General features: G+C 49.2%; 1 protein-coding gene across 1 annotated transcript; it reads left to right on the forward strand.

The window, feature by feature from the left end:
• The first annotated feature begins 26,297 nt into the window (after positions 1-26,297).
• Clstn3 (calsyntenin 3) lies at positions 26,298-58,691 on the forward strand. Its single transcript, XM_048444244.3, has 18 exons — positions 26,298-26,656; positions 28,858-28,980; positions 29,385-29,580; positions 31,107-31,315; positions 31,553-31,702; positions 31,926-32,111; positions 32,529-32,810; positions 33,505-33,617; positions 38,216-38,378; positions 38,836-38,889; positions 39,625-39,782; positions 39,913-40,061; positions 48,864-49,090; positions 49,393-49,563; positions 50,451-50,596; positions 50,997-51,132; positions 57,042-57,244; positions 57,794-58,691. Exons 1-18 carry the CDS (start codon positions 26,593-26,595, stop codon positions 57,932-57,934), a joined length of 2,871 nt encoding a protein of 956 aa, XP_048300201.3. The 5' UTR covers positions 26,298-26,592; the 3' UTR covers positions 57,935-58,691.
• The last annotated feature ends 6,863 nt before the right edge of the window (positions 58,692-65,554 follow it).

The raw sequence follows: 65,554 nt of genomic DNA on the forward strand, positions 1-65,554 counted from the left end.
TAAACTATGACTGAACTTTTTCTAGCTTGACTGAGAGATGTGTTTTCAGGTTCAGGAAGCTCAGTATACCCAAAGCAGAACTGAAAACTAAAAATAGAGTCAGTTGAAAAGATAAAGGGAAGATCTAGAAAGCAGTCAGAGAGTAGGAAAGAGCTTGTTTAATATGTGAAGCCCTGGATTCAGGCCACAAGACCAAAAACGAATGAATGAATGGACGAGCGGATGAATTCCCCTGGAAACTGCTAAAGGAAAGAACTCTGCATAGGGAGGACATTTTCGATGATGTCAGAGCTTTCTTCCCCGAAATAACTGAGAGCAGAAACAGCTCCTTTAAGACGCTACAGAAAGAGCCAGTGATGTAAAAGGTGCCCGTGAAGCACTAGTGTGAGATCAGCCTGGGTCAATGCTGATGAGACGCCATCTAAGCAGGAAAAACCAAATCCTCCAGGGACTCAGATGAACAAAGACAAGGTCACCCGCAGACCTGCACCATGAGAAGCAGGAGAGATGTCTTCAGAATGAAGGACAATGACACCAGGGGAAGAGCAGAGAGAAACGGTGAATTTGTAGGTAAATGTAAGATGCACTTAAAAAAAAAAAAAGATAGGTGTAGCAGGGCAGTGGTGGCATACGTCTTTATTCCCAGCACTCAGGAGGCAGAGGCAGAAGGATCTCTGTGAGTTTGAGGCCAGCCTGGTCTACAAGAGCTAGTTCCAGGACAGGCTCCAAAGCTACAGATAAACCCTGTCGTGTGTGTGTGTGTGTGTGTGTGTGTGTGTGTGTGTGTGTGTGTGTGTGATATGTGCAGGTGCCTGCAGAGGCCAGAAGGGGGCATCAGATCTCCTGGTGCTGGAGTTGATCCTGGGATATGGAGAATGTTACGTTTTGGAGGAGCAGCAAGCGCTCTTAGTTGTCTCTCCAGCCCCAGGCTTTTCTTCTTTACATCTTTGAGATGCATATAATCACTCAGGGCAAAAGCATGCCACTGTGTTGTGTGGTTTATGGCTAAATGGCTGTAATCTGTGAAGCCCGGGGTTAAGGATGTGTTCTGTAATCACTGTTCAGTGGTTCTCCAAAGAGCGAGTATTTCCAGGTGTAGTCGGGAAGCCTTAGGGGTCCTTCAGAACCTTTCTCTGGGTCCAAAGACTTTCCACGAAAACCTCCAGCTGTTGTTTGTTTTTCTCTCATTTCTCACAAAATGAGAGCACACGGCAGAGGCCGTTGGAGGCCGCAGGACGTGTGCTGATTCATCCTCTGACATCCATGGGAATGCAAGTTGCATATTTTTTGGTTTTAAAATCTTCCATTGGAATTTCCAGTTTGACAGAACTTACATAAGCAAAAGTTCTTCGGTGTTCTCAATATTTTTTAAGGTATAAGGTTTGAGAGGAGCTGCCTACCTGGGGGCTGTACAGCTAAAAGGATGACATATAAGCTAAAGAGGGTGTCTGAACCCAACCTTGTTTAGTCTGAGGGACTGGTTTCTGACAGAGGGCATATATTAGTGACCCTTCCCGCACGGTAACTAATGACTGACATAAATTAACTTGAGGTAGGAAGGGTTGGATTTATGGGACGAGCAGGGCAGCCCAGGCAGCAGGAGAGGCTTGGTCTGTAGGACCAACTAGAAAGATGATCCGGGAAAGCAAGGATTCAACGGTTTCCGCCTTTACCTATTTGTCCAGGTTCCCAGTCCTGCTATCCATAACCATGGAGGGTTTTCCCTCCCCGTTATTTCTGGAGGCATAGCTCTATGAGCCGGCCCCTAGGAGACAAGTGCCTGGGCACACTGTAAAGGATTATCTAGATCCAGGCTCTTGTCTAACAGCGCCTGAGAGGTGCAGCTGTCTTCAACCCAAGACAACCCCCTCACTAGAACCTGAGATTAGACTGATAGCGTGATCCTGCCCTTCCAGCCCTCCGAGGAGCTGCCCAATGTTTCTGTTAAGTCTTTGATACTTTGTTACAACAGTTCAATCCAGGGAATACGTGGGAGAACTCGTAGGTTAGTGTACTGGGCGGTTTCCCTTGAAGTGTTCAACATGTCCAGTGGATTTCCCCTTCCCCTCCAGCTTGTGTAAATTACGTAAGAAACACCCCTGAGGAATTTTCTTGTTTAGATTAATTGGCGTGGGAAGAGCCATCTTTTAGATTTATTTATTTATTTTATTTATTTATTTATAGAGGGGGGGTCTCATTGTGTGTCCTTGGCTCTCCTTGAACTCACTGTGTAGACCAGGCTGACCTTGAACTTACAGAGATTCACTGCTTTCTGAGTGCTGGGACTAAAGGCGTGTGTCACCCATCTTGATTGCAGGTGGCACTGTTTCCTGGGCTTGGGTTCTGGGCTGTAGAAAAAGGAGAAATGCTTGAGCGAGGCACAGGCTCCATCGTTCTGCCTCCTGCCTGTGGATGTGATGTGAACAGACGCCTCAAGTCCTGGTTGCCTTGTCCTCCTTTCTCCGATGGACTGTGGCCTGGAATTGTGAGCGAGAAGAAGTCCCCTCTGAGCTGATTTTGTTGGAAAATTTGTCACAGAAGACAGACGAGATAGTCTACCCCACGGTCTTAAAACCTGTCACATTCACAAGGAAGATGGACTGTCACAACAGCCTATCGGACCAGGATGACTTGCCGGGGACCGACAGGTCTCCTGGGACGCAAGCCTTCCAATTGGCTCAGCTTCAGAGAAACTGGGAGGGAGAGTTCATCTTCTCTTTCTAACTCATCCTTCTGATGCTCTTTCCACTATCCAAATGTCGGCCACTAAAGAGCACAAGATGCATCTGCCCTGTGCATGCATGATCTTTGCATGTCTGACCTGTGCGCGCCTGACCTGTGCACGCCTGACTTGTGCACACCTGACGTGTGCTCGCATGACCTGTGCACGCATGACCTGTGCATGCATGACTTGTGCATGACCTGCACAAGCATGAGGTCTGTGGTCCTGGGCATAGGGGAAGCAAGCCAGGCACAGGGGCTCATGCCTGTAAATGCACTGTGTAAGCTGTAAATACACAGTGTTCACAATGTAGAAAACGCTCAGAAGTCAAATTTTACAGTCTGCAGCAAGTGCATCACGATGGAGTTTATGCACAAAGGAAACTGTTTTGTTTGTTTGTTTGTTTGTTTTTTAAGACAGGGTTTCTCTGTGTAACAGTCCCGGCTGTCCTGGAGGTAGCTCTTATAGACCAGGGTGGCCTTGAACTCACTGAGATCCACTGCCTCTGTCTCCCAAGTGCTGGGATTAAAGGCTGCATCACCACTGCCCAGCACAAAGGAAGCTTTTAAAGTGAAATTTCTGTAATGTTGTCTCACTTCAGTAAAGTAAGTGTACTCAAAGTTATAACTGTAAACAAGGTTTGATGACAGACTTCTGTAATCCCAGTCTACTGGAGGATACGGCGGGAGGATTGTGAGTTGGAAGCCAGCTGGCTTCACAGGAAGACCCTAACTCAAAAAGCTGAAGAGCGTGGGAAGATGGCTAAGCACTAGCCACACAAGCCTGCTGACCCCAAATCAGTCCCAGAATCCACACGGCATGTGTCTGTAATCCCAGTGTTTTTACAGTGGGATGAGAGGTGGACCAGCTAGCCCGGAGCACTCACTCACACAGCATCCAAAACAACAAGGGACCCCTTGCTTCAACAAGGTGGGAGATGAGAGCAGGCTAAGGAAAGCTGTTCTCAGACCACACTCATGCTATGGCATAAGTGGATCCCACCCCCAAATACATGAACATATTTTAACTGCCCTCCAAACAAACAAACAAAAAATACATCATTGTGGTTGACTGATGGCCCCGTCTAAGGTAGATGAGGAGGAATAAACCAGAAATTTCTTTTTCCCTCATTTAATAGCCGAGGCTAGCTCCAAACTCATGGTAATCCTGCTGCCTCAGCACTCAGGTGCTGCGATCACAAGTAGGGGGCGTTACAATGAGCTCCCAAGTAAGGAGTCCTGACAATAACCTGACACACTGGCTCTGCGGTATCTTTAATTCTCATCCCTATGAGGGACTTTTAGAAAAAAATTTAAAACGAAATTAAAGATTTTTATTTTATATGCATGAATGTTTTATCTACATGTGTATATGTCTACCGTGTATGTGCCTGATACCTACAGAGGTCAGGAGAGGTGTCAGATACTGGGGAACTGGAGTCATGGGCCACCATGTAGGTGCTGGGACTCAAACCTGGGTCCTCTGCAAAAGCAGCGAGAGCTCTTAACGTCTGAATCCTCCATCGGATCCTGAGGACCTTTTCAACCTTAGATGTAAACTTGGGAGGTGGCTGAGTCAAAAGTGTGCTCCAGAGACCGGGAATATTGTCTAAAACCTAATTGACACCATCCCCCATCCACCTCAGTGGTCCCTCTCACTTTCTAAATTCGTTTCCAAGTCCATGGGCTTCTGTTTCTCATTAACCGAGGCGGGCAAAGGGCACGGGCAGGGAGAGGGGGATGAAGGCAAAGCAGAGCACACGTGGGTGTAAATCTAGGAAGGGCAGAAGTACATTTTAGTTTTGACTTTTAGCTTTGGTTGTAATTTGAAAATCATGTTGATGCTGCCACCTGCTGCTCTGTGAGGGGATGAGCCCAGGGGAAAGGGCCTGGATTTTCCCCGCCGGGACTTTATGTAGCTTTCCTAGGGAGAGGAGTTACTAGCTCTGCCCAGTGCAAGGAGCCACAGGAGACCCTAAGTGGAGGGACCGGGGAGAGTGGACGACATAAGAGAGTTGCTTCTTTCCTTCCCTTGTGTGAACATCAAACTCAAGTCGTCAGATTTGGTGGCGAGCGCCCTTGCTCGACTGAGCAGGCTCCCCAGCTCAGTTTGTCTTCTTTCCAAACTTTGCCCCCTGCCTAGACACCCTGGGGTTTCTGGGTCCAGCACCAGGGTTAAAGGGAGATCCAGTACAGCATCGGGGCTGAGGTGACCTAAGGAGGGCTGTGGGATTCAGAGACAAGGTGGCTCTGACGACCTGGTTTGTTCTGCATGCTATTCCAAACTGAAGTCATTGACTGAAGTCACGGACACTCCCAACAGGGTCCAAACCAAACCCCCAAATCCAGCCACGGGTCTTAGCTCTCAAGTCCGCCCTTCCTACTGCTATTGTCTACAGCTAAATCACACCTTCCGCATCTGAAGCCTTTTCAAGGTGTGAGCCCGCTGAGAGATCTGTTTCTCTGTCCTGTCCGGTTCTTCCTCAGTAAGTGTGGTCTTTTCATCCCCCCACCCCCACCCCACCGCCACGAGCCTCATTCTGCCGTTTGCTCATGTGTTAGTCTCATTATTAACCTTATGGAGTCTCCGTTTCTCACACTTGCCTGACCTCCCCTCTCCCATGCCATTGCCACCCCTTTTAGTCCCAGGAAGGCAACACAGCACAGAACTGCCATAAAAAGGTGGCTGCAAGTTACCTTCCACAGGTTCGAACCAAGGAAGGCACCACTACCTAGAAGTTTTGTGATTCTCTCCAATGTGCGTGATTTCTTCAAGCCAATGGTGTCCTCCTCTGTAGAACACAGAGCAATGAAGCTTGCACTAGGGGGCTCTTGTGAAGAGTAAATGAGTTTATAGCTTAAATTGTTTAGAAGGATGCCTGGTCCTTGGTGAGCAATACACTTCATCCTGAGTTTGTGGAGGTAAGAAAGGAAAACGGTTAGTTCTGTGGTTCCCCACCAGGGGCAGAACCGCTCCCTTGGGAGTATTTGACAATCTCTTGGGATTTCAGATAAAGAAGAAAAACAAAAAACAAAAAACAAAAAACAAACCAAAAACAAGCAAACAAACAAAAACCCCAAAAACGAAAAAAACGGGGAATATTACTGCCACCTAGTGGGTAGAGACTAGTGATGCACCCTACATTTGTGCCTCAGGTAACAGAGTAACAAGATACCCTACCTGAAAGGTCAATACTGCCAAGGTGGAGAAGCCCAGAAGATCCAATCGCCTAGGTTTAAATTCCAGATTTCTTTTTTATTTTACATATAACCTTAGGAGATCGAACTTGGTCCTTAGTTTCCTTAGCTGTAGAATAGAGACAAAGAAAGGCAGTTTGTACCACCCCCACTCCCTACCACCAGACTTCACCCATGGATCTCAATCTGACGTAGTCAGAATGGCCCAAACTCATTATTCAGCAGAGAAAAATCTTGAACTCCTGCCCCTACCTCTCAGGTGTGCACCATGGGGCCGAGCTGTGATAGTGCTCTTTTTAAAATATTTATTTTATTTTTATTTCTGTTTTTGTATGGGGATGGGGACAGCACAGGGGCTTCTGGAGCTGCAGTTGCAGACATTTGTAGATCATCTGATGTGGGTGCTGGGAATCGAACCCAGGTCCTCTGAAAGAGCAGCAGGAACAAGAGCTCTTAACCACGGAACCAGGAGGCCTTCCTGACTCTAGGCGACATTGCTTTCTCTGTGCTTATTCGATACTTGAGTGTATCTTTATGCATGACATCCACCTGTTCACTTGTCTGTCTTTCCCAAATAAGGAGCTCCTTGAGGGAAGGACTTTGTCCTGTAGGTTTCAGCATCCTCAGGGCCAAGTGTAGGGCCCGGAATGCCAGGTACCACCTATGTCTTTGTGTGAGCATGGGCCAGAGCAGGGTAGTAAGTACCAAGCATTGGCTTTGATGTTGATGTAGGTAGGTAGATAGGTAGATCCAGGATCTGAGTAGTGGAGGCTGAGAATTCCAACCAGCAATGTGTGCCTTCCCTTTCCATTGCTAGGTACTGCTAGAGTTTGGATGTAAATATTCCCCATAGGTTCATGTGTTTAAAAACGTGGTTCCCAGCAATGGTACAGTTTGGGGGGGGGGCTCGCAAATCTTTGGGATGTGTGGATTAGCTAGCAAAAGTGGGGTGGGTGGGGGTGGAGGCTTGCAGATTCCAGCTGCTTCTGTTCCTTACCTGAGCGCTCTGCTCTCTGACCTCCCAAGATGTGAACAAGCCCTGTCACAGGCTCCTACTGACTCAGACTAAGTCATTCTGGTTTCCACGCCTTCCTACCTACCTAACGGACCGATAACCCCTGAACCACAAGCCAAAATAAATTCTCCCTAAGTTGTCAGGGGTTTTGTCCTAGTGACCAGAGGCCACCAAGAACTCTTCATCGCTGGGGCCCTTATCTTTTGTTGGAAGGAGCAGCCCAAGAGTGGATGAGGATCTAAGCCTGAGCTGGCCCAGCTGCTCCTCACTGAGGGGGGGGTCTATCCTTTGCTAACAGGGTTCTGGTAGGTGGCAGATGTGAATCTGGTGGGTGCTATGAACCTGTTGGTTGACAGCCAAAGATTCCTGTTGCCCGTTGCCAGGCTGGGACACTGCTCTGGGGCTGGGGCAGGTCCCACAACACCACGCTCTGCAACATCATCAGGCGTTAAGTCTGGCTTCAAAACCCTTTGCTATGGTGCTACTCTCTTTTATTCAGCTGCTCCACCCTTTGTGGACTTTCTGCCCAGACCCAGACCCGCTGCTGTCACTGTCTGGGGTAGTCTCTCTGTCCGTCTCTGATTCAGCATCTATCTGATGACCCTGATGCTCACTGAGTCACAGAGCAAGGGCTCACATGAGTGAGAGGGCTGGGGATTCCCCTGAAATGCTGGATACTCCTTGTCTTAGTTGGGGTTCTATTGCTGTGAAGAGACACCACGACCACCATAACTCTTATAAAGACAACATTTAATTGGGGAGGCTTGCTTACAGTTTCAGAGGTTCAGTCCATTATGACCAGGAAGGGGAACATGGTGGTGTGCAGGCAGACATGGTGCTGGAACTGAGAGCACTACATCTTACAGACCACAGGAAGTAGACTGACTGTCACACCAAGTGAAGCTTGAGAAAAAGACCTCAAAGCCCACTCCCACAGTACTACACTTTCAGTAGAAGGAGTAGCCCAAATTAAAGGTGTACCCTTCAGCCTCAAGGTCTGGACTAAAGGTATGTGCCATCCAGCCTCCTCTAACAAGGCCACACCTCCTAATAGTGCCACACCCTATGACCTTATGGGGGGCCAGTACGTTCAAACTACCTACCACACTCCCTTTACCAGTTACCTGGTGGTGGGGTTGGAGTAGGGTGGGGTGGGGGTGGTTCTCTGATATCACAGGAGCTTGCAGAGGGAGAAGCCGGAGAAACTAGCTTTTCCAGAAGCCTAGAGAGGGTACAAACCTTAGACTTGTAAAGAGGTTGGTGTCTGGTGTCTATTGAGAAAGGCAGGGCTGTGAGAAGAGAGAGGGCTGTAGCCTTTTGTGTCTGGACGCTGTTTACTGGCCCAAGTCATTACTGCCCCGTTCCTTTGCTGATTTGGTGGAATGTGTCGTTTGCAATGGAATTCAAATATTAGCTATCTGTTGTGCAACAAATTGTCCCTTCCCTTGGTAGAAAACAAACAACATGTATCATTTCACACAGTTGTTGTGAAAGACTCCCGTGGGGCGTCTTCCCTCGGGAGAGGCCCCTGCGCCCCAAAGATCAGTCAAAAACATGCAGCCGGATGCAAGTAGCAAGAGGTTTATTGAGGATACACGGATACCCGGGGCGACCAAGTCTCTCGGGGACTTGCGCACGCCCCCCCACCCCGGTTGGGGGTGAGAGGTTTTTATAGGAGAGCAGAAGCGCGGGTACAGAAGCAAAAAAGCGTGGTTACAGGGATTCATTTCATTGGTCAGTTCAAATAAGGCTAAGCTGAGTGGCACATTCTTGACCTTTTACCTAAATACCAAGAAGGGGGTTGTCCAGACCCACCTGGATACCAAGGAGGGGGCTGTGCTACCTGTTTTTCTTATCTCTTCCTGCCTTCCTAGCTGATCCTGACTCACATCCTGTCACAGGACAAAAGGCTCCCTTCCCCTCCCTTACAGCAAGGGGCCTGAATTGTCTATTTCTAAGGCCCTGCATTTCAGCATAAAGGGTGGTATATATAATTTTTTCCTTTACATTCCCCCATTTTTTCTTATAACTTGAGTTAATTCTTTAACTCAAACTGATCATGATATTTCTGTCTCCTATTGTCTCAGTTGCTGATATTGGTGGGTCAGGACCAGAGTCTGGATAACTAAAAGCCTGTCTTTTATAGGTTGCACCAGGTGATTTAAAATGCAGGGGCCGACTGTAATGATAAGAAGCAAAATAAGTAGGGGCCCAGCTATATATTGAAAACAAAATCAAAAGACTTGCTCAGACAATAACCACATGAAAACTAGCATTACTTCAGAATAGCTCTTAGCAAAATTATCTGATGAATGAAGCTTGAAAGTAACTACATGGTAGACATTGTGAACCATTGCAGACCTGGGATTAGCACCCATCATTGTGGCAATAGTCTATTGACTACAAAGAGCTTATCTCAGTCCTAAGAAACATATGGATGCCTTATCATTGTAAAACAATGTTTCCCTTAAAAGGCAAGTTCAGTATTATGAAGACAAATCTCCGTTGCTGTAGACACTGGGTGTGTTGATCCTCAATTCCAGAGAATGCACCTGAGAGGTTAGCTTCAGCCCAGCTGGCACCATATGACATTCACCGGCTTCCATTATGTTCTATAGCATCAGCTTCATCCAAATGTACAAGGGTTGTGCCTATTGTGAGAACTTCAACAAGCAATGAAAGAAAATGCAATACAGAATGACAAATGTTTAAAACAAAACAATGAGCCCTAAAGCTAGAGGACAGTCAATGTGGAAGCAGAAATCAAGAATTAGGTTTAGTTCGTAAGAGGTACAGAAAAATAAATATAATTAACCCAGTAAGTCCTAAGAGCTCAACATGTCGTTAAAACATTAGGCCAGCTTGGACCTAGGGACAACATTCAGAAATAAAATCCATGGGGGTGTAAAAGGGAGATGGTATATTAGGATTTATGTTCAGAACTAAGACAGAAATAGAAGAAAAGGCTCAGCAGCATCTTGAGAACCCAGACAGTGGTTCTCCAGCCTCAGCACTCAGAGGGACTGGAATGGTGATCGTAAATAAAACCATATTTATCTTTTGAAAATTAGGCCATTTTATAATCTAAAGCAAAATTTTCCTGTAGAAAAGCAAAACCAGTCAAGAGGTGAGAAAGATTCAGGTGTGCTTGCTTTTCTCTGCCAATACGGTCTAATCTGGAAAAATCTCAGACCGTATAAAATAATTTCTGTCAATAGGTCCCAGACACATAGGGGAGGAACAGAACAGAGCTACTCTTCGCTTCTGTTATCTGTTACCGTGTTTAAAAGACATTAACTCTTAAAAAAATGAGCAGAGCCCTGTGGGCTTCTGACATCAGGAAAGAAGAGCCTTAAAGGCGATGCAAACCCATCTTACAGCAGATGTGCCTGTCCTGTGCAGGCCCTGAGCTCAGGATATCCATCACCAGGGTCAGCCTTAGTCAGCAGATGCACGAGCAGCAGCTAACTAGCCAGGTAACAGAACTAGTGGCAGCGATTGCTGTAGCGTTTTAAACCCAGAACAGGACAGAGGGAGGTCTGGCCAGTCATTTTGCTGGTCTCTAGGGCCAATTTTGTCAGTTTATAGTTTATCTATCTGACCTGAGCTTTGGGGTTGGTAAGCATAATTGATCCCCAGTGTCTTTGGTCATGCCCTAACTTACCTGGGCAACAAAGGCAGGTCTATTATTGGACATGATTACCTTGGGCATCCCAAATCTCGGGAAGATTTCTTCTTTGATCTTCTTAGCCACCGCATTGGCTGTCTCAGTCCTGGTAGGAAAAGCTTCTACCCAGCCTGAAAAGGTATCTATAAAAACTAATAAGTACTTGTTGCCATGTCTGGCTGGCTTAATTTCTGTAAAATATACTTCCCAGTAGGCTCCAGGCCAATCGCCCCTGAGCCTCTTTCCAGGAGCATATATGGAGTGTCCTGCATTAATCATAGCACAGGCCTTGCCGTTTTTGACTACTTCTTCTGCCAAGACAGAGAGTCTGCCCTCTGATTTCCTTTAGCCACAGCATCTCAAGCTTTTTGGTGTCTTGGACAAGTATATGTCTTTTCCTGCAGATGTTAACAGTCCTCTTCATCTGTATATTGCTCCATGTTTATGGGTGGTGGCAAAAGCATACCTGTTGTCAGTGTAGATGTTTCCTTTGCCTTCCATAGAACTTGTGTCAATGTCACAAGTTCAGCCTTCTGGGTGGGCCAATGTCCCTGAAGGGAAGCTATTCATCCAAATCATTCACTTCCTGTTCATCATTCCTGCCCCCATCTTTCGCTTACCTTCAGTCTTGTATACCTGCTTGGCTCTGACTCCCAGCCTTGTGCCCCAGGCAAGCTTCGCCATTATTTCTGGCTCTGCCTGGCGCTGCTCAGCCTGCCATTCCGCCAGCCGCCTGTCCTTTCTGCAGATGCTGGTATGATCCATAGTCCATCGACGTGAGCAGGGCACAGGAGCAGCAGCCTGGTACAGGAGGACACCTGTGGTAGCATTGTGAGTGCTCTATTGCAGTCTGACACAGGTGAGGGGAGCAGACTGCAGGGTGAGCAGCCAGGGCTCCTGCAGGCTTTAAGACAAGTGTGGCACCAGGACAGTTGCTAGGAGGCAAGGATTTCTCCCGTGGTGATGGCATGGGGCGGTGGTCATCCTGGTGAGGAGGGTGTGGTGAAAGCAGAGGCAGGCAAGCAGCCTGCGTCTTCTGTAGAACTGAAAACAGCAGGAAAAGTAAAAGTCCCTCGTTTGGTTAGCAAAAGCCTTTGGTCATACATTCAGGAATGACCAGGGAGGAATGAGTCATTTATGTGTCCTTAAAAAAATCTATAGAGGTATCTAATGTCCTTTTTCTTGCAATAAGCATATTAGCCTTTGTCCAAGGGGTGCCTCTGTTTATCTTTATTTGTCTTTGGTCCTCTTCTGTTACCCAGGCTCCCTATCTGTCTGAGTCCAAATTTCCTGTCTATGATCCCTCCGGTTTTCTCTTGTCTCTGCCTTCCGCTTAACATTTTCTCTGTCTCCCCAAATTCTGCAAGGTATAATCTTGCAACCTATCTATCTGCTGTAACTTCTTCCTTATATCTGATGTTGACTGCCCTATGAAGGCCATGGCTATCGCTGCCTATTGACTTTTAGAGGTTGGGTAAGATGCCTGTAAATCTTCATTAAACATTTAAGGAACATAGATTCTAACTGGCCCCTGGAGAACCTCTCTTTCCTTGGCCGAATTAGTGGGGTTCCTTGTAGCCCCCCCTGAGAATTGCCATGAGCCCAGCATTCTGACTGTCAGTTTCTCCCTTTAAGAATTAATTGGACATCATCATGTAGAAGAATGAAAGTGGATCCATATTTCTCTATGCACAAAACTAAAATCCAAACAAATTAAAGAGCTTAACATAAAACCAACAATATTGAATTGCATAGAAGAAAAAGGGTTTTAAATACATTTTTTTAACATAGCCTCAGTGGCATAGACATTGAGAGAAACAATCAATCAATAAATGAGATCTCCAGAACTGAGAAGCTTCCTGTATAGCAAAGGATATAATCAACAGAACATAATATCAGCCTGTAGAATGGGAAGGTATTTTTATACGAAAATTAGGAATTTAGTCCTCATAAGAACAAATAATCCAGTAAAAAAAAATTATGTTACAGACCTAAACTGTAAACTCTCAACAGATGAACTTAAAATGACTGAAAGATATTTAAAAGATTTTCAAATATAACATCTTTAATCTTTGGAGAAATGTGAATCAAAATAACTCTTGAGACTCTATCTTATCCCTATAACATGATCAAGATCAAATACTGCTCATAACCTATGTATAAGAGAAACTCCTTCATCCTTGGTGGAAATGTAAACTGGCACAGCCATTTTGGATCCTAATATGTTGAAATCTCAGAAAATTAGTCAACAAATCATCCCAAGACTTAGTTATGTCTCTATTGGGTCTGTACGAACCTTTGAATCTATTATAGTCCCTAATTTTAAATTGCCAAGGCTGCACTGCACAGCACGGGGCGGGACATAGGCTCCTTGTGGGCTGCCCGCCCATGTCTCTCCGCCCTCCGCCCTCCTTTCGGGGCACGCACCTAGCGTTTCTTTTATGCCACCTGGCAGTTCGCCTGGTCCCATTTGTAATTCTCTCTCTCTCTATGGCTCTTTTGTATCCTTTAGCAAATCCTATCGGCGAGCGCAGGCAGTCCATGTGGACCGCAGCGGACCGCAGCTCGCAGCCGCCTCTGTCTCCGTAGGACGTGGGAGCCAGCATATGCGCGGCCCCGCCCCGGGCCTTGCGCGTTTCTGCGGGCGATCTGTGCACCCTGAATGAGCCCGCCCATGTTGCTATGGAAACACGGCTTCCTGCAGAGCCCGTGCTCGGAGCTCAGCCCCTCTCTGCCTCCTATGGTGCCGGCGCCGCTGCTAACCCCGCAGCTTCCGCCTCAGTCAGAGCAAGTTCTGCTCAGGTGCTGAAAAAGTCCTCCGAAAGCCATAGCCCCGCCAGAAGGCCGGGACACATAGCCTCTGATGTCAGTTGGATTTTAGCCCGCCCAAGTCGCCATAGCGACTTGGCTTTTCGTACGCCTCTGCGGACTTTAGCAAACTCGGGCCAGCATCTGGTTAGCATGGCCATGCCTCCCGGACGAGTTAGCACTTCCCTGCCCCTAATCAGGCATCATCGCTCAAAGGCGGGCCAGCGGCTGCCAGCACTCTCCGCACGATCAAGCAGCCTGTCTTTCTCAATCAAAATTAAAGTTTTCTGTACGTGAGAGCCAGAGGCTGAGCTCTCTTATCAAAATTAGGCGAAAATCACCTCAAAAAGCGCTGTGGCTCTTTAAGAACCGGGAAGGCAGTCCTCAAACATGATCAAACCTGCCTCCCTATGAGACTCTTGCCCCGAGTCTCTATCAGCGAGTATGCAGGTGGATGGAGAGGGGGCGGAAGCCCGTACCCCATCGTCCTCATAGTCCCGCCTTTAGTTACCTCATTTTTTTGCTGCTGTTTTTTTCCAAATTCCTCCTGCACTGAACTTAAGGGATTTTTCTTCCCCGTTGGAGTCCTGCCAGTCGGGCGGTCGTGGGCGGGGACTCTGCCGTTTGCCCTGGGCTCAGGGCTCGCCGGCCGGGCCATGACATCGGCCGCCGGCAAACCTCGCTCTCCGCAGCGGGCACAGCGGGGGGGCCAGGCAGGCCGCTGGTCCTCAGCAGCCCCTGGCTGCTCGGGCCCGGGCGGGCTTCCCTTAGCCCTCCCATGCACGCCGCTGCGCTGGGGGTGCCTGCTGGTGTTTCAATAAACAAACAGACAAACCATACAGATGCACAATAGAACAGACCGATAACGCTGCGCAGACGGAGGTTGCTACAGAGGGACTCCGGACATCCCACCTCCCAGACGAACCCCGAACCCTCAGACAAAGTCCGATTCTGGTCGTGGGTTCAAACAGACGAGCCTCGTACCCTCAGACAAAGTCCGATTCTGGTCGTGGGTTCAAACAGACTCCCTCGGGACGTCTCCCGGGGTGCGGGGGGGAAGTTTCCAAGCCCGTCAGCTCCTTCCGAGGCCCGCCAGATACAGACCGACCTAGCTAAGTCGAACAGATTCAGATTCGCAGCGCAGCAATCAGACGCGAAAGACGTAAGACAAGTACATAGAACATAGAACATGAGCATAGAACATAGAATTCTGGCCAGCTTACCTCACCTCCCGGCGGTGATTCAGCGGTCTCTGGGATAGGGGCCTCAATTCCCGGCCAACGCACCAAATGAAAGACTCCCGTGGGGCGTCTTCCCTCGGGAGAGGCCCCTGCGCCCCAAAGATCAGTCAAAAACACGCAGCCGGATGCAAGTAGCAAGAGGTTTATTGAGGATACACGGATACCCGGGGCGACCAAGTCTCTCGGGGACTTGCGCCCCCCCCCCCCGGTTGGGGGTGAGAGGTTTTTATAGGAGAGCAGAAGCGCGGGTACAGAAGCAAAAAAGCGTGGTTACGGGGATTCATTTCATTGGTCAGTTCAAATAAGGCTAAGCTGAGTGGCACATTCTTGACCTTTTACCTAAATACCAAGAAGGGGGTTGTCCAGACCCACCTGGATACCAAGGAGGGGGCTGTGCTACCTGTTTTTCTTATCTCTTCCTGCCTTCCTAGCTGATCCTGACTCACATCCTGTCACAGGACAAAAGGCTCCCTTTCCCTCCCTTACAGCAAGGGGCCTGAATTGTCTATTTCTAAGGCCCTGCATTTCAGCATAAAGGGTGGTATATATAATTTTTTCCTTTACAGTTGGAGTTGGGAATCAGGAACAGTTAGCTGGTGATCTAGCCTCAGGGTCTCTCTCAAGGGAATCAGAAGCAGTTAGGGGGTGATCTAGCCTCAGGGTCTCTCACAAGGGAATCAGGATCAGTTGGGGGGTGATCTAGCCTCAGGGTCTCTCACAAGAGAATTAGGAACAGTTAGGGGGTGACCTAGTAAGGCTTCAGCTGTGGTCAGGGCACCAGGCACTGGAAAGCTTGGTTGGCTTCTGGTCTGTGACCAAGACCTGATGAGGCCTCTGCTATTTGCCACACAGCCCTCTCCATAGGGCACTTTGAAAGTCATTATGCATGGCCCAAAATAGAAACCAGACAAGGTCAGAGGCCAGAGTTCTTTTCACTCTTATCACCATGGTGATAAAATGCTTGGCAGAACCAACACAGCAGAAGAAACCTTGACTTTGGCTCTTAGGTTCAGAAGAATCCAGTCCACCACGGCGGGGAAAGAACAGGCGTGTTAGCTTGCAGTGGTGGGAGCACAAGGCAGTTCACACGGCTACAAGAAAGCAGGCCCAAAGATGGAAGAGGCCATAACCTTCCAAGGCTTCCACAGGTCATGCACCACCTCCTAAAGGGTCTAGAGCCTTCAAAACAGGCCACAGGCTGAGTGGGGTTGCGGGTGGGGAAGCGCTCAAAACAAGAGCTGGTGGGGGAACTCCCAGAATAACCTAGCCGTGGAAGTCACACACTTTCACTTCTGTATTTTATTTCTCACTCAGGCCATGACTGATGCACTGTGGGAAGAGATGCGTGTGAAGGGACCTTCAAAGAGAATGCCTCAGTAATCATTTCTAGCGTTTGAGGGGCTCTCCTCCTCACCCTCTGTAGTAGCACGATGGGACAGATCAAAATGACCCACAGGAGAGGACAGCAGGGGATTAAAAAGACAAAAGACACAGGCAGCCGCTGAAGAGGAGCCTCAGGCCCTTCCAGCCTAGCGAGGCTAACCGATAGTCGAAAGGAGTGAGCTCCCTGGTTGAAGAGTCCAACCCTGAATCTCCCACATTCCATGGGCTTTGTGTAGACCTTCATCTTGCAGCAAAGACCTTCAGTGAAGGCTTCTTCCGCATTGCCTATGTGGGGAGCTTGTCAGCTGGAGAGGGCTTTGTTAGACCCCCATCACTTCCTCTCAGTGACGTTCCTGGGTGAAGCTGGCTCTGTGGCTTAGCCACTGAGCTGCAGAGGGCTCTGTCCCACCCCTCCCCCCCTTCATGGCTTTGGTAAGCCCTTCGTCAGACAGTTCACGTTGCCCCGTCTGAGCTGTTGAGAAACACAGTAGAATGAGTTGGGGGTGGAGGGGTGGGTGGGGGCCAACCCATGGGGGGCAACCCACGGAGATGGGGCTTTGTCATCTAGCCACCCCTTCCTCCCCTGTGTGTTCTTGCTGCACTGGAGACCCAGGGGATAAGTTTTTGTTATGCTAAAGATGATGATTGCTTTCTCGCAGCTGTGTCAAGGGGATGGAGCAAGCATTTTCCTAAAATAGCCGGGAAGAGAGAGAGAGGAACCCAACAGGAGGGGCTGGAACAGAAGGCAGGGGAGCAGATCAGTCACGGACAGCAGAGCGGAAGAGGACAAAACGGGGAAGTGCCATACCGCCCAGGACCAGCTAGCGGGGTCTCAGCAGAAGGGTGCTTTTAGCTCTTCCTTAGGCCACTTGCCTAGGACACTGACGAGGTCATAGCTACTTTAGTAAACACAAAGGAAACAGAAAAGAGACTGGCTGTCAGCAAGCCTTAGGGACACCACGACAGTCATGTCCACACAAGCCACAAACAGAAGTGCCACATCCTAGCACAACTCCAGGGATTTGACCTAGCTGGTGTGGCGGGAAAATGAATAGACACACAGACAGATGGAAAGCTGGCACGGGGTGACCTGGGCTCTCTGACCCAAGCACAGCATCAGAGAAGCTCAGTGTGTTTATTTTGCACAGTTGAACAGGGAGGTGAGGTTATTGCGTACAGCTGAATCAAGGGGACAGAAGCTATGGTGTTCAGCCTAATCGAGGAGGCAGGCTTAGCATTTCTGTACAGCGGCGGTCTTCAGGCCGGAATCACCCAGGAAGATAAAGCTATGGTGGGCGTTTTCTGTACACAAACGTTGTCAGCATTTGTACTGGGACCAGAAAGGGAAGCCTTGCTTCCCACAGGGCCAAGACATTGCGGTCCTTGATAGGGCCATGCCCACGTCAACAACACGCATTCATTCACTCCGGCTTTCACACGCCCAGGGCACACACACAGAAGACAGGTATGACCGAGAGAACGGCGCAGCCTGTGTGAATTTTTGTGGGAGAAAAGCGTCCAGCACCCACTCGTGTGGACCCTCTGCCTGCCGTTTCAGATCAAAGAAGATCAGAGGGAGAGCTGCAAGCTGAGTAGAGTGGAGAGATGATTGGCAGGAGTGGGGGGGGATGGGTCTGTAGACATGGAGGGAGTCCCCAGGGAAGAGAGAAATGGGAGATCTCCAGGGCAGGAGAATGGTGCTGGTTCTGTACCCCAACATAAGAGGCAGGGAACAGGGAGGGTGGGCAGACAAAGGTGGAGTCTACACCTGGGAATTGCAGAAGCCTGGGGCGCAGTTGTTGCCTTGGCTACAGGTGTGAACACGTCCCACGTGGACTCAGTCCAGCCTGAAGCCTGTTCCGTCTCTACAGGCAGCCCACGAGTGGGCCAGTTCCTCTCCCAGACTTTAAATGTCCCGTTAGTTGTCAGGAAGGCGAGAATGGGTGACAAAAACACTCAGAAGTAGGCACGCCCCACTCCACCGGGTCTTTCTAAGCACCAGGGGGTGAACTGTCCTGGGGTTATGGTTTTGGGGCTCAGGCTGGGGAGCAAAAATTGTCCTTCATCCAGTTCACCGTCAATAAGTTCCCCGTCTGTGCAGCCCAGGTAGGGGAGCTCTGGTGACTAACTCCACTTCTTTGCTATTAGTCATTTATTCTCTGCGGTGATTATGCCCTTAGTGACACCGCAGCCTAGTGACACCTTAGCGGAATCAATTGGTTCCTTGTCCTTATCTGCAGAATACAATGCTTTGCTTCCGCTCTGAGAGCTCTAGCTATTATGAATTCAAATAGCAATGGCGAACGTTTTCCCGTGTTCGTTCTGTTCCCGGTACACTGCCAAATGGTGGTACGTGGAAAACTCTCAGAATTCCAGGAGAAGAAAGGTATTCCTTCTGGGTGTGTCCTCTGGTGACTGGCACACCAATCCTCTGCTGAAGGCCAACCTTGTTCTTACTTTAGGGTTGGCGTGGAAAAGTCAGTCCTCTTTGTCCCCCTTGGGATCCAGGTAGACCCTGGTGTTTGTTGAGGAGCACAGGTGCACACATACCTGGTCCTGGCCATCCCTGGTGGCTGAGACCCAAGGGTGGGGAGGGCAAGTGACTGCCTACTTCAGTTCCTGGTCAGACAATCTGGCCTCAGGGTCTGGGGTCAGAGGCCTAGCTTGTCAGTGAAATCACTCCATAGACTGTGGAAATAAACATTCAGGAATCCCCATCATATCCCTGGATCTTAGACTCAGGTAAACAAAGCCAACTCTACAGTTTCACATTCTGCAGGAAGCATTAGGGACGGCGTTCACCCTATTTGGCCCTTGGCCCTTCTCTGGCCTTTTTTCTTTACCCACATGTTGATCCCCTTGACAACCACCTCTTCCTTGTAAGGATGAGTGGGGGTCGTTGATCTGAGTGAGGGACATTGTCTCTTGCGGCTGCATTCGGGTTTGGAACCAGGGAGCTCTGTGTGTGTGTGTGTGTGTGTGTGTGGCGGGGGGGGGGGGGGGCTGTGGTATAGCCAAGGTATGTGGACTAGCGTTGCAGAGGAGAGCCCTCTGCTGCCCACAACAGGAACAACACTCTGTCTTCAGAGTCTGGGTGGTTTGAGGTTCCTAACTCTGTGAAGTTGCTTTTGGAGCACCTCAGTCTTCCTCTGGGTGTTTGTGCTCCTTTGGGTAATCCAGAGGATTCTGGATCTTGGTGGGGTATGACTGAGTGGAGGGTGTGGACTTGCAGGGTGGGTGATCTGGACCCCCGAGGCATGGTGAGTTTGAGGGACTAAGCTCACTTTGACTTGGGTCCGACAGCCACCATGGAACCTTCCAGCTCCTTGGGCAGTGGACGAGAACACTGGGAACATCTTCCTGTGCTGTGAGTCGGGGATGGGATATGGTGGGACCCAGTGGTCCACAGAGCTTTCAGTGAGAAGGGGACATTTAGGAAGTCTGGGAAGAGGGTAAGGTGTCCAACCTAACTTTGAGTTCTTTCCAGATTCATTCTGGGATCAATGTAGGGCTGAGTCTTGTTCTAGGCCAGAGCCTCCGTAACTGTCTTTTATGGGTAAGACACCTAGCTATTGCAGGAAGAGAAAACAGGATTGTTCACTTGGTGGCAACAGGGACCCCCTGCCAAGACTGGATCACTATATAACTATACAGCCCAAATGGGCTTCAACCTTGTCCCCCTCTTCCCTTAGTCTCCCAAAAGCTGAGATTTGGGATATTGTCATATAGCACTGTCCTCTGAGCCAAACAACGGTCATCTTAATATGATCGTAGAAGGGGTGGGGAGGGTCACAGGACCCTCACCTGAGCATCAAACCACTCCTCCCAACCATCTACGTACAATTTTGCCCCAATTGCACACGACCCTCCAGGTCTCAGGAGCAGCTAGGGTCTACAGGCTGGGAGGGAGTCCTGAGAGAAAGCTCCGCCCATGCAGCTCTGGGAAAGCCACCATTCATGCTGGGTGTAGACTTTCCAGCGTGCTTTGGGGTCTTTCATGCCCCAGCAAGAAAGCCCAATAAACTCATCAGTTCCCTTGAGGGAACTTTGGTGGAACATACTTTGATTTGTTGAGACCTCAGAAAGAAGGGGTGGATGTTGTCTAGTCTTCCCCCTTCCTGCAGGGAGAAAATACTTGTGACAGTTGTGTACCCACATGCCTGGCTTCCCGGGACTTTCCTACATCCTCTCCTTGCCCCTTCCCCTCAAATTTGTCTTACTCTTACACTGAGCCCCTTTTTATCTGACACTTGATCCACAGACTCTTATTCTGAAAGAACTAAGGCCTCTGAGGGAAGGAGGGAGGAGGCTGAGGCTGGTCCTGAACCAGCTCTATGCTTCTGGTTGCTTTCCTTTCCTGGGATATGAAGGTTGTAGAGGACTTTCTTTTGTGGGACCACCAGCCCGTAAATAATGACATGGAGACATTATTAGTTAAGAAAGCTTGGCCTTTTTTAAGACTTGTCCTGACTACCTCTTATAACTTAAATTAACCTGCTTCTGTTAATCTACATTCTGCCACATGGCTTTTTTTTAAACTCTCCTCCATTGTTTATGTCCAACTTGACTTGCGTCTCCCTGGCATCTCCAGGCTCCTAGATTCATCTCCTCTTCCTCTATCTCCCCAGAAATCCCGCCTATCCTCTCCTGCCTAGCTATTGGCTGTTCAGCTCTTCATTAAACCAATCAAAAACACATCTTGGCAAAGGCACTTCTTCACAGTGTACAAAAAGGTTATCCCACAACAGAGGTTGTTGGGTCAGGGAAATCGAAAGGCTGCCTCTGGTTCTTCAGCCGTGACTTAGGGATGTTCATCTGGAGTGTAGCCAGGGCCCACCTTGATCACTGTTTCTTCTTCTATATACTTATCCTAGGTGCTTTTGCTTTTCTTCCTTAGCCTTGGACAGAGTGGGGTGGGGTGGAGCAGTGAACTCCCCTGGTGTGGACAAGAGGTTGTAACCTCACTGGCAGGATTGTTCCCAGACACACATTTGTGTCTCCCTCCCCAGCTTTCTCCCCGTAGCTAGTGTCTCCAGCCAGTTTCTTCCCTTTCTGCACACATACCAGTTGCTCCTCCTCCCAGGTTACTACGGTCTACAGGGAAAGCAGGATGAAGGAGAAACTGGAGGCAGGATACCCAAAATGATGCCCGGCCCAGTCTGACTACTGCACCCCCTTTCTTCTGAGAGATGCAGGAACCCCCTCCCCTCCCCCAGACCTGAGACTTGGGAGCTGAGGTATCTACAGTGACCGTGGGGAGAGCAGAGAAGGGAGCAGGAAAACTGAGGGGAAACTGGGGAGATAGGTGATGAAAATGGGGACAGCATCCTCCGGACACCGCTGGAAGTTTGGAGGGACTTTGTAAAAAGAAGAGTGGTTAGCTGGGGGTCAAAGTTATTGATCTTTCCTCCCCTCCTTCTTAGTGTCAATGTTAGTTGAGGAGCCCTTGGGAATGAAAGTGCAATCCCCTACCTCCCAGCCTGTGATTCTAGTAGACCTTAATGGATGCCTCCCAGAGAGCAGGCTTGCTCAGTCTTGAAATGGTGGAGGATCAGTATTTAGGCATCTGATATCTGGCAAGGGTGCTGGGAATGGAAGTCGGGAGGGAAGAGCCAGGTCAAGAGTTAGGAGTTCAGTTAGAGAGATGAGAAGTTGGGAACATACTTTCTTTCCCTCCCTGTCTCCCTTCCTCCCTCCCTCCTTCCTGCCTGCCTCCCTTCCTCCCTCCCTCCTCCTTCCCTCTTTTCCTTTCTTCTTTCCTTTTTCTTGCTTTTCTTCCTTTTTTTTTTTTTTAAAGAGTTTGAACCTAGGACATCGTGCATGCTAGGCAAGTGCTCTACCAGTGAGTTACACTCACATTCCCTTTCCTTCTTTAAAATGTATGTTCATGTGTGTGCAGGCATGTGTGTGCAGGCGTGTGCGTGGTTGCTGTTCACCTTCTCTGTGACAATGGACTTGAGCTCACTAATTATATAACAAATAGGCTGCTCGGCCAATGATACTTAAGGACCCTCCTGTCTCACCTTTCTCTGTGTTGGGACTGCAAGCACACACCACTGCGTCAACATTTTTGTTCGTTTGTTTTCTTGAGACAGGGTTTTTCTGGATGTAGATATGGATCTCCTGGAACTCGCTCTGTAGACCAAACTGGCCTCAAACTCACAAAGATCTGTCTGCCTCTGCCCCCCAAGTGTAGGGATTAAAGGTGTGTGCCACCACTGCCTGGCTATGTACCACCACCACCCCACTCATGTTTATGTGGGTTCTGGGACTCCAACTTAGAACTTGTGCTAGGGATGTAAGTGCTTTACTAACTGAGACATCTCCTAGCCCCAGCATCATCTCCTAGCCTCGGTAGGCATCTCCTAGCCCCGGCAGACATCTCCTAGCCCCAGCATCATCTGCTAGCCCCGGCAGGCATCTCCTAGCCCCAGCAGACATCTCCTAGCCCCGGCAGGCATCTCCTAGCCCCAGCAGGCATCTCCTAGCCCCGGCAGGCATCTCCTAGCCTCCACAGCCCTCTTGTTATTGTGAAACAGTCTAAATTGTTCAGACTGGCCCTGAACTCTGTAGCCTAGTCAGGCCTTGAACTCGCAATCCTCCTTCCTCAGCCTGCAGATGTTACAAGCCCATGTCACTAGGCATGGCTCATAATGGGGCATTTCAAGCAAGGAAAAAGCACAGAAGCCAGAAGGAAAGCAGAGACTCCTGGGAGGTTGTCAGGACACACTGGGAGCTGGCATGCCCTCTTAAGTAAGTGGTCTTTGTCTGGAGTGTCACAAGTCCCCACTGAGTGCTTTGAGCATGGTCATTTTTACTTTTTAGGTGGGCCCTGGGGCTACAGGGCACAACCTGGTTATGCAACCTGGTTAAGGGAGGATGAAGACTGGGGACCAATTTGGGCTAGGTGAGAAAGAAGAGCCTCAGGAAGTAAAGAACAGCAGCAGACACTTAGCAGAGTGCCATACAATAGGAATAAAAGTCATAAATGCAAGCCACGTTCATAAAATATCCTAGGATGACCGATAGAAGACCAAAGAGAAACAAGTACATTTAATTTTAGGAATATGTTTTGTTAAATATAAACTATTCAAAATGCTATAATTTTGGCATGTGATCAATCAGAAAATTGGACGTGTTTTTGATACTATTTTACAATGTGATATGTATTTTAACCTTAGCACATTTCCATCTGGACTAATTACATACCAAATAGCTATCATGTTGACTAGTGCAGAAAGTTATTCTGAATGTGGTGTGTGCGTATGTGCCGGGAGGGGGCATGGCAATAAGGGACCGAGGGACGTCTGTGTGGTTCAAGGTCTGGCTGGTGATTGCCCCCGCAGACACAGTAAATACAAAAGTGGAGGAGCTTTGGGTCCCGGGGATAATAAGCACATAAGCGGAAACGATTTACAGACCATTGAGAACATCACTCTGGGGCTCAGGTGACGGCCGTGGCTGGAGAGCAAATGTCAGGGGCAGTTTCCAGGGCAGTGGGAAGCAGGGTGCCGTTGACTTAGCCCAGAGTGTCCAGGCAAGGGGGAGACAGTCAGGAACAAAGTCCAACTGGAGCTCTGGTGTCAGAATGGCTAGGGGGCTCTGCAAAGGCGACTCAGATGGGCCATGCAAGAATCAGGAAAGACAGCAGTCGAGTATGGCTAAGGCGGCAAAGAGAGACTCAGAGACCCCGTGTCACGGGTTCCAGGATGAACGGATGTTTGCTCATTGACCTTTTTGTTCTTGTGACTGATGTTGAGAAGGGGCAAGGAGGAGACTGGAGAGATGGCTCAGCGGTTAAGAGCACGCTCTGCTCACCCAGAGGACACGAGTTCAATTCCCAGCACCCACATGTAACTCCAGTTCTAGGGGACCCGACACCCTCTTCTGACCTCCTCAGGCACTACTGCACAGATGCATGCAGGCAAAATATCCATCCACATAAAACATAATCGAAAGAAGAAATTTAAAAAAAGAAGACAAAGTAAACTAAAGGAACTTTTCTATTAAAAACATACAAGAGGTAAGAAAGAAGTAGGAAGGAGTGGGGAACGCAGGAGCTTCTTGGTCAGTGACTGCTATTTGGGGAGCCCATGGCCTGGTGGTCATTGTCCCTGACTTGGGCTGGAGGGGCCACTGTTCTGCCTCATATTGTTAGGAGGCACCTACTCATCTACCGGGTCCCCTATCAGCCCTAGGGAAAGTACCCGGCATTCTCATCCATCCATAATCCTTAGCTCCTCCTCAAACTCCATTTCTGCCTCGAATTCGGCCCAGAAGGAGTGAAGAGACTTCACCAGTAGGTGGTTGTGCTGGTAGTTGATCTTGTCCGGCCTCAGCGTACGCCCTTGCCCAGAGCCACACTGATGTCTGAGGCTCTCTTCTGGCTAGCCAGGTGCTTGCTGCCTGCAACAGCTCTGACAAGGCTGTGAGGGACCGTGCCTTGGAGGGAAAGGGATCCTAGGTCATCGGGTGGGGTGTTGTTCCACTAGGCATGGCTTTTCAGCAGGAGAACCTCGAGGAGGGAGGGGAGCACAAAGGGTCTGGAAGGGTGAGGTCATCACTTGGGACTTCCAGGTAGTCATCCACGTTCTCCTGGAACAGGTTGGGAGACATTGTTTTCAGTGTGGACAGAAACAGCCTGGAGTCAGGAGTCAGGCTGGGGTGCTATCTGGAAGGGGAGGCTCAGATCCAGGTCAGCCTTCATGCAGTGTGGGAAGGTTCAGTGAACCAGGGCTTTAACAGGGCTGGGCCTTCGCTGCAGTGAGAGGCTTCCCGACACCCCCATCCCAGTGAGGAGCTCTGGCCTCAGCTTTTTCCATAAAATGACCTTGGAGCTGTCAGTCTTTCCAACTTGAACTTTCAAGTGTCAGTTTTGGCCTTCACGCCTTTTCTGGCGGGTTTGGGAACCCTGAGGTAGGGCTCCCTCTGGAGGCCTTCTGGGGTGTGGCAGTGTGGAGCTGCTGTGAGTTCCAGATATATTCTTTGAGTCAGGGTGTGACGGAATATTCCGGTGTGAGGGAAGTGGTGAGAACAGCCCTTACTCAGGAACCCCATTTAGCAGAGGTCTGAGTCAGGTCGTGGCGGCACAGGCCTTTAATCCCAGCACTAGGGAGGCAGAGAAGGCGGATCTCTGTGAGTTCGAGGCCAGCCTGGTCTACAGAGCGAGTTCCAGGACAGGCTCCAAAGCTACAGAGAAATCATGTCTCAGGAAAAAAAAAAAAAAAAGGCGGGGGGGTGCGGGGCGGGGACGGGACAGGACGGGAGGAGGTCTAGACCGCAGGCCTCCACAACTCCCACAGTTGGCTGAATGTGGTCCTTAAACTGGTGTTCTTGGCTTCCAAGGACAAGTACGAGGGAGGCAGAGGGACTAAAGCTCAGAAGGCAAAGGAGGGCTGAGCATTTTATACTCTTTGGAGCCTAGGGTTTCCCTCTCAAGTCTGAGCCCTGGACACCATCACTTACTTGCCAATCCTTATCAAGACACATCATCATAATGGTTTGGGGAATATGGAAATTGCCGTACACCCCGCCCCCAGAGACACACTTGTCTCCCATACTGGCCAGCGCTTCTGTCTTTAGTTTCACAAACTGCAGGGAGGCTCCATTATGGTTTGGCTCCATTATGGGTTTAAGATCGGGAATCCGGGGACTGTTAAGCAGTAGGAAGAAAAGAGAGCTTGACATTCCAGACGCTGTCCAGACGCTGGTGAACTGTGCAGAAAGGGGTTCAGGAAGTCCCCCCTCCTCCTCAGCTCAGGGCTCTTGTCATTGCTTTTGCCGTCCCACCTCTGGCTCCCACGGGGCCCTGGGTTGAAACTGAAATGCTCGAATCCCTCGTGTTCATGCTGAAGGTTTTGCCTCCGGGTTCCCAGAAAGCACACAGCAGGGGCTAGCTGATGGAATGGGCTGTGAAAAGAGGTTAATGAAGATTTGGGGGTGGGTGACGTGGATACTGCCTCTCTTGGCCACCCTCAAGTCTGTTGACGTCTCTCGTCCTCACCCCACCTCCGGGCTTTCAGCTAGGTCTTCCGATGCCCCCCCCCCCCCCCCATGGCTTTCCAGCTCCTTCTCTAGCCCCCGCAGTTCTCTGCTCCCCCAAAACTGCAGCCAGGGGAAAAGGCCCTAACACATTCCCCCGCCCCTGCTTCCCAGTCGCATTGGTTCCCTACCCCCCTTGCAGCACCTGGCGCCCCCAGTCTTCCAATTGGCCAGCAGCCCCATCAATCCTTGCCTGGCTGTGCTGATGTCATCCTGCAGTAGCGGGGATGGGGTGGGAGTGAGTGAGAGAGAGAGAACTAGCGAGCGAGAGAAGAGAGCGAGAGTGAGGACGCTGGGCTGGAGAGTGAAGAGGAGCTACTGCAAGTCCCCCATCTCGGCCACCCAGCCGGTCTGCACGCATTGGCTGTATGGACTAGCGTGGTCAGCGGGCTCCTTTCTCATCTGGTCCCACTGCCCTCCCCTCCTTGTAGAATCTCCGCATCCCTCCCCCAAGGTGGCTTTAGCAGGCTTGAGGCTCCCGGGGGACAGGAACGCCTGGTGCTGCTTTACACCGCACCATGACCCTCCTGCTGCTGCCTCTTCTGCTGACCTCTCTGCTCCAGCTCAGCTCTGGCAACAAAGGTGAGGTAGACGGGAATGGGGGCCTCTGAACTGGGGCGTCAGGCTGAGCAGTGTGGGGGTATGAGGGAGGGAGATGTTGAGACTCTCTGGCACATGACAGGTGTCCTTTCCTTTCTGACCACCTCTTTCCATCCTTTCCTCAGACCCGTTTCCTTCACCCTCCTCACTTCCAAGGGCCACCTCCTCCTCTCTGGTCCATCTTGACATGTACTTGGCCAGCTTCTTGCTTGTATGTGGTCTCCATTCCCACCTGGGGTCTCTCTGACCCTTCCCCCAGCTCCTCCGTGCTGATAGACACCTCCTGCCTCAAAGGAACTTGCTCCCCAAGGGTGACATTCTCTCAGCTTCATTTTCACTGGGTGTGCATGCTAAGGGTGTGTGGCAGATCCATCTGGTTGTCTCCATCCCTTCCTGAGGAGAAATTGGGTACCACAACTCAGCAATTCCGAGCACGTATGTTTTTTTTTCGTGTCCCTCTGCATCCATACCCTTCTCCCGGCATCCGCTGTGTGGTGGGTGACCGCAGCTGCCCTCTCTGGCAGACAGCAGATAAATTCAGCTGGGTGAGCCTGTCACGGGGAGGGGGAGGGTGGGGCCAGGGGCAGAGGGTTCAGGTAGGCAGAGGGGAGGGAGAAAGGATAGAAAGGGCAGAAAGGGGTGTGGGGTGCTCTAGGGAAGAGGTGAGAAGGGAGACAGGAGTGGAAAAGGAGTAAGAACGGGCTGGGAAAGGAGAAAGAGAGACAGAAAAGGAGGGAGGAAAATCAACAGGAAAGGTGAGAAGTGGGGGAGGGAGCCAAGGAAGAGCCGGGGAGCCAAGAAAGGAGGAATAATGGACATAGGGCAGCAGGCGGCCATTGGAAAGGGACAGGGAAAAGGGCTCAGGGACCAGGAGAGTCACAAGGTTGCAGGGTGCCTGGCGCTGTCCTTGGTGGCTCTTCTGTCGGTTGTTTTCTATGTCTGGCTGGAGCTTCCACTTCAGGATGGTCTTCCTGGCTCTCGGGCCTTCTGACACTAACTACTTGGCCTCCCGTACACTATCTTGGGGCATTCTCTTCAGCCATTAAGGAAGGGGGTTATGGGTGGTCACCATCATGAAATGGTGAGGCCTGCCGTTTCCAGAACATTTGTTGGGCTGTGAATAGAAATCAGAATTTCTTGCTCGTCATGAGACACTGGGGTGAGAGCCCTCTGGTGATTCTGCTTCCCTCTGATGATACATTCTCCCCTCTCCATGTCTGGCTTTGGGAGCATGACTGGGCCCAGTGGGTTTAGGTAGATCAAGTAGTGGAGATGGGGTCGAGAAAGAGATAGACGAGACATGTGTGTCTTCCCTGTAACCTCTCAAGAGTTTGGGGGGAGTTGGTCCTGAGGAAGAGACCCTACTTGACAGAGACTAATAGCGTGACGTGAGGTAGAAAAAAATTAGGATTCAGTCACAGGTCTGCCAAAGAGTTAAGGAAGTGTGGGGTGTGCAGGTCTTGAAGGACCTAGAAATATACTGGTTATGACTGCATTCTCTTGGGGATGGGGATGGGAAATAAGACAGGGATTTGCTGTGTTTCTAGGCCAGCTACATAATCCCCTAGGATGTCAGCTCTGCTGGGTCCAGCCATTTGGCATTGATTTCTCTACCCTGTCGCTGCCCCGTCTGTCCCCCTGCTACTGTCCTATATATTTCTCTCCTGTCCTTTCTTCTTTGCTGAGAGGGTGGCCTGAAATCTGGGCTGGACTTGGAGAAGTATAGAACGAAGGGATTAGGGTTGAGACTCACTAGGGAGAAGGATAAATCACTGAGATCCTAGGAAACTGGTCAATATTCTTCCCTCATCTTAACTCTCCCTTCACGCATCCCTGCCCTTTCTCAGGACCTTCTAAGGGCCACCATTGTTTCTTGAGTCCCTAGTCACCATTTGCCAAGACAAAAAGACCTTAATAGGAGATTCTCTACCCCTAACCATGATCTCCCTCAGGGGGAGATAGTGGTCCTTTCCCCACAGGAAGGTAGTTGCCAAGGAAACTGCCTATCCAGTTATAGAAGGCTGTGACCTCCTATAGAGCCTCTGAGCCCTTCTGTAGCTCATCCTTCTCCCTCTTGAAAGGTGGCCTGGCATGGTCTAGGGTAGAGGCTTACCGACGGCTGCATCCTGAAGTGGAGGTTCAGCTCACAAGTGCTTTCTCTCTTCTCCCTGGGGTGGGGCCAGCCAACAAGCACAAGCCATGGATCGAGGCAGAGTACCAGGGCATTGTCATGGAGAATGACAACACTGTCCTGTTGAATCCACCACTCTTTGCCTTGGACAAAGATGCCCCGCTGCGCTATGCAGGTAACTGGGGCTACAGCGGTGGGATTGAGAAAGGTGGGTGGGAAGGCAGAAGACAAGAGAGGGACGGGAGGTCCTCCTAGTGGGAGCAATGAGAAAGTGGGGCACAGGCCTGGGGAGAGCGTCAGATGTGCAAGGAGGGAAATGGGTGGCCCTCAAGAACGAAGATGTAGTAAAGGTTGGCAGAGTTGGGCAGAGTTGAGCACAGTAGATTTTGTAGACCCGCTCACTGTCTCTGAGTGTGTTACAGCTCAGGGAAGCTGGGGATCACTGATACTTTATGTCATCAAGAGCAGGGACTGGAGTCTGGGAGGAGTTGTACTGCTGGGCGTGGCCCAGGCGAGGAGGTTGAGGGCTGGAAGGAGGTGTTATGTGGAGACTCATTTCTTCTCTTCCTGCTCTGCCAGGTGAGATTTGTGGCTTCCGGCTGCATGGCTCTGGGGTGCCCTTCGAGGCTGTGATCCTGGACAAGGCAACAGGTGAAGGGCTGATCCGGGCCAAGGAGCCCGTGGACTGTGAGGCCCAGAAGGAACACACCTTTACTATCCAAGCTTATGACTGTGGCGAGGGTCCCGATGGCACCAACACCAAGAAGTCTCACAAGTGAGGGAGGCCTATGCCATACGTATCTGTCACGAAACCCTTTCCCCTCCTTCAACAGTGGTCTCTCAGAGATGGGGCTCTCCTTTGTAAGCCAGGACTGTGAGGCTTAGTCCAGCACGTTTAGCCTCTTCAGCCTCTTATTAGCAGAGGATAGACCAACAGGAACCTGGGGGTGGAACCCATGACCTTATAATTTATTTATTTACTTCTGTTTTTTTCGAGACAGGGTTTCTCTGTAGCTATGGAGCCAGTCCTGGAACTTGCTTTGTAGACCAGGCTGGCCTCGAACTCAGAGATCTGTCTGCCTCTGCCTCCTGAGTGCTGGGATTAAAGGCAAGCTTTCTCTTTGCTTCTGACAACCCTGGGCAATGTACTCAGACTTCCTGGACTTGCTTCTCCTTGTCTGTGAGACAGAGGTGTTGTTAGGAAGCTTACAAAAGATGATTTGTGCGGAAAGCAAGTCCCTTCGCACCTGCTGCACAGTGTATGGGCACTGTGGTGACCACAAGACAATGAGGAAGAGAGAAGCACATTCCACATGCAGTGAGACCCCTTCCAAGTGCCTGCTCTGGTCCATTTGCAGTACACAGAAAACATCAGGCTTGTGATATAACGACAGCTGGGAGAAGACAGGGAGGGTAGGGGCATGGAAGAAGATTGGCTCTCAGACACTAACATCTGTCACCAACTTGACAATGGGAGATGGATCAGTAATAAGGAATCCTGGGCCACTGAGAGGCATCAGAGGTTCAAAGGGTCTTTGTGACTTAGTGTCCCATTGAGAGACAAGACCTTTGCCTCTGAGCCTGGGAGCCTGGCTCTGAGCTAGAGTCAGGGAACAGAATGAAGACTTTAGACCTAACTCTGCCTGTCTGGGAAGGTGTGTGAGTCGGGAAGGGCCATGGCTGAGACACAATTTAGGCAGGTGAACTACTCAGATGTATCAGACAACTTACATATTCCAGTCAAATGCCACTTCCCTGAGAACTGGGAACTTTTAACTTTTTTTTTTTTATCTATATCTTTCTCATTTCTTCTGTAAAATTTGACTTTTGTTCAGTCAGGGGCCTGCCGAATTTATTTTTTTATTTTTATTGTTTTTTTGCCCTTCCCCTCACCTTGGCATCCTAATGAGGGCTGAGCGTGTTATGGAATGCGCGGTTAGGCAGGAGTGGGCAGCTGAGAGGGATTAGATGTGTGCAGAACCTATTATTCTCTCCCTACTCGTTCTCTACAGCCTTCCGGACAGAAATCACCAACATGGCTTCTGGTGTTGTCTAGTGCTTATTTCTTCTACAGCACATCATTGGCCCTATCCTTGGGCGCTCTCCCGCTCTCCTTTGTATGGTTTTGTATCCGTTAGGACTTTAGCACAGCTCAGTGCCCTGTGGAGTGGGCATGGGCAGTCTCAAGGGCAGACAGGCTCCCTCCCTGTCTCACTCCCCATCTGGATTTCTGACTGCACTATTGCTCAGTGTTTGCAGCTGCTTAATGCTTCCATGTCTGCTTTGTTCCTACGGGCGCAGGGCAACCGTGCATGTCCGGGTCAACGATGTGAATGAGTTTGCCCCGGTATTTGTAGAGCGTCTGTACCGTGCTGCAGTGACAGAGGGGAAGTTGTATGACCGCATTTTACGGGTGGAAGCCATTGATGGTGACTGCTCCCCCCAGTACAGCCAGATCTGCTACTATGAGATCCTTACACCCAACACCCCTTTCCTCATCGACAATGACGGTGAGCCTTTTCCCTGTCCCCAGCTGCCCAGCACCCTCTCTGCTCTCCGGATGTCTGACCCAGGGCATTGCTCCTTACTCCTGCCCCTCCCCACAGCCCCTCCTTTTCTTCCCCAGTACCTTCTTCCAATAATCTGCTGATAAATGAACCAGCTGATGCTTGCTCCCTGGGCCTCCCTGGGCTTCTTTTAGTGACCCTGGCCTGTCTGTCTGTCTGTCCTCCCGTTTCCTACCTCAGGCAACATCGAGAACACAGAGAAGCTACAGTACAGTGGTGAGAAGCTCTACAAGTTCACAGTGACAGCGTACGACTGTGGGAAGAAGCGGGCGGCAGATGACGCGGAGGTGGAGATCCAGGTGAAGCCCACCTGCAAGCCCAGCTGGCAAGGTGAGGTGCTTGGCAGGGACCTGCTTGTAAATCACCTGTCATATTTTGTTTTTTATCCCCCCAAATTTTCTCTTATCCTATTTGATGACCACAGAAGGTAGGCTAAGTGCTGGAAGTACATTTCCAGGCAGTCCATTTTCCTTGGAGCTACAGACGGTCAGTGCACATAGCAGGAGGGCCTGCCTTACCATCTGTCTCCTCGCCTTCTGTCTCACCTGTGCAGGCTGGAACAAAAGGATTGAGTATGCCCCAGGAGCTGGGAGCTTGGCTTTGTTTCCTGGCATCCGCCTGGAGACCTGTGATGAACCATTATGGAACATTCAGGCCACCATAGAGCTGCAGACCAGCCATGTGGCCAAGGGCTGCGACCGAGACAACTACTCAGAAAGGGCACTGCGGAAACTCTGCGGTGCGTGTGTACCCCGCCCCCGGACCATTCCTTCCCAACCATCCCTCATCTTCTCTGTCCCTCCTCTGAAAGCTGACTGACTCCTCGGGCCATCGCAGGTATTTATATTTCCGTGGGAGTTGCCGTGTGTGGGTAGCTTTTGTGGCCCAAAGGGCAGGTAGATAGTGATGAAGATGGTGAAGACGCACATTGTTGGACCCAGAACTAGATGCATAGGGCAAGATTTGGGAGCAATGAAGAAGTGGTGAATGGGTTGAGTTAATGAGAGACATTTCTAGAAGAAAGAGCTACCCTTCTCTTGTCTTTGAAAGGCTCTAAGAGGTGGTGAATGCTGCCAGTCCCTTACCTACGTCCTTCCCACTTCCTCCCTCTGGGGCTTCTCAGCTCTGACACTTGTGTCTCTTGGGGCCTCTGCAGGCGCTGCCACTGGGGAGGTAGACTTGTTGCCCATGCCCGGTCCCAATGCCAACTGGACAGCGGGGCTCTCAGTGCACTACAGCCAGGACAGCAGCCTCATCTACTGGTTCAATGGCACCCAAGCTGTGCAAGTTCCCCTGGGTGGCCCAGCAGGACTGGGCGCTGGGCCGCAGGATGGCCTCAGTGACCACTTTACACTGTCCTTCTGGATGAAGCATGGCGTGACTCCCAGCAAGGGGAAGAAGGAGGAGGAGACCATCGTGTGTAACACAGTCCAGAATGGTGAGCCCTCCCTGGGGCCCTAACTTGAGGTGGGACACTGGCTACCTGTCTTGCGGTTGTCACCTGTCACTACCCAGTGTGGACTGTTGACAGTCTTTACCCCTATTTTAATTTGTAAGTTGCCAGTGCTAGTTTTTTTTTCTTTTTTTCTTTTTCTTTTTTTTTGGTCTGTTAGTTTGTCTATTTTTTAAATAAACAGTTGGCTGTGTAGCGCAGGTTGGCTTTCACCTTGAACAGTTCCCCTGCCTCAGCCTTCTGAGTGCTGAGATTACAGGAATGTCCCACTATACTCCCCAGGCCACCTTAAGAAAAAGAGATGGAGTCTTGTCTAGGATGACACTAAACTTCTGAGTTCACTTTGCCTAGTTGCTGTGACTATGGCAAACACCATCATGAATGTTTCATGGGTTAGACTTGGCACCCCTGTAATTCTGTGACTCGTTGAGATGATAATTTTGAGATTGACTCCTAAACGACATCATCCTTCTCATTGGCAGTTGTCAAGTTTGTCTCCTTGCATCCCTGTCCTACACCCATAAAGGCCCCCCCAGTACACCTGGTTCACCCATACTTTCTCTAGGAGTCGACTGGCTCTATCTTCACATGCCCCTCTCAACGGCACTGAGAAAACGAGGCTCATCCTCCCCAGCTGTCGCCTGTGTTTGACTCCTGTCCTCTTTCCTATCCCCTTTAGAGGATGGCTTCTCTCACTACTCACTGACCGTCCATGGCTGCAGAATCGCCTTCCTCTACTGGCCGCTACTCGAGAGTGCACGCCCAGTCAAGTTTCTCTGGAAACTGGAGCAGGTGAGACAGGGGCCCGTCTCTGAGAGGACCGGGTGGGTGGAACTAAGGGGAAGAGGGGACTTCTGAGCTTCTGGGGTTGTTGTTGTTGTTGTAATTGCTGCTTTGATTGGCCTTCCTCCAATCTCAGTCCCTGATTAGTCTACCCCAGGTTGTCTGGTCCTCTCAAGTCTTGCTGCCTAGAGAAGTATTTTTGGATTGAAGGGAAGTGGGGGCAACTCTCTATTAACCCCGGCTATCTATCTTAGCCCTTGTTTGATTTTATTTCCTTCTTATATATAACCCACATAACAGTGTATCCTTGATTCTTAGTTGTAACCAGGAATCCAAGCGATGCTGGGGTCAAGTTAAGAGCTTATGGTTTAGTGTTGAATGGGAAACCTACTAGCTTTCAGTACTAGTTAAATTGTTTTTTTTTTTTGATTTTTTTTTCAAGACAGGATTTCTCTGTATAGCCCTGGCTGTCCTAGAACTAGTTCTGCAGGTCAGATTGACCTCAAAGTCACAGAAATCTGCCTGTCTTAGCCTCCCAAATGCTGGGATTAAAGGGCTGTTCTACTATTGTCTAGCTAATATTTTTAAAATTTGTAATTTTCACCTTATGGTATTTTATTATTATTATTTTTTGAGATAAGGTCTCTTTGTAGACCAAGTTGATCTTGAATTTGCTAAGTAGCAGAGGATGACCTTGAACTCCTGACTTCCTGCCTCCACTTCCCAAGTACCTGGATTACAGGTGTGTGCCACCATGCCAAGCTAAACTTTAGCCTTTTCATAAGGATAAAAAGAATACTATATTCTGAGGTTGTTGTATGATTGAATTATACATAGACCTTTATGGACTTAAAACGATTCTATACATGTTAATCGTTATTATTGTGCCCAGGCCTATGAAGCATAAGTAAAAATGGACAAAGGAACTAAGATCCTTTCTTAGGTTAACATTTCTGAGTTGCAGTCTAGTTTTTGAGATGGTTTTTACTCTATGGTTCAGGCTGGCCTTGAACTTTTAAACCTCCTGTATCTTCCTTCTGGGTGCTGGGACTATAGGTTTGTGCCGCCATATGCGGTCTATTCAGTCTCAAAGTTGACCACAAGGGTCAGTGACGGCCAATTTGAGTTTCCATCTTCTACCTTTCTTATATACCCCCTGTATGTGAGTAATTGATAAATGGGAGAAAGCACAGGAAATAGAAGAGAAGCAGGGGCCTGGAAAAGGTATAACCTAGATAAGCCTTGGCTGTTGTAGCAAACTGTAGAGAGATTTGCCGTTTGCTGCTTCTGGATCTTTCCTCCATGATGTGGGCTCACCCCTACTTCCCCTTACCCCCTCCTTTCTTTCTTTTCCCTGGGATGCTGAAGATTGGATTTAGGAACTTGCTCTGCTACTGAGCTACATCCCAGTTCACTTTTTACTTTTTACTTTGAGACAAGGTTTCACCAAAGTTGCCCGTGTTGGCCTTTTACCCACTCTGTGGCCAAGGTTGACTTTGAACTTGTGATCCTCTTGTCCTAACCTCCCTAGGAGCTGGGATTATAGAACTGTTCACCATGCCAGGTGTGTGTGTGTGTGTGTGTGTGTGTGTGTGTGTGTGTGTGTGTGTGTGTTAGAGACAGAGACAGACAGACAGACAGGGGGAAGAGAGAGAGAGAGAGAGAGAGAGTTGCTGGGGACTTGGGGACTGAATACAGGGCCTTACATGCTAGGGTAATGCTCTATCACTGAGCTACATCTCTTAGTCTTTCTCTTAAAATTTTCTTTATTCTCATTTATTTAAAACATCTATTAAACACCAATTAAATACCTGCCTTTTCAACAGATAAATTCTAGGGTACCCTGGAGTTTAACAATATGAATATAATATGAATCAAAACATTCAATTTCAGTAAGCTTATATTTCAGTTGGGTAGGTAAGCTGTTATATCTTTTTTCTTTTTCCCTCCCTTGTCTTTTGTTTCTCTCCCTAGCTCCTCTTTTGGACAGAGATAGAGAACCAGTGTGTGCCAAGTCAATCCTTGGCCCCTAAGGCAGCCTATAGTGGAGGTAGAGTTTTAAAAAGATCTAAATAGGAGCAATAGATGGAAACTCTGAGGCAAGGAAGAGATGAGTGGGGCTGGGGCTCAGCAGACGGGGAAAAGCTGAAGGGGTGCCTGGAGAGAAGGCAGGGGCTTAGGAAGCCCTTGTCTGAAGTCCTTAAAGTGGGAACATGACTGGGTCAGAGTTACATTTGAGAATGGTCGTTTGGGCAGTTGTGGGAGGACTATACTGATGAAGTGGAGAAGCTGAGGGAGGACTATACTGATGAGGTGGAGAAGTTGAGGGAGGACTATACTGATGAGGTGGAGAAGCTGAGGGAGGACTATACTGATGAGGTGGAGAAGCTGAGGGAGGACTATACTGATGAGGTAGAGGAGTGGAAGTCAGTCAGGCCTAGTGGCACAGACTAGTGATCCCAGCTACTTCAGAGGTTGAGATAGGAGGATTGAGAGTTCAAGACTTTCCTGACAGTTTAGTGTGACTTTTTTTTTAATCACCATCCTCACCACCACCATCACCATCACCACCATCATCACCATTGTCACCATCATCACCATTGTCACCATCATCACCATCATCACCATTATCACCACCACCATCATCATCACCATTGTCACCATCATCACCACCACCATTATCATTATCACCACCACCATCATCATCACCATCATCACCACCACCATCATCATCACCATCATCACCACCAACATCACCACCACCATCATCATCACCACCATCACTATCATCACCATCATCATCATTACTGCCACCATCACCACCATCATCACCACCATCACCACCACCATCATCACCATCATCATCACTACTATTGTCATCATCACCACCATCACCACCACCACCATCATTTGTCTCGGGGGATATAACTAAGTTGGGTGAGCGTCTAGCTACTGATGGCAGTCCAGAGACAGAAAAGCCTACATAGAAACCCACAACTGTTAGTTTTGTGTGGCCCCGAGAGGAAGCATCTGTTGGTTTGGGTGTGGAGAATGGGATGGGAGGATGGGATCAGCACCACATATAACCAGTTGTCATGGTGCATGCAGGGGGATCAGAAGTTCAAGGTCCTGGTGAGACTGAGGATAGCTCAGGCAACAAGACACTTTGACTCAAAAAACCCAAACCATCAGGCATAATGGTTCATGGCTCACACCTTTAATCCAACACAGCAGAGGCAGAGGCAGAGGCAGAGGCAGAGGCAGAGGCAGAGGCAGAGGCAGAGGCAGAGGCAGAGGCAGAGGCAGAGGCAGAGGCAGAGGCAGAGGCAGAGGCAGAGGCAGAGGCAGAGGCAGAGGCAGAGGCAGAGGCAGAGGCAGGTAGATCTCAGTGAGTTTGAGGACATCTGGGTCTAAAAAGTGAGTCCTAGGACAGCCAGGGCTACATGGAGAGACCCTGTCACACACATACACACACACACACACACACACACACACACACACACACACACACACACACACACAAATAAACAAACAAACCAACCAACCCCAAACCAACCAACAAAATCAGAAATAAAAAGTCAGAAAAAGACCAGACCAGGGCTAGGCTTAGAGTAGAGTGCTTGTCTCAGACCCTCTAGACCTGAATTCTGTCTCCAGTACAAAGAAGAAAAGAGGAGGCAAGCCAACAGGTGGAGCTATTGTGACTCCACACAAAAGGACCTGGGCACACATGGATGTGTGACTATGGAGATGCGGCTGTCAGTTTTGTTTGGCCCTGAGATGGAAGCACCTGCTGGAGGTTTGAGTGGAAGATGGGATGTGGGGGAGCTGGGAAGCATATTGGCTTCCATCTCATATATGTTAAATTTGAGGTGGCCATGAGAAGTCTGAGTGGAAAGGCCAGAATCTGGGGAGAGCTCTGTGCTGGGGCTGGGCGTGGGGGGTATTACAGTGTGAATGTGGAGTCTGAGCACCTGTGAACAGACTAGGGTACTCCTAGGAAGGGGATATAGAGTGGGGAAGGGAGAGCGCTTATGCCTGAGCCTTGAGGGATCCCAACACTGGGAATTAGGTAAGGAAGAGACCTCTACCTCATCCATCTTGATGACTCCAGGACAAATGGCAGAGTGAAGTCCCAGAGGTTCCTACTGGGTTAGAAATCACCTTGAAAATCACAGTGTCATCCTTCTATCCATTCATAAATATCTTGGGGAAAGTTCATTTACAACATTGTGGGGTTTTTTTGTTGTTATTACTTTATTTTTTGAGACAAGAGCTTGTCGTCTTGTCCCACTGACCTTCAAACTCCTGGACTCAAGTGATTCTACTGTCTCATCCTCCTGAGTTGGGGGCCTTTAGGCAGGTACTCCTGTGCCTAGCTCTGGTTGTAGTTTTAAAGGTTTTCCTAATCCACGGAGTTTTCTGTATGCAGTTGCCTGCCTTGCAGATTTTGGACAAGGATGCTATTCCTTGAGCTGGGTGGGCAGCCCTGCTGATAGAACTGGGGATGCGTAGGAGTGTCCTGTTTCCAGGACTTGGGGCAGGGCTGGAGCTAGGCCTTGGAGAACAAGTCACTGAGGGGCTCCTGCTCTCACACTGCGCCCCAGGTCTGTGATGATGAGTGGCACCACTACGCCCTGAATCTCGAGTTCCCGACAGTCACACTCTATACCGATGGCATCTCCTTTGACCCTGCGCTCATCCATGACAATGGTCTCATCCACCCACCTAGGAGAGAACCTGCGCTCATGATTGGGGCCTGCTGGACTGGTGAGTCCTCCAACCTTCTTAGTAAAGACTCAGCGGCTTAGGGCTATGAGGCGAGGTGGCCAGGTGAGGAGCGAGGGTGGCCTGTCCCCTCTTTTGAAAGAGCTCTGCTGGAGGAGACCTCTGCTTCTGATACGACCTGTCGCCCACATTGTGTGGGTCAGAACCTTAAACCTGGTGGGATTTCCATCCATAAATCTACAGTGAGACTCCAGCACTTCCTACTTTGTCCCCTCAAAGAGATGCCTCTCCCATGCAGGAGGACAGGAATCTTTCAGAGGACTGTTAGTCTTCCATTTGTGTGCTTATCTTACCAGAACTGTCCTGTCTTCTGTAACAGAGGCCTGCACGATTGGGATCGTAAGAGGGACTGGGATTCTGTGGAGAGACGTAGGGGAATTATAGAACTTCATGCCACAGCCCTCAACTCACTGCCACTTTTTTTTCCCTTGGTTCCCAGAAGAGAAGAACAAAGAGAAGGAAAAAGGAGACAACAGTACAGACACAACCCCAGGTACACTGTGTATGAGGACTGGAGACCAGCGTTCTAATCCTGACTGTCTGCCCCAACCCAGCCTTTCTAGTTTCCGGTTCACATGTCACCATGGTAGAGTACCAAGTGGAGCGTCTTTTTAGAAGCAGGAAGGCTGGGCATAGCTTGCCTGGATTCCAGGTGTTTTTTTCCTGCTTAAGAATGTAATAATGTTTCTCTCGCTGACTTTCCACATGGCAGAAAGCCGGTAGCAGGAGGGGACAGTCGAGGCATCTGTGAAGATCACACACATTCATCCTGGTCTCCCTGCATGTCCCTGGGAGGACTGCCCCTCCCACAGTCTCTGCATTTCCTGTGGTTTCCAGTGTTCCTCCTCTTGACTGTGATTTTCCCCTTCTCTCTCCTCTCAGAAACTGTTTACATGTCCACTCCTCTCCTTCCTCCTCATTGTGTCTTTCCTCTTCCCCTACTCATTTTTCTTCTTTCTCTGTGTTGCTAGGGTATACCCCAGACCCTCACACATGCTAGGCAAAAATTCTGTCCTGCCTTTTGCCTTATGGGTCTTCTCCGTCCCTCTCCAGAGCCCACTTCTTTCTCACCTTTCATCTCTTTTATTTCCATATTTTCATTTTCTTTCTCAAGCTTTCTGTATGTTCTTCCTTTCCCCTTTCTATCAGCCCTGCCCTCGGCCCCACCTTTCCTCTGCTCCTCTTTTCTCCTCTCACCACCTGGCCTGCCCCTGTGTTCCTGCCCTAGGAGACCCCTTGCAGATCCACCACTACTTCCATGGCTACCTGGCTGGTTTCAGCGTGCGTTCAGGTCGCCTGGAGAGCCGTGAGGTCATCGAGTGCCTCTATGCATGTCGGGAGGGGCTGGACTATAGGGATTTCGAGAGCCTGGGCAAAGGCATGAAGGTATAGCCCCTTCCGTTCCCTCTCTTTCCCAGCATGCCTCTGCCCCTCCCTTTGACCTCTCCACACTTCAGCACCTTTCCTCTCCTGCCACCTGGTGTTGCTCTCAGCTATGTCTGTGTCTGGGACCCAGGTCCACGTGAACCCCTCGCAGTCCCTGCTCACCCTGGAGGGGGATGATGTGGAGACCTTCAACCATGCCCTGCAGCATGTGGCTTACATGAACACTCTGCGCTTTGCCACACCCGGCGTCAGGCCCTTGCGCCTCACCACTGCCGTCAAGTGAGTGTTGGGTGGGAGGTCAACTACAGAGTAGCGCCAGTGTCGCTCTTTGGTCCTAGGACATCACTAGAGCTAGCCGTACCTTCCTCATTTCACGCCCCTGAGTACCGAGAGAGGGCAGCTCACCTGTTGAAGGTCCTGTTGATAGAAGGGCTTGGACCAGAATCTTGTTTCCCAATCTGTTCCCCTCTGAAAAACTGTGTTGTCAGGGTTTGGGACTTCTGATCTTCTCCATGCTGATATATAAAATGGGACAGAGAAGATGGGAAGCTGGGAAACCTGACATTAATTCTGACTTGATACCACTTGTTTAGATGACCTTGGGCAAATAGTGAACTCTGCTTGTTTTTGCCATTTTAATCTTACTTCACCAAGTTCTTGTAAAAAATGAATGTAATGAACCTGTGCCATGAATGGTTTCAGGCCAAATCTGGGCTGCAGTGTATTCTGGGCAGTTCTAGTGGAACACAGCCTGCCTGTTTGCCTACTGTTCATGGCTGCTTTTATAGTGTGCTGGCAGGTGAGTAGCTGGGACTGGGATTGTGTATCTCCAAAACAGAGAGATGCTGGTCCTCCACAGGAAAAGTTTGCTGAACTTTGCATTCTGATGGGATGATTGAGTTCCTTAGCAGAAAAACTGTGGATTTCAAGGTTTAAGTATTTATCAGATATTTTAAAATACAGCTCGAGGAATAATAGAAACTTACCGGTGGAACTGTTATGAACTCAATGCTAGAATCCAGAACAAATGCTTGCCAGAGTGCCTGTTCTGTAGGCGTTACCAGTTCCTCCTGGAAGGCTGTTTCACCCTAGTTAGGATCTTTAGGGCAGTTGTAGGAGCTACTGCCATATAGTGGGTGGACTATACAATTTCGGATTCAAATTTCATGTGTTCTCCCTTCTCTGCCTCAGTTTCTTCACAAATTTCCTGAAGCATCTGACTTCAGATATCTTGAGATCTATAGTAACTGGGCACAATTACCAGGCTGCGGTCAGACCTGTGGGAGGGGCTGCTAGACTGTCATGAGGATACACTGTGGAGATGAAGGTTACAGACGACTGAGCATCTTGTGGGCGCTGTATGAACCCCACTATGTACTAGTCAGAGGCTCTTTTGTAAAGAATCATTTATTTTCATGTATGTGGGTGTCTTGACTGCATGTATGTCTGCATACTACGTTTGTGCAGTGCTGGCAGAGGTCAGAAGAGGGCATTGGTAGATCCCCTAGGGTTGGAGTTGGTGCCATGTGGTTGCTCTGAATTGAACCTGGGGCCTCTGGAAGCTCAGCCAATGCTCTTAACCACCGAGCCACCTCTCCATCCCTCTAATCAAAATTCTTAAGGCACTCTCATCCCTCAGGAAGCAAGAAGCCTCCTCACCCCCTCCATGTACTTAGGAGCTACATAGAGGAGAGAACTGTGTTTGGCCAAGGGCATCCCAGAAGGGCATGTGTCAATGTCTTTGCTGCCTCATTCAGGCCTAGACTAGAGACTTATTAAGGACTTGGAAACTGATTTCGGTCTTTTCCGAAGCAGGAAGAGGTCTGGTCTTGACATTTTTAAAATGAGGTTTCTTCCTTTCTTGCCTTTATTTCTCTCTCTCTCTAGGGTCTCATGTAGTTCATGCTGGCCTCAAAGTCACTGTATAACTAAGGATGGCATCGGACTTTCTGTTCTCCAGCTTTCACTTCTCAAACACTATGGTTGTAGGCTCACACCACCATATCAGCTTATGTAGATTAGGAGATCAAGTACATGCTAGGCAAGCATCTTTCCATCTCAAGCTAGTACGCCGCAGCCCTTACTTTCCTGCAGGCTACTATGTGGCTGGTCCAGCTCACTTCCCTGAAGTCATAGGAAGATAATTGGAGGGAGGTAGGGAGGTGTGTGTGTGTCCAGCTCACAGCAGAAACAGAGATGCCAATCAGAGAAGGATGTGTTTCAGAGGAAAGAGCTGTTTCCAATGTTTGGATTTCTGATCATTTAAAGTCAGATTTACGCAATTATTTGGTCAATGCTTAAATGCAATGCTTAAATGGCTCCACGGCCATTATTTGTTAGTACTAGGGCCTTGTGCATAATAGGCAAGCACCCCATCACTGAGCTATATCCCTGGTTCTATTTTCACATTTTATTTGGAGAAACAGGTTTTTATTAAGTTGTCAAGGATGCCTGTGAACTTGTTCTGTAGCTCAGGCAGGCCTTAAATTTGCAATCCTCCTGCCTCAACCTCTCTAGTAGTTGCAATTATAGACCGGTTCCATCAGGATTGGCAGAATTAAATGATTTAAACTCTAAACAATGCATTTCTTGGAGAGCCTGCCTACTCGACATTAGCCCCTCGATAGATGGTTGCCATCTTTTCTTAACTTTGTCCCTCTGGGGTTCTTGACTTTATTCCTATTTGCTGTAGCCTCAGCCTAGATGAACCGATGCTGAAATAACTGACTTTAAATAACCCATGCCCAAAGGGACCAGGGCTTCTAATTTCTTTTCTGATGGTATCTCTGACCTTGAAGTCACGTAGGCTTGAGTCCCCTGAGTCATCTTTGTCTCCTCTCTCTCTTTGTCCTTCATGCCCCATCTATTGTCAAGTCACACATCGATTGTCAAGTCCCTGACCTTGGGCATCTGAAACTTAACTCTTTAATTTCAATCCCTCATTACTCTACCCTGCGCTATTGTCTTACCTTCCTAGTTGATTTAATTCTACTTCACCCTTACTCCAGACTGGGCCACTGATATTAAACCAGACTTTTTGTTTTTGCTTTTGTTTTCTCCTCTTTCTCCTCCTCCTTCTTCTCCTCCTCCTCCTCTTCTTTTAATTACATGGTCTTGTCATTTAGTGCAGGCTGACTTTGAACTTAAGACCCTCCTGCTTCAGCCTCTGATACGCTGGAATTATAGGTGTACACTACCATGCCTAACTCAAAACAGACCGTTTTCTAGTGAAAAAGACACCATGATGTCTGTGTCATAAAACTGCAGGCTGAACAGTGGTCAGTGGTGCACAGCCTCTGCTTCTGGCTCCAGCCGTGCTGCCTACTGGGGCTATTGCCTTTCACCCTGTGACTCCTTGAAGTGTGTTCTCCATCTTGCCCTAACTTCTGCCTGTGCAAAATCCTTCACCCTTTCAAAGCTACTTTTTAAAAAATATCCTGTCCTGCCCAGAAAGAATTTCTCCTTCTTCTGAATCCTCACTTTTATTTTTCCATTTTTTCCAACTCATTCTGGGGTGACCATGTTTGCCCACAGTGTTCCACACAGAATCTCTGTGCCAGTTCATTTATTTCGCTTTTGAAGCTGGTTCAGCCTTCTCTTCCTGTTCAAATTCCTTAGAGCCTAAGTGCTTCCCAGGTCTGCTGCCTGTGCTCCATTCCTGGGCAGCTGGGCCATTTGCAGGTGATGACAGGCTCTTTCCAGGGGCTCTGAACCCATCACACCTGCTGAGAGCACAGCTTTTTCTATTAGTTCCGGCAGTCACTCTGGGGGTGCTGGGTAACACTGATGACTAATAGTCCTCTCCCCCAAACCCTTTCACCTAATACAATCATAGAGACCAGAGTCCCTAGCCCCACAGAACCATAGCCCCTTTGCCAATACTGTTTGCTCAAGAAGGATGAATCTTTTGTTCTTTGATTGTTGTTGTTTTTGAGACAGGGTCTTACTCCCTTGCTCAAGCTGTCCTTAAGCTCACAGCAGTCCTCCTGCCTCAGCTTCCTAAGTGCTGGGATCACAGGCCTCAACCACCACGCCTGACTTTAGTCTGTTTCGTGTTACTATAATAGAACGTCTGAAACTGGGTAGTTTAGAAAGAATAGAGATTTTTTTCATTGTTCTAGAGGCTGGAAAGTCTAAGATTGGTGGCTAACATCTGACGAGGGACTCCTTGCTCTATCATCCCCTAATGGAACAGCTAACAGCTGAGACTGGGAGGGGGCTGAAGGAAGAAGGGAGTGGAGGTGGAAGAGGAAGAGGGAAGGAAGAGGGAAAGAGAGGAAGAGATGAAGAGAAAGTATGAACATGAGAGAGAAAGAGCTCAAGACCCTCTCTCCTAGTCAGTACTAATCCATTCATGAGAATGCATCCCACGTAACCTAACTACATCCATTCCATCCTGACAGTCTTGCCTCATCCCAGCATCAGCTCAAAAAACCCAAAGTCATCAGAGGAGATCTGGGTGCAATGTAGGGGCTGTTATACCCCAAGGCAAATTCTTCACCTGTGAGTCTGTGCAGCTGAACAAATTAGCTGTTTTCCCCAAACAATGAAAGGATCACACATAGGTTAGACACACCCATTCTGGAAGGCAGAAGAATGAGGCAAAGAGAGAAAGCCGCCTCCAAGCACACCTTCAAGTGGTCAGGACTGACAGCATTTCGCTACACAGCCCAAGCTGGCCTTGAACCTGTGACCCTCCAGCTTCAGCCTTCTGAGTGCTGGAGTTATAAGTATACCTCATCACACATATCTAATATCACATCTTACTTTCTTTTTTGTGTGTGCATCCATGCACTTGTTTGTATGTGAACATGTGTATGCACATGAGTGGAGGCCAGAGGTCAACACCATGTGTCCTTCTCAATCACTTTCCCCCTTTTCCTTTGGGACAGCTCCTCTCCCTGGAGTGTGCCAATTTGCCTAGACTGGCCAGCTAGTAAGTTCAAAGATCCTCCTGCCTCTGTCACTCCAGTACTTTGGGTACAGGCGTGCATCACCACGCCTAGCTTAAATGCAGGTGCTGGAGATCTGAACTCAGGTATTCCTGCTTGTGTCGTGAGTACTTTGCTGGTGTAACTGTCTCCCTAGCAGGGCTAATTGGAATCTTAAGATTTCAGACTTATGAGTTAGAGCTATAGTTCGGTTGGTAGTATTGCTTGTCCTGGATCTGAGTCCCAGCACACCACAAATCGATGCTGTGTGATTTATAATCGCAGCACTCAGGAGGCGGGGACAGGAGGATCAGGAGTTGAAGGTCATCCTTGGCTACACAGAGAGTTTGAAGTCACCCTGGGTTATATGAGGTTCCCATCACAAAACAAAAGAAAGTAAAACAAAGCAGAAGCTTTCAAATAACCCCTGACTCCATGTGCTGCTCCCAGACATTCTGGGATGGGGTCAGCCAGGAGACACCAGACAGCCCTCCTTCCGTGACTTGCTGGGATCAGTTATGGAACAGTTCCTACGTGGCTTTGTCAGGCTGCTGACCCATGCTGGGAGCTCTGCAGCTCTGCGGTCTCTGGTGACTCCGCCTTCATTGCCCTAGAAGACTGACTGTTCTTTCAGCATGTCCCCAATATCGTCTGTGTTGTCTGTACCCTCATGACTCTTGGGGCTCTCTGTGACAGCGTTTGAAATCAGGTGGAAATGAACCACGCCCCTATCTCTCACATGGATGCTACCAACACCTGTGTGTACTCTTGTAGGTGATCCAGCTGCACCTGGGATGGCTGAACCATGACACTGGGGGAGGATGGAGGGAGGAGGCTCGGGATAGGAATGTAGGGAGCAGAGACCTGAAGTGACCCAGGCCTGGAATGTTGATTTCTTGCCACGCCCTGGGGCTGCCTTGAAGATCTCTGAATGCCTTTATTTTTCCAATGTCTTGATAATCAGCACCTTCCTCCTGTCTACACTGATCCTTTCATCAAAGAATCAACTAGTTGCATTCTTGTCTGCCTGTTTGCTCATTCTTTACTGTGAATCCTTCCAATCCAGAAGTTGTTTGCTTTTGAGTTATGAATGCCATCTTTAAATTAGTCTTCTTTTCATCGTAATCCTATGACTAAAGGCGCTCATGCAACTTCTTCAGATTTGCCTTTGAGTTTCTTGCACTAACTCTCCTTTAAAGAGAATATCTTTTATTTACACGTATGCGTGTGTGTTTGTGCATGTATTTGTGAGTGCCCATGGAATCTAGAAGAGAGCATCCGATCCCCTGGAGCTGGAGTCTCAGGCAGTTACAAACTGCTGAAATAGAACTGGATTAGGATCCTTTGGAAGAGCAGGGAGCTCTCTCCGCTGCCAAACAATCTTTCCAGCTGCTACCAGCTGTTCTTGTTCATTGACTTTAAGTTCTGCTTCCAAAAATGCTCAGACTTGGGCAAGACATAGCTTAATTCTTTCTTGGTATTTACAAGGATGACCCTTACTCTGGCTTTCCACGAGAGAGTCTGCCCTTTCATCTCCTCATTAGACCTCAGCAGAATGGCCTTTATGAACCATATCTCTAGCAAAATCCTGACTATGATATCTTCAGCCATCTGTAAGAAGTTCCTTGCTGGGGAGATGGCTGCATAGACTAAAGCGCTGACTACTCAAGCAAGAGACCTGATTTCAGATCCCCAGCCCTCCCATGAGGAAGCCAGGAGGTGGCTGCATCTGTAACCCTAGTGCTGAGATGGTTAGGGAAGTTGCAGTGATGGAGGCAGTGGATCCTCAGAGCTCTTGCAGTCCAGAATAACCAACTTGTGAGCTCTGGGCTCGGGAAGAAACTTGTCAAAACAAAACAAAACAAAATTCGCAAAATAAAACAAAATTTCTTCTCGCTGAATCAACAGAATCTTCTTAATCTTCCATTTATGGTGACACAGCCCGCTCCCCAGCATTCTTTTCAAAACTGCTTCAGTCTCTAACCTATTTCCTGGCTCCAAAGCTGCGTTCACAGTTTTGACATTTGTCATTGCAACACCCTGCTTCTCTGGTCCCAATTTCCTGACTTACTTTGTTGTATGACGGAATAGCCCAAACTGGGGGATTTATAAAAACAGAGGTTGATCTCTCATAGTTCTGGAGGGATGCTAAGACTGAGACACTAGTGTCTGGTGAAGGATGTCTTGTTTCATTGTCCCGTGGTGGAAAGTGCAGGAAGATGGTGAGAGATGGGGAGGGAAATTTTACCTGGTATAAATCAGGACTTCAAACATGGGCTGCAGTGGGACTCTGGATGAAGCCTTGACTGTGGCACATACTGCTTGTGTGGCCCAGTATTTCCTTCCTTTCCTTTCTCTTTCCTGATGTTTGCTTATTTATTTTATTCTGGCATTTATATAGAGCCTCACCATGTAGCACTGGTTGGCTTGGATCTTGATTTGTAGACTAGTTGACCAAGAAACCCCAGGGACCTACCTGCCTCTGTCCCCTGAGTGCTGGGATTACAGGTGTACACCATCATGCCAAGTTAGAATGTTATTCTTTTATTGAGTTACTACCATGTTCCTCAAATTCTACTTTTTAACTATTTTAGTTACATGTATGTATGTTTGTCTGTGTGTATGTGCTCCTGTGTGTAAGTGCTCTTGGAGGCCAGAAGGGGGCATCGGTGTTCCTGGAGTGAGAGTTACCCAATATGATGTACTAGGGACTGAACTACAATATCCTGGAAGAGACAAGGATTTTTTTTTAGTATAGTGAGTCATATGTTTGAAGTAGATAATAAACATCCTGTGATTACAGCCATTAGTTACAGAGATAACCAAAATATTGATTGTTGATTTATTATATTAAGCTACTTAGTATAGCTTAATATAGTAGACAGAGATACTTCTATTGCAGGAACTGAAGAATCTTTAGTAAGTTCGCGATGAATAATGCTGTTCTAAACATGTGATGTACGACGCTACATCACTGTAGCATCCTTCTGTTTGGTAATGTAGCATCCTTCTGTTTGGTAATTAGTGTCTAGGATTGTTAAACTCTATGTGTCATATACCTGTTTTTGATGCAGGGTCTTGCTATCTAGCCAGGGCTGTCTTGGTACTCTGAGTGTAGCCTTGAACTCAGTAATCCTCCAGCCTCAGTCTCAGCAATTAGAGATATGTACTGCCATGTGTGACTCCAAGTTTTGGTATCCTATCCTTATCAGAAACAGTACTGTAAGGAAATAGTGGACAGAATGCTTCATAAGCTAACAAGAACTGGAGACTGTGAGGGGTCAGGGTGCTGTGCAAGGGCTGGGGCTGGAAGAGTGTCTGGGAACGTAGCTGGTGGGTTGGCTGGGCAAGTCTTCTGGGCAGATGTCCAGTAAAGGAGATAGAACACCCCCCCATACATGAACATTATTGATAGATACCCCATCCTAACCCACTCTTAGTGTTGGATATTTTGGGGTACATATCTGACAGATATTTTACTGAACCCATGGAACTTTCACTAGGTAAAGAACTATGTGTATATACTTAATTTTTTTATGTTTATTTTTTTGAGACAGAGTCTTAGCCCAGGCTGGCCTTGAACTTGCAATCCTCTTGTCTCAGCCCCTTGAGTGCTGGGATTACAGACATGTGTTACCACGCTTGGTGGAACGGCAAAAAGAGGATGTGAAATCGTAAGACTATCTCAATGTATGTATTTTTGATAGTTCAGTTTCCTTAATGTTTTATTTGCTAAAATAGAACATGACAGGCATTCCATGGTTTACAGCCTTGGTGACGTGACTACCCAGTAGGCTGAGGCTATCTTACCCTTGTCTTTTCTACAGCAATGCCATATCAGAAAGGACTTTGCTGTGGGGGGGATGGGTAGAGGGAGGTTGATGCTGCCTTCTCTTCTCCCCTCACTCCCTCTGAAATGGCTCTCTGGTGCAGAGGTGGGAGCTCAGAGGTGTGAATCAGACTCCGGACTTCTGTCTCACTGTGTAACTCTGGTTGGCCTGGAACTTGTATGTAGATGAGGTTGGCCTTGAACTCACAGAGATCCGCAGGCCTCTGTCTCCCAAGTGCTGGTATTAATGGTGTGCGCCATCATGCCTGGGTAGACTCTAGGTTTCTCAGGGAGTGACCAGCTGCCTCTCTTCTTATGTAGGTGCTTCAGTGAAGAGTCCTGTGTCTCCATCCCTGAAGTGGAAGGCTATGTGGTGGTCCTTCAGCCTGATGCCCCTCAGATCCTTCTGAGTGGCACAGCTCATTTTGCCCGCCCAGCGGTAGACTTTGAGGGACCCGAGGGGGTTCCTTTGTTCCCTGATCTGCAGATCACCTGCTCCATTTCTCACCAGGTGGAGGCCAAAGCAGATGAGAGTTGGCAGGGCACAGGTGGGGATGACCCCAAGGAGTGACGCGGTCCAGAGGACAGTGATGTCTGTGCATGGAACGACTGTGGGGATGGAGTGGAAGGCTTTCTCTTGTGTCAGTGTGACTGAGAGCAGCTCACCCTTAAAAACCCGTGAAGTCATGAGTGTTAACAAAATGTCGCATGGTCATGTTCGAGATATGTTTACCTTCCTTAAGGAATGGCCCCGGGAAGGGGGAGGAGTGGCCAGCACGCAATGATCATGTCTGGGTCTCAGAACCTCAGTGGACACAGCTCTGACCTTGACCCCGACTCTCCCCCACAGTGACAGACACACGCATGTCCGATGAGATTGTACACAATCTGGATGGCTGTGAAATTTCTCTGGTGGGAGATGACCTGGACCCCGAGCGAGAAAGCCTGCTCTTGGACATGGCATCCCTGCAGCAGCGAGGCCTGGAGCTCACCAACACCTCTGCCTACCTCACCATTGCTGGTCAGTGTCTGTTGTGTGTGTGTGGTGTGCGTGTGTTTATGTGCGTGTGTGTGTGGTGTGCATGTGTTTATGTGCGTGTGTGTGTGGTGTGCATGTGTGCGTGTTGGGTGTGTGTGGTGTGTGTGTGAGGGGCCTTCCCCCGATTAAGCACATGGCTCCTCCTTCCCAGGATGTTGGTCAAATGCCATTTTGTTCTGGAAGGCTCTTTGGCTTTCAGATTGAGGGATGCGTGCCTGGGCAGAGGCTCTGAAAACATCTCTTTCCCTTTACTCTCCAGAGCCTGGCTCCCCTCCTCTCCTCGTTATACTTCCATGTTCCTTCCCTTCAGATCTTTGCCATTGCTCTCCTGCCTCTGTCTTTCCTGACCAGCTTTCTAGTCTTGTGGCTCTTTAGTGTGTTTATCTGTCCTTTTCTGCATCCACCGTAGCTTTAGGTGCTCACTCAGTGACGGTGGGGAGCGATGGTTTGGTGGTTCCCGGAGGCAGCTGCATCCGGGAGGGGGATGGGAAACGATGACATGGGTCCCTTTCCATTTCAAGCCCCACCAAAGCTGGGCCCCTTCTGCTGCTCATTACCTTCCTTCCCTTGGAGACGTCTTTACCTTCTTTTCTGTAACTATCTAGATTCTTTCATTCCCTGGGGAGTCAAAGAAGCCACAAGACTAGGTGAGAAGGGCAGAGAAGCAAGCGTGGCTTTGCTTACTCTACCCTGTAGATCGGAGTGTGGGGGAGCGTTTCTTCTTCTAGATGTCAGCTTAGGCCTCTGTTGAGGGATGGGGCTAACCAGCCCTCCCACTGCTTTGTCAACTGGTTGGAGCCTGAGACAGGGTGCTGCCTTGGACCTCCCTTCGCTGGCCTCTCCACTGAGCTTGTCTCCTTACTCCCCAGGGGTGGAGACCATCACTGTGTATGAAGAGATCCTGAGGCATGCTCGTTATCAGCTTCGGCATGGAGCTGCCCTGTATGCCAGGAAATTCAGGCTTTCCTGCTCGGAGATGAATGGCCGCTACTCCAGCAACGAGTTCATCGTGGAGGTACCCAGAGGATCCCTTTTCTTTCCAGGTCACCTGCTGTTCTTAGCAAGGAGCTGGGATGCACTGGACTCAGATAGATGCTTGATGGACAGGGACTTTGTTGTGTTGAAGATTCCTAGACTCATGACAGATGGAGGAGGAAGAGGAGGAGGGATTTTGAGGTGATAGTTAAGGTGATAAGGCTCACTGTTAAGCCCAGTGGCCTGTTTGAAGTCAATCCTTAGAACCCACGTAGTAGACAGAGAGAACTGTTTCCTGCAAGTTGTCCTCTGATCCCCAACACATTATGTGATATGAGCCTTACCCCAAATGAGAGATGGGTGTACCAAGTGAGCTTGGAGTGGGTGGAACAGGCCCTGGGAAGAAGCTGTTGTACCTAAAATGCCTTCCCGTTCCCTAGGTCAACGTCCTGCATAGCATGAACCGGGTGGCCCACCCCAGCCATGTGCTCAGCTCACAGCAGTTCCTGCACCGGGGTCACCAGCCTCCTCCTGAGATGGCTGGACACAGCCTTGCCAGCTCCCACCGGAACTCCAGTACGTAAGCTGAGTGGGGAGGAGGAGTGTGGCATGACCTCTATCCCTATATCCTTGGGGGGGGGGAGGGAAAGGCAGTAGATTCTGCTCTCTGTGGTACCCGCCCTAGTGATGGCCGCGAGATGACCTCTGCATCCCACTGGACTGTTAACCCTGCTGTGAAGGTGACTCCTGAGTCAGTGCAGGGCGCTCAAGCCTGGATTCACAAGGCAGTATGGTGCATAGGCATTTTATTATTCTTGCTGCCCTTCCTGCTCCCAGAGTCAAGTTAGCTGGGATCTAGAGATCTTCTGCAGTGAAGTTATTTATTTAGTGCCTACAGCACACCAGCACTACCTGAAGATGCTACTAGAGTATAAAGGACTTTTAGGAGTTATATGTGGTGGTGTATTCTTAGGATGCCAGCACTCAAGGGGCTGGGGCAGACAGAAGGGAAGCCTGACTAGGCTATGTGGTGAGATCTGCCTATTAAAAAGGAGAGAGAGAGAGAGAGAGAGAGAGAGAGAGAGAGAGAGAGAGAGAGAGAACAAAAGAAGAACAATGAGGGGGGTAGCAAAATGGTTCGTCAGGTAAAGACACTTGGCTGTCAAGTCTAATGACCTGAGTTTGAGTTTGAGTTTAAGCACTGGGATCTACATAGTAAAAAGAGAGATTGACTCCTACAAGTTGGGTTCTGACCACTATACATGTACTATGGGATATGCATTAACTAACACACACACACACACACACACACCCCAAATAAACAAACAAACAAACAAATAAATAAATAACTGCAATACAAAGAAAGAATTACAAGATAGCTACCTCCCCCTGGAAAGAGTAGGCACTATTAAACATGTAATTGTATGTTCTATGTAAAACCCAAGGACATTTCTAAACCAACACATGCCTAATGTTGTCTTTGGATGGGGTAGTCTTGCCTGCTGGTGATGCTCCTTTACTGGTGGCTCAGTGTTTGTTTTCTAATTCTAAGAGTTGCTTAATTACAGAAGAAAAAATAAAAGAAGGAAGGAGAAAGTATGAGTATAAAGAAAAACATCAGCTCTGCTTCTGTCAGATTCAGGCTACCCACCTTTGGGGCATGTTATGTGTCTACTGTATTTCATGCATCTGTCTATCTATCTATCTATCTATCTATCTATCTATCTATCTATCTATCTTCCATCCATAATTTTTATTTTATAAGATTGACATCACACCATCTTATAACCTGTTACACTTCATATTATAAAATAAGTCTTGTCTTAAGTTATTAAAATCTGAACAATGGTGGTACATTGCTGAAAGTGATCTTGAGGACCCTTTTAGAATTGTTTTTAGAGCCCGTTTGGAGGTGTGTTTACCTATTCTCACTTTTGAGACATACCTTGCTTTTGGCCCAGTAAAGTTACCCAACTTCACTATCCGTTTTTGGCGGGGTTGACTCTGGAGATTATGTCAATGTTTTAAGCATTAAGTCTACCCCCAAAGGCCACAGACTGTCACTTTTGAAAAGCAGCCAGAGGTCACAGGCTCTTTAGGCAATTCCCTGAGGAGCTCATAGCCACTGGGTCACCTCAGAAACCTTTTGTTGGGCTGGATGCCGGGTTCTGCTCCCATGAGTAGGCTCAAACTAGATCTGGGGGCCATGGCCGTGATCTCAGCCCCTTTTCTCTTTGGTTTGAGGTCCCAGGAGGGGTGTCCTTGTTCTAATTGCTCAGGGCTTCTGCCCAGAGTGCCTTGTCCTGGCTGGCTCCACAGACAGTATCATCCCGCATCCCCTTGTTCTGGAAGGGCTGCTCTGATGCTGTGTGCAATGTCCTTCTGTGACTTACATCCAGGTCAACCTCACGTCCTGCTGGGATTTCAGTGGACAGCAGCCACCTGCCTTCTTCACCTCTTCCTTTATTTTGGCCCTAGTAGGCCCAGAGTTCACCACTTTTCTGAGATCATTTGTGAGTAAGCTAGCTTGAATTCACCAGGTGACACACTTCATCCACACCTACCAAACCTGTTCCACACACTGCTTCTGACACCAAGGTGTTCCCCTCCCCTTCGCCTCCCAGGTCCAAGCATTGCTTTGCAGGATTAGGGCTTCTTGATGCTAAACCGCCCTCAAGCTGCAGTAGCAGTAGCTACTCAGAGGCCGAGGGGATGCCGAGCAGAGGGAGATGTACAGAGTAGAAACAGCTGTATCATCTCCTCCAAGGACGGAGGCTGATTTCCGTGCATCATCTCCTCCAAGGACGGAGGCTGATTTCCGTGCAGCTTTTTATGCATCCGACAAAAGAGATCCTGGGGGATAAGAATGGTCAAGAAAGAGTTTGTGACATGTGTGGAGTTTGTACTTGTGTTCTGGAGAGTAAGAGGTCTCAGGCAAGCCGAAGGAGCATGACAGACAGTCAGGACTTGAGAGCAGTTGAGGAGCAAGACAAGATGATGAAGACATTACTCTACTACCTCACACACTGTTTCACGTACGTCACATGGGGGACTCAAAAATCTCTTGGTGACTGACACCCCACATTGATGAGGACAGGTATCAATGGTTTTTAGTTTACTTAATTTTTAAAATTATTATTATTGTGTATTTGTGTGTGTGTATGTGTGAAGTGTATATGTGGGCACATGTGGCAGCGGTCAGAGGACAACTTTGTGGAGCCAGTTATCCCCTTCTGTCTGTGCACGCTGTCCAGGGAGTGAACTCAGGTCACTAGACTTGCTAGGCAATGCCTTTCCCTGTGGGGCCATCTTGTCAATTCTATTAGTGTTTAACTTTAAAGATCCCCATGTAACTCCGTTGCTCAGCCAAGTTTGGGAGCCGTTTCTCTACCTTGTTTTTTCTAAGTACCTGAAACACCACAGAAAGCTATGCAAAGAAATATTATTAAAGGAAAACGGTGATGATACGGAAGAAGAATTGAAGTTGTCTGAGGGAACACAGGGACTAACTTGGGTGATGGGTTAGAATGGAAAGGGTATTGGGGTGACTATATTCAACATACAACATGTACTTGCATGAAAAGAGCCTCATGTAACCCTGTATAATGAAATAACAAACAAAAAACAAAAGAAAAAAGAGAATTCCTTCTAAAAGTATGAATAACTCCTTCAGGGTCCATGATTGAAAGAAAGGAAAGAAGGAGGGGAGAAAATAAGATTGGCACAGTATTGTGTCCTAATATTTCCAGTCACTTGGGGCTGAGGCAGAAGGATTACTTGAGCCCAGGAATTCAAGCCAAGCCCAGGCAACAAAGCGATATGCCGTCTCATGAAACCAAACCAAACCAAACAAACCCAAACCAAAGTACCTAAAAGAGAAATAATTAGGAAGCAAGGAAGAAGGGACAGTGGTGTGAGGAGAACGAGATGAATGAAACCAGGCCTGATGTCCGTTCACATAAAATGTCTCCTGTGAGCTGCTGTGTGGTTGCAGCGCTATGGTAGAGTCGAAATCTGAGCTGGGAGCCAAAGCAAAAAGGAGCCCGAAGAACCTGTGCAATCACAGGGTAGGCACAGAAGGGCGTCTCTTCTGAGCTGCTTTCTTCATCAAGGGGTGGTGTTATGTTTGGCTGGGGACAGGGCTTTCAACTGTGTCACTAAGGCCACATGAACTATTTGCTAAACACCCCTTAATGTTGGCTGCAGTGGTTACTCAAGGCCAGAATTCTCCATGTAGATCTCATGCCGCAAGATCTAATGGGCTTTTTGAAGTCTGTTGCTAATTGAAACATTCTCCCAACCTACTGAATGAATTCTAACGAGTCAGAACTGTTGGTCTACAGCTAGAGTGTTTGAGTTTTGTCTTTTTGGAAGTCACTCCGTATTCATGGCATGTCATTTCCTTCATTATGTCATGGCCTCAGCGGTACAAATGCATCTGATTTGGCTTCCTTTTATGGCCCCCATTAGTACAAAGCCACCTATTGTGGCTTGCATTCTGAAAGTGGGATTGACTAGGCTTGGCCACAGGTGCCATCTGCTGGCAGGGTTATTGTTGCTTGGCTTGTCCATTGACCTGGGGACCTGTGAGGGGCTGTTTTGGGCACGTGCACAGAAAGAGATGCTCTGTCCCCTTTCCCCTTCCTCCTCCATGCACAGGCAGTTGAGAAATGCTGATCCAACCAGACCCATCTTTGCCTGGGAGCCAGTGCCTAGGGAGTCTGCCTGCCCTGCCCCCGCAGAGTTAGCTCTATTTGGCAAGTGGTCCCATATGGGCCGTGGGTCATGTCAGGATGTGAACGAACTTGTCAGAGAGCCATCAGGGCGGCCGCAGGGAAGTGTGTGGTGGCTGGGACAGCCCCAGCAGGCATTCTCCACTTAACCTGGTTGGTCCTGCAGTGGTGGCTGTGTGCGTGCTTGGCTGCTGGCAAGAGGGGTCTGTAGCTGGGTGTGTGGGGCTCTTACGCTGTCTCCTCTATGCTGTTCTGTTTCTTAATGTGTGAGTTTTAGGATGCAGGTAAATTTGAGGCTGGGTTGCAATGCGACATTCATGTACAGCTTGCTGGTATGACTGCTAGTCTCTGTGTGTCTGTGACACACACACACACACACACACACACACACACACACAAATTTTCAGCCACAGGACTTCCTTGGGTTTGAAGAGAAGTGTGAACCCATGTGGCAAGTAGTGATCCGGCTGCCCAAGAGGGCTCTGGGCTTGGGAGAATATCTGTGGGTTCTCTTCCTCCACTTGCTGGCTCAGGGGTTTGCAGCTCCCCTGCTTTGGCTCCTCACGCTTCTCCGCGTGCTATGTGTGTGTGTGCAGAAGGGGGCCCAGGTTGTGTTCACGGCAGCTTGTGGTGTGGCCCTCAGGGCCCATGCCTGTAGTGCTTATGTCTTCCTTCAGGGGGTTGCGTGGCTTGCCCAGCTGGTAGGGAGTTTGGTGAGCCTGCCTCTTCGGCTCTTCGGTGCTGTGTTAGAGACTCTGACATACCTCCCATTACTCCTACTGAGTGAGCAGGCTGCTAGGTGGCTGGTCCAGGCAGGCGTGTGGGCAGCTAGGGGCCTGGCTCGGATCTGGGGCATGGCAGTGTTTGTTCAGCTATGTGCCCACTCACTCCTCATTGGCATGTGCCTGTGTACGCACATCTGCTTTTCCACCATCAGCTCCAAGGTCCGTGTGAGAGTGCACGTACCTTTCTGTTTCTCACTGCCTGTGAGAGTCCATGCACCCCTGAACCTGGGCATCAGAATGAGGCTACAGGGCAGGAGGCCTGGGGGTGCAGAGGTGGAAGTCAGGACACCTCAGGGGGAGACTGGGAAGGAGCAGAAGGCCCGCAGGGCCAGGAACCTCAAGCCTCCAAGGAGAAGGGAGGTGTCACGGAACAGGAGTGAGCTCAGACCAGGTGGGTAAGTGAAGGGGCCATTCTTTGATTTAGGAACCTGTCCCTAGTCTTGGGGACAGCAACTGCTTTGGTCAGCAGGCTAGGCTGAGAGCTCTTTCTCTTCTCATCCTAGCCAATCCCTGTAACGGCTCCTCTCTTTCCCTCTGAGAAATAGGTGGTCCCTGGGGAAGGTCCAGGCAGAAAGACTGCGTCTTCAAGTAGAGGCGCTGATTGTGGATAGGTTGTGAAGCTCTTGTTTTCAGTCTTTGTCTTTTATCCAGAGACAACATGACTGCTCAAGGCAGCTCTAGGCTGAGAGCCTTCTCCACACCACCCTCCTCCCTTTGCTTCTCTCTCTTTCCTGCTGTGTCTTTGGCCCTCAAAGCAGCCTTTTCCCACTTCCTTCCTGTTGACTCTTCTGGTGGGGTCTGTTTTTCTTCAGTTTCTCAGGTTAGTCACTTCCTTGAGACCTCCGCAAGGGCTGTCTTCTCTTCCCAGGGTCTCTTCCCCTGAGCAGTCTCTTCCCTCAGCACCCTACAGCTCCTGTTCCCAAATCTCCCTGGTGCTGTGTTCACCGACTCCTTGCTCTCCCTGCAGTGGTCCCCAGCGCTGCGACTCTCATCATTGTGGTCTGTGTGGGCTTCCTGGTGCTTATGGTCATCCTGGGCCTTGTGCGGATCCACTCCCTTCACCGCCGCGTCTCGGGAACTGGAGTACCCTCAGGGGCTTCCACTGATCCGAAAGACCCCGATCTCTTCTGGGATGACTCTGCTCTCACCATTATTGTGAACCCCATGGAGGTGAGTGACTTGGAGAAATGAGGGACACATGTACAGCAAATACCCCTGATGAGGCCCAGGCCCCAGGAGAAAGCTCTTGGTATAGCTGTTGAGAGCATGGAAGGGGGAAGAGATGGGGAGGGGTATGTGATGATGTGTGCGTATATCTTCAAGGAGAAGTTCTGGATGGTGTGTGTGTGCATACGTGTCTTCAAGGAGAGGCTCTAGATGGTGTGTGTGTGTGTGTGTGTGTGTATACATGTCTTCAAGGAGAGGCTCTAGATGGTGTGTGTGTGTCTGTGTGTGTGTGTGTGTGCATACATGTCTTCAAGGAGAGGCTTGGGATGGCATGTGTGTGTGCATACACGCCTTCAAGGAGAGCTTCTTGATGTTGCGTGTGTGTGCATACACGCCTTCAAGGAGAGGCTCTGGATGGCGTGTATATGTGCATACATGTCTTCAAGGAGAGGCTCTGGGTGGCGTGTATATGTGCATACATGTCTTCAAGGAGAGGCTTTGGTTGTGGGTGAGCCGTTGAGCTCTTGTTCTCTCTGCTTTTGTCCTCTGCAGTCCTACCAGAACCAGCAGGCCGGTGTGGCAGGGGTTGCTGGTGGCCAGCAAGAGGAAGAGGACAGCAGTGACTCAGAGGCCGCTGACTCCCCCAGCAGTGACGAGAGACGCATCATTGAGAGCCCCCCACACCGCTACTGAGGCTGCAACTCTGCCTAGAGAGGGGCCTGCCCTGGGGAGACAGGCACCCAGGAAAGAAAGGGAGAGAGGCATTCCGAGAGAAGAGAGACCAAGAGGAGAAAGATCTCTTCACGCGGAGTGCTCCCTCAATCTCAGAACCCCAGCAGGCCCCACAGGGGTTGCCCTCCTCCATCCAGCCTGCCCCAGCCTGCTGCACTGGGAGAACAGAGAGCGGCTGGATGACCTTGGCTGTCCTGTAACCCACCCAGGGCGGCAAACCCTGCCAGCCATGTACTGTACTGGGGAGGGGGACATCCACAGCCATGGTTGAGGTAGGCCTGGGATTGGTTAGGAGCCTGCTGCTGTGCCCTTCCTTATTCTGTCCTGACACTGGGCCTCCCCGTTTCCTTTAAGGATCCCTCGCCTCTATTCCCATTTCACTCTGGGGATCCCTGCTTCCCCCTCTTCACAGTCTCCTCCTCTTGTCCTCCTTTCCTCTCCTGCCTGAGCAGTCCTAAGGTCCTACCGTCCCTGCCCCTTTCTCCATGGCCTGCTTCTGCCTAGGTTGTGGAGAAGGAGGAGGAGTGGGGCCCCGGGTATATTATATATAGTGTATATTTTTTCAATGTTGTCGTGAGCGCAACTCCTGTGTTTCTGTGTGCAGCTCACAGCCTTGTATGTGTGTGTGTGTGTGGCATTGTCATGTCCTGGGGTGAGGGTAGGGGATGGGTGTGGTAAAGGTGGGGACACACCCTAGGGTTTTCAAATAAAACAACCATAAAAAAAAAGCTCTAGTCTGCTGTCTCCCTAGCCAGTGGGTGGTTGTGGGCTCTCTGACCTCAGGGGTCACTTTAGGTCTCTGCGCAGGTTGAGGTGACAGGGTAGGGCCGGCTCTAGCTGTCATTTGGTGTGTGAACTCCTAGGTTGTCAGGTCCCTGAGAAGGGAAGATGGAAGCTGGGGGCGATGACTCACGCTGCCTTCTTCCCTCTGTGTCCTGGAAAAGAATAACCTAGAAAGGTGGGCAGATGCCCAGTGCACCAGTCCCTCCCCCGCTTTCAACATCCCAATCCAAGCACACTGACTCCCGGCTGGAAGGTCTGAGGGAGGGCCCTGGCAGTTCTGCTTTCTGCAACAAAGGGATCAGATGTTTGTGCTGACCAGTCTATGACTCAGGCCCCAGGGACCTCTGCTCTGCCACATCCCCTGAGGTGGCTGCTGAGTGGCCTTAGCTCTCTTCACACTGAACTGGTAGGATGGCAGATTGTGGTTCGTCCTCAATCTTTGGGACCACTGGTTCTCTCTGTCCCCCTGCTGCAGACAGACACTGTCTCTCCTGTACTGTCCCCGCTGCTGCGGACACCATTCCTCCTGTACTGTTCCTGCTCTAGGCAATATTAGAGAACCACACTCTAGTTCCTTTCTGAAGAGCCTGCGAGCGATCTAGAGCATTATCCTTTCCCTTGTTCTACGTGGTCCTTTGTAGCATCATGGGGTAGAACTGGAGTTTTCTCGTCTTCTCCGTTCCCGCTTCTACCAGGTGCCCTGGGCCTAGCTCACAGTTCCAGCCCTCAGCTGTTTGTGGATGGCTCCACGTGTATGTCTCTCACCCTGGCCTTTTTCCTCTCTGGTATTTCCACCTATCTATTGGTATGAATGCCTGGCATCTTCTGCTTCAAACTTGGCCTTTGCCCAAACTGCAATCATGGTTACCTCTCCTCAGCCTTCCCTGGCAGTGTCCTGATCCAGAAAGCTGGCACGCAGTCTAGATTTCTTTTTCTCACCCATCCCCGTGTCCACACAGTGACACAACCTTGTCATTACTTCTTCATGCTGCTGTTGTTGCCACGCTGATTGGTGCTCTTCACCTTTGACCTGGTCTGTTCCAAGAACCTCCTTCCTGCCCCTGACTCCTCTGTCTTGCTCCACTCCAGTCCACCTTTGATGCTGGGCCTTAGTGGTCTTTCTAACACACAGTTCTGCCTATGTCATTCCCTTCTTTGGAATCTTCCTTTCTGTCACGGGTTGAGTCAACCCCAGATGCCCTGGCATCCTCTGAGCCCCTCTCCCTCTCTGACTTCTCTGCCACCACTACCCCTGCACTCCTGAATGCTGGGCACACAAAGCACTGGCACTTTCTAGAGCTACGCTGCTCTTTCTTGCCTCCGTGTTCTTGTATGACTTGTTCCTTCTGCCTATCATGTCTTTCCCTCTTTGTCTGCCTGACAGCCTTGCTCATTATCAAAGAGTCCATTCAAATGTGGCCTCTTCTAAGACTCTTCTGTGTTCGGATGCGCCGTGGTCCCAACTCCATGACAGCATATTCTCTGAGGCTGTAGCACATGTATTTCTATCAAACAGATTCCCTGTATCCTCTGCAACTCGTGTAGGGCCAGGTGCACACCAGGGGCTCAAAAAATGATGCACGGAGTGGCAGGTGGTCCTCAGACTCAGAGAAGACTTCCTGGGGTGACAGAGGAGAGCTGCCCCCGTGACCCATTGGCCTGGGAAGCCAGGGGCCGGAAGGTGGACCAGAAGGAGCCCTAAAGTGTTGTTAGGACCTGTGACAACACAGTCTTCCAGCTGCTCCTGCCACCCCTCCGAAGGCCAAGGTGAAGGCCAGAGGCTAGAGAGAACTGAAAGCTCTAACTCTCCAAAGAGTACAAGAGTCTGAAGACCATGGTCCTGACTTAGTGCATCCAACTTCCTGCTCCTTCCTCTTGTCAACCTCCTGGTCCTCACTCACCCTGGATTTTAGAGACTGAGGCTTCCCATGCAGAAGGGCATAAGCCAAGCCTTACCGTTATTTTCATTTGCTTTGGATTTTTCCCTTATGCTGTGGCTGAGGCTTGGGCCTTGGAGTTGTCACTTTCAGTCATTCTTTGTAAATTCTGTACCATTACATGTCTTGATTCCTGCTCCTGATCTCTTGATTGCCTTCTTACGTGGCTTCTCTCCCTGTTTCTCTCTCTCTCTCTCTCTCTCTCTCTCTCTCACACACACACACACACACACACACACACACACACACACGAGAGAGAGAGAGAGAGAGAGAGAGAGAGAGAATAGAATTAGACAAGATGCCAGCTTCAATGATCCAGGGAAAAGGCAGCAGGCAAGAGTCCAAGTGGGTCTTTATTTTCTTGCTCAAGCTCTCCTGGAACATTCCCTAACCTCCCTAACCTCCCTAACCTCCCTTAAAGAATCTGGCAAAGCCCCAGGATCTTAGGTTTGGTTGGGCAAGTTCACCTATTTCCAATTTAATTAGAAATAGCAAGCACATTTTCCTTGGCTGGCTGCACTCAATTTTTCCTCCTGCAGTGGAAGGCTCTTTCCTTCCTAAGTCCACTCTTGACTGTGAAAATTAATTAGTTTACTCCATGATGAAGCTGTGAGTTCTTAGGAAGCCGCACTGTAGAGGCAGGTTTGTCAACTACTAGTTCAAGAACAAACTGTGTCTTTCTTTGCGTTACCAAACCAGAGCCCTGGAAACTTGCCTTGGTGTCATCGGGGCACGAGGACGCAAGTTCAGTAGAGGCGTGCCTTAGATTCACCTTGCACTTTGGGGCTTATCGTAACACTTGAGATTCTCAGCCAATCAACCCTCACCTTGGGGGCTTTGTTGGGAAGGGTTAAGAATGAGTTGGCTCCTACTCTTCAAGGAGCTGTGGAAGATCTCAGATTCCTTCCAGATTTCAGTTTTTCAGGGACTCTCTGAAGTAGATTTACTAAAACTTCCAAACTAGTCACAATGTAGATTTCCTCTGAGCTGTGTGAGGATCCCTTAGATCCTTCAAACCCCTGGGTGTTTCCTGTGGATGTCTATAAGTATACCATGAGAGGATAGACCGGTGCCCAAACAGTTCCACTGTGCACCGTGGGTACCAATTTCCTAAATCCACTTCACTCATCAGCTTGTAGAGTCTCACAACTCTCTCTCTTTCTCTCTCTCTCTCTCTCTCTCTCTCTCTCTCTCTCTCTCTCTCTCCAGCTGCTTCCTGAGAGAGAGGGGAGGAAGGGAGGTAGGTGTGAGGGTGATGGGTAAGCCCTTGGCAGGCAGCAAGGAGGAGCTGTTTTATCTGCCTCCATGGTGCTAGAGTTATCGCCTCTCTCGCGACATCATCCCGAGAGTGCTTAAAATACCCTCATGCTACAAGAAGAGGACTGGCAAAGCTCTAAATATAGAGACAGTGGGTAGGAGGGGGATGGAGACTCTGGGGTATACTGGAGCTGGCTGTCAGAGAAAGGAAGAAGCCTGTGTCTGCAGGCTGTGCCTTCTAGTCCACAAGGATGAGGGAACCTCTCTTTCAATTTTCAGGCTCTAAGACATGACCCCCATTCCTCCAGCTCCTCCTATTTCCTTCATCAGTTGGCATTTTCCTCCCTTTTCCGTGGTAGGTTGCAATGTGGCTGGCTTGGAGGAAAGGCTGCTAACATGTCTGATAGCCAATCAGAGAATACCTCGATTTGTTGCTAGGCCACCGCGAAGCATCTCCTCTCCTTCCACAGTACTCTGGAGAGGGAAAGTCAGTCCAAAAGAAGGCACAGCAGCGACAGCTTTCAGGCAACAGTGCGACTGTACTTGCAGAGTACCAAGCCCAAGGTGGACCTGAGCGGTTCACGCCACCTGTCACCGTGGAGCTGGCTCTGCCTAAACTACAGGCCCAATGACCCTTACCGACTAAGCTTCCTTGGTCCCACCTTTTCTTCTTCAAGAGATTATCTCAGGCATTTGCTAAGGTCTGTTGACAAGTCAACAGAGTCTGGTGTGGAGGAGCAAAACACCAAGGGCATGCAAGCCTATTATGGGAGGGAAGTCTGCTGAGTTCTGCAGAGTGCAGTGTCAGCCCACCTCCCAAGACCAGATAAAGCAAAAGATGCCCAGCTGATGTGAGTTGTGGCCTACTTCATCCAGAGGACAGCAGTGACAGTTCCTCCAGAAGAAAGTTCTAAGAAGTCACCAATAAGAATGCCCCATCAATGTGTAGCCCTGAGCTTTGCTATGCTGCTGCCCAGTCCGACAAGTGGGTTATCTGGCACTGAGCTGGAGCTCAGATGTTGAATGTCTCTTTGGCCTCTGGATCGAAGCTTTGCCTCCAGAGTGAGGAGTCATGGGAGTTTAAGGAGCTGGAGCCTGAGTAGTGAGAGACTAGGTGGGAGGTTCATAGGTCTCTAGAGTCATATGGTCCTGGGGGATTGTGGGTCCCTGACCCCTTTCCTTTTCCTGTTTGTTTCCTGGCCGTGAGGTGGGCAGTTTGCTTTGCCTTGTGCTCCCTGTCCTTGCCCCCTGGCCTACAAACAATGGTTCTGTCATGTCATGTTTTGGAGGCAAAAGACTCTTTTTTTTTCCATTTAATTATTTTTCATTTTATATTCCAACCCCAGTTCCCCTTCCCTTCCTTTCTCCTGTCCTCCCCCCACCCCACCCCTTCCCACCCAAGATAAGGCCTCCCTTGGAGAGTCAACAAAGTCTGGCATGCCAAGTTGAGGCAGAACCTGGCTTCCTGGATTAAAACTGAGCAAGGTATCCCACCATAGGGAATAGGATCCAAAAAGTCAGTTCATGCTCCCGGGTCCCACTGGCAGGCCCCCAACTCCATGACATATCAAGCCGCATAACTGTCACACAGAGGGTCTGATTTAGTCCTATGCAGGTTCCCCAGCTGTCAGTCCAGAGCCCCTGAGCTTCCACTAACTCGGGTCAGCAGTCTCTGTGTTTTTTCCCATCATAATCTTGACGCCCCCCCACTCCCCGCTCATGTGATCCCTCCTCCCTCCCTTCAGCTGAACTCCAGGAGCTCAGTCCAGTGCTTGGCTCTGGGTCGCTGCACCTGGAAGCAAAAGTCCTTTATAATTACCTCAGGTATTCTAAGTCAATAGAAAGCGGACACTTGGGTTGGGCTGTTATAACAGAGTACCATGGACTGAGAGACTTACAAAGTAAGCATTTATTGGTCACAGTTTGGAAGGCTAGGTTGTCTAAGATCCGGCACCGGCAGATCCAGTGTCTGGTGAGGGCTCCCTTCCTGTTTTATAGCTAGTTCATTCCTCTGTTCTCACGTGGAAAGGGGCAGCAAGCGTCAGGGCAAGCAGCCGTATCATTTCCTGGAGGTGTACAGCTTTAGTTCCTTCTCCTGGCTGTGGGGAAATGCCCTGACAAAGGCGTCTGAGAGGGAAACTGCTCATTTGGCTCTCAATTTTCGGTTACAGCCCATCACGGCAGGTTAGTTACGGCAGCCGGAACTTGTGGGGCTAGACTTCTTGTTCTCACAGGCAAGAGCAAAGGGCAGTGAACCAATGCCCAAGTGCTGATGCTTAGCTGGATTGCTCCACTTTACACAACCCAGAAAACCCTAGCCAAACGGTCCTGCCCACACCGAGATGGATCTTCCCACATCAGTTATTGTAATAAAGACGACTCTCCACAGATGAGCCTGGAGGCCTACCTCCCACGTGATTCTAGGGCTTTCTAAGCTGACGATGAACTCTGACCATCATTGGCATCGATCCCATTCATGAAGTCGGAACACCATGATCTAAGCACTTCTCCAAGACTCCAGTCACTTCCGTTATCAGACTGGATTTTCAGTATATGAATGCATAGACACAGTGTTTCGTTCACTTTTTATCTGTCTGTGACATTAGAGAGAAAGCCCAGAGCCTGTGTGTGCTGGGTAAGTGTCTGCCCCTGAGCTCCCGGCCTTCCAGTTCCCTCCCCTGCTAACTTTTATTTTTTATGTATTTATTTTTTTAATGAACAATAATTTTAGGCTAGAATTGGAAATAAGCATCTAACCATTATATAGCTATGTAAAACCATATATTATACATATATAACATATACATAACTATACTGGTATGAACATGTATGAGGACTTTGAGGAGTTGTTCCTTTTTCTGCTTCTACCAATTGGACAAAGTCATTCTTGTGCTTGCCTGATTAGAACATTCTTTTCTCATTCTTATTTCTCACAGCTTGCCCCACCCCCTATTATTTTTCCAAATCTCTCCAAGGGTCTGGCACCTATCTCCCTCTTACCTCTTAAAAGTCATTCTTGTCGTCATTATTCAGAGTTTCTCAGGCTCTCACTCAAGTCTGAGGCTCACCCTTCACTACCTTCCTGCTCCACAGTGATCTCCAGGTCGCTCCACCTGAGCTGCTGACTCGTACAACTCAGATTATTCTTCGTTCTTTGTTTGCACTTTCAGGTTCAGAATCTCAGTCTGGGACCTATCAATTCTTTTATTCACCACACCTAGCCCTTAGCCAGAAGCAAATATATGAATATTACTTGGTTTTCAGTGTCTATAGTACCAAAGAAAATTCCAGACCTGACTAGTGTCCTTTAACTCTCCAACCCGAGCTGTCCTTTCTCATGGGGATTGATATGATTTTGGAACACTGGGAAGATGGAGAAGCCAGAGAATTGTAAAGTAGCAGAGCATAGGGGTCTAAGGACTGTTACTAAATCATTGTGTTTCTGGACCTGTTGCATTGTGAGAAAAGGAAAGTGTTTAAACCACTTTCAGGAGGAGGAGGACGTTCTGCCAGGTAGAGTTTGTCATGAGACTCCAACCTTCCTTCACCTCTGTCTGAAAGCCTCTTGACTCATGGTGAGGGTGTCTGTGGTATCTTTGTCAAG

Source organism: Myodes glareolus, chromosome 3 (genome assembly GCF_982192425.1).
Source record: "Myodes glareolus chromosome 3, mMyoGla1.1, whole genome shotgun sequence".
In the NCBI taxonomy this organism is placed as follows: Eukaryota; Metazoa; Chordata; class Mammalia; order Rodentia; family Cricetidae; genus Myodes; species Myodes glareolus.

Excerpts from the sequence above, each read along its gene's own strand:
- Clstn3 (XM_048444244.3), top strand. The coding sequence starts at position 26,593 with ATGACCCTCCTGCTGCTGCCTCTTCTGCTGACCTCTCTGCTCCAGCTC. Across the intron at positions 26,657-28,857 it reads GCTCAGCTCTGGCAACAAAG|CCAACAAGCACAAGCCATGG; the intron begins GTGAGGTAGACG and ends GGGTGGGGCCAG. Across the intron at positions 29,581-31,106 it reads AACACCAAGAAGTCTCACAA|GGCAACCGTGCATGTCCGGG; the intron begins GTGAGGGAGGCC and ends CTACGGGCGCAG.